Source organism: Ambystoma mexicanum, chromosome 3p (genome assembly GCF_040938575.1).
Source record: "Ambystoma mexicanum isolate Mex_15411 chromosome 3p, UKY_AmexF1_1, whole genome shotgun sequence".
Classification (NCBI taxonomy): domain Eukaryota; kingdom Metazoa; phylum Chordata; class Amphibia; order Caudata; family Ambystomatidae; genus Ambystoma; species Ambystoma mexicanum.
This window is the reverse complement of record NC_090925.1, coordinates 711,442,524-711,514,612: the sequence shown is the minus strand read 5'-3', so window position 1 is coordinate 711,514,612 and position 72,089 is coordinate 711,442,524. Positions and strand designations below refer to the sequence as shown.

At 52.2% G+C, this 72,089-nt stretch overlaps 1 protein-coding gene across 1 annotated transcript; it reads right to left on the bottom strand.

The window, feature by feature from the left end:
* Window positions 1-53,868: 53,868 nt before the first annotated feature.
* On the bottom strand, window positions 53,869-55,185 carry LOC138579945 (myb-related transcription factor, partner of profilin-like). The gene is made up of 2 exons (XM_069650166.1): window positions 54,765-55,185; window positions 53,869-54,335 (listed from the first exon to the last, which is right to left on the bottom strand). The coding sequence occupies exons 1-2, from the start codon at window positions 55,183-55,185 to the stop codon at window positions 53,869-53,871; spliced, it is 888 nt and encodes a 295-aa protein (XP_069506267.1).
* Between the last annotated feature and the right edge of the window lie 16,904 nt (window positions 55,186-72,089).

The window sequence follows — 72,089 nt, the reverse complement described above, 5'->3', positions numbered from 1 at the left end:
ACTAAAACATCCTGAATATTTTTATGATGATATAGCTAAAGTGCCTGTCTCAGTGTGGACTACAGGACCCTATAATGTAGGCCCCTTGAAGGGGGTGGGAGAAGTGAAAGTTAAACTAAAACCAGGAGCAATTTTACTGAGAGCCCGACAATATCCCATGTCCAGAGAGGCAGATGAAGGGATTTCTAAGACAATTTCTGCCATGATGGACCAGGGCATTTTAGTGACGTTAGAGTCACCATGTAATACGGCAGTTTATCCTGTCATGAAATCAAAGGGGGGGTCTTGGAGGCCATTTCAAGATCTTAGACCGATAAATGATATTGTTGAGGCCGAGTTCCCTCTAGTCCCGAACTCGGCTAAAATATTATGCAATATACCCGTCGAGGCAAAATATTTCACGGTGATTGACTTGAAAAATGCCTTTTTCTCAATCCCGTTGCATCGTGACTCACAAGATCTGCAGATGGACTTAAGCAATATTGCATTAGAAAGTATCATCTTGCAGTATGTGGATGACATCCCAATCTGCAGCACCACAGAAGAGCAATACAGGCACGATTCTGTTCAGTTACTGACTATACTAGCTGAGAAAGGATATAAAGTTGACAAGGAAAAGTTACTATATTGTCAACACGAAGGCTGTGCATAGGCCAGCTAATCTCAGATGAAGGCAAGAAGGTGACCCCAGAAAGGGCTGAAGCCATATTGAGCACGGCTAAGCCACATACGATAAAGAAAATGCAGAGCTTTCTAGGCCTGTTCAACTATGTTAGGGCATGGGTTTTCGATTACAGCTCTTATACTAAGCCTCTACTTCAGTCCCTAAAGAAGGCCCAACTGACAAAAGAAAAGATTGAATGGTCTGAGACAATGGAGAAAGGGTTTGCTGAACTCAAGAGAGCGATTTGTACAGCTCCAGTTCTCGGCATTCCCAATTATGCAGAGGAATTTGGCCTGTTTTCACACACAGTTGGCAGCGTTATGACGGCAGTGCTCGCTCAAAAAACCTTGTTGGGTTACAAGCCCCTAGCATATTACAGTGGGAATCTGGACCCAGTAATGAGAGGCCACTTCCCATGCGAGCAAAGTTTAGTTGCCGCAGCGTTCGCCATAGAGAAGGCGACGACCATTGTAATGGGATGCTCCATGACGTTGTACGTCGAGCACTCATTATTTGCCATTCTAGAGAAACCAAAGGGCACATTGACATCTGAAAGAGCTTCTGCCTATGAAGCGATCATATCAAACCCATCGATTAAAATAGTCCGATGTAAGATAGTGAACCCAGCTATGTTTATAGCAGAGCCAATCACTGAAGGAGAGCCGATACATGACTGCACGAATTATGAAGAATTCTATGATGAAATTGCCAGGGTAAAAGAAAATGCCTTGGCAGGAGGAGAGATCGTCTTTATTGATGGGTCTTCGAGAATCGAACAATGTGATGGGCAAAGATACACAGGCGTCGCTGTGATAAAGCACACAGTGAATGGAGAGTTTCAAGTGCTTCTTAGTGCTCGAATACCATCTCATTATTCAGCACAGGCTGTAGAATTATTGGCGTTGATACTCACCATTGAGAATCACGCAGACCAGGAAGTAACATTGTATAGTGACTCCGCCTATGTGACGTCAACGGTGCACGCAGGCTTAGCACGCTGGAAAAGGAGGGGCTACCTCCGAGCAGACGGCACACCAGTGCAGCAAGCAGCCTTATTGGACAGGCTGATAAAGGCACTGCAGCTCCCAGTGGGCATAGCGGTCGTGAAATGTGCCGCCCACACGAAAGGGACAGATTTTGTCTCACGCGGAAATCACGCAGCAGACATGGAAGCCAAGCATATGGCATCCAAAAGTGAGACGATTATGAAAGTAGAAGCGGCGTGCACCCATGAAATAATGATGGTTGCACGAACCACACCTGAAGCCTATAACGATCTTGGGAAAACACAACTAATGGAGCTCCAAGGGGAGGCACCACAGGAAGAGAAAAACCTGTGGAAACGTCGAGGGTGTTCTTTAAACCCCTCTGACAGCTTGTGGCGACAAGACAGCACGGGTAAACCAGTAATGCCTGTAGCCCTACCAAAAATAGCGCTTGAGCAGTTACATTACCCGGCGCATATGACAAAGGAGAATCTAGCAGCAACGCTCGCGGAAGACTGGTTCATACCAAATTTAGCTGAGCATGTTGCATTCTTTATGGCAAACTGCATAATCTGCCAGCAATTCACTACTGGGCACACATTAAAAGTAATGAGAGGAGCCATCCCCAGGCCAAATGGACCTTTTCAGCACTTGCATGTTGATTACGTTGACATGATTCAAGTATGTAACGGGTACAGATACTTAATTGTTGTGGTGTGTCCATTCTCTAGATGGATAGAAGCAGGTCCATGTACACACCCAAGCTCTACCTGTGCGGCCACATTTTTTGTGAGGGAAGTGTTCCCCAGGTGGGGGGTGTGTGAAGTCATGAGATCAGATAATAGGGCTCACTTTGTCAATGCAGTCTTTGATCAGATTAGCTTGCTGCTTGATATAAAGCACAAGTTCTCATCGGCGTATCATCCAGAAGGTAATGGGATCCGTGAGAGGCTCAACAGCTTGTTAAAGGAAAGCATAGCCAAGTTGAAGCTTACTCTAAAGAAGGGATGGTTGCACTGCCTTCCACTGGCACTGTATGTTCTTCGGAACCAACCTGACTCCGAACATCATCTAACGCCACCCGAGATAGCCACAGGAAGAAGAATGAGAACTCCCCTCACACCCCGAGGTAGAGCTAGATGTGATGCCTAGTCGACAGGAGAGGTTTTAGGGTCTGAGATGCAAAACTATCTGAACTGTATGACATCTTGCCTTACTGTAATTTCAGACCAGCTGCAGCGACGAGGAAAAGGGTGCAGTGCAGCACAGAACACAGAAGGAGACACTACACCAGACTCAGCTCAAGGTCTACGTGTTCCAATCCTCTTCCCTGGAGACGCCGTCTTGGTGAGAAACTATACAAGGAAAAAGTGGGACGAGCCAAGGTTCAACAGACCATTCACAGTTGAAGACGTTACTCCATCCGCAGTCAAGCTACAAGGAAGAAGAGCTTGGATCTTCCTGGGTGATATCAATCCATACATCGGAGAGACTACAGACAACGGGGAAGAACCACAGCATGTGCAGACGAGATCCATGACGAGGAAGAAGGACGCATGACCAGCAAAGTAAAGATAAAGAACTTTTTGCAAGTTGTGGCTTAAATTGGACATTCCTCTAAGCAAAAGGGGATAAGGACATAATAAACGGACACTCTGGGCATCCTACTTGCAGGGTGAAGAAGAAAATTGCGCGTATAAGCCACAACATGTTTTGTTGATTTGAACTTTGGACCGAGGCACGCTGAAGCCTTAATTAGGAAGAATATGCCAAATTTGGATCGAGGACACATAAATTGGAAGAGGATACAGTACCCTGATTCCTTCCACACCAAGACTTTGTTCGAAAGCACTTATGGTGTCCCACAGTAGGGATATAACAAAGGACGTGGTCACCTATTCCAACCTAGTGTTAAGATCATACCCGTTACTCGTAGGGAGTCTCACCAGTGTCACAGACTTTCTCCAAGATCCTGAAAACAAAAAAATAATAAGACAACTGCTTACTGTCATTGCCGAAAAATTCATCATACTCCCAGAATACAGCGAGAAAGAAGCAAATGCTCCCAACACAGGCGGAAATAGATGAGCTTATCAACACACTGTTCTTTCGCATAATCGAAGACTGTCCAACTCTTATTGGAAGGACGACAGACACTCTCACATTCCTTCGAGATCCAGCAAACACTGAACATTTAAGCCATCTTTTAAATAAAGTAATCATTTTGGTCGCTCTCCACACAAATGGACAGTGCAGACATTGTTTACATCAAGGACAAAACATATGATCCTGAATCCCAAAGACAACAGAACAGATGTCCTTGTCACCAGAAGACAGCAGATTGGCATACAACGTCTTCTTTCACCACATTGAGAACTTTCCAGAGCTAGTAGGAAGACCAATCAATGTTGAAGTACTTACATTCTCCGGAGATCCAGTAAAGTGTACTCAGCTAAACATGCTCTTACAGGGTATTATAGCTCAAATCAAAAATTTCCAATCTCCATCAAACCCTTAGGAGAAGACCGTGAAACCTTCAGCCGAGGGACAGATCGAGGGAGCAGAGTCAAGAACTTTGGGGTCGGTGCGCCGAAAATTCCCGCGCAGAGGTGCCAAAACGTGCGATTCACAGTAAAAGTGCGAAAATCGCAGTGCAAGTGCGGAAATCGCAGGGAAACCAGCACACATCGATTCATGGAAGTCCGTGCACGAGAAAAACATTGGATGTGCGCTAAAAATGTGCGCCGTGCAGGCTGGCGCACAGGTCATCCAACCGCGTGCGCCACGGCCACTGCGAAATCGCACATAGCGCGGCGCACATCACAAAAGTAGGCGGAACACGGGGCGTAACACTCAGAATGGGGAACAACGCGTGAAAATATGGGCATCACGGGGGAAGTACAGGAGGCAAGTGCGCGGAACACCCACACGCTCGCCTACAACCCGTATTCATGGAATCGAATAGGGCAAACCAGCGCACGGTCAAAGACGCGCACAGGGCCAAACAAGTACGCCACAAGAAAGCAGGCGGTAGCGCCCCTGCGCCTGAAAAAAATGTGCGCCAAAATGTGTGCTAACAAAAAGCACCCATATACAGCCATGATGAATGGTCCATACAGTGGCCCTCTAGGACAAATGAGGTGCAAAGGGGTACCGACAAACACGGACACCCGCTGTGTGAAAAATAGCGTGTGCGTGTATTCCTGGGTGCGCGGGAAGTTCCACATGCGATTGGCCTGGGTACATGTACTTCGGGGTGCGTGGGAAGTTCCACACGCGATTAGCCTGGTTACGTGTACTACGGGGTGCGCGGGAAGGTCCACACGCGATTAGCCTGGGTACGTGTGTTTCGGGGTGCACGGGAAGTTCCACACGCGATTGGCCTGGGTACGTGTACTTCGGGGTGTGCGGGAAGTTCCACACACGATTAGCCTGGGTACGTGTACTACAGGGTGCGCGGGAAGTTCCACACGCGATTAGCCTGGGTACGTGTGTTTCGGGGTGCGCGGGAAGTTCCACACGCGATTGGCCTGGGTACGTGTACTTTGGGGTGCGCGGGAAGTTCCACACGCGATTGGCCTGGGTACGTGTACTTCGGGGTGCGCGGGAAGTTCCACACGCGATTGGCCTGGGTACGTGTACTTCGGGATGCGCGTGAAGTTCCACATGCGATTGTCCTGGGTACGTGTACTTCGGGTGCGTGGGAAGTTCCACACGCGATTGGCCTGGGTACGTGTATTCCGAGGTGCGCGGGAAGATTCACATGCGATTTCAGCAGGGTATGTGTATTTCGGTGGTGCCGGGGAATGCTACACGCAATTTGGCCGTGTGGGTCCTCCCAGGTGTTCCCTTTACACCCTCCACGGCCCTTGCAGGCAGCCCACACCACAGGGGACTACCCTGCACACCCCTGCTCATGTCCCACAGGCAACCCATCCACCATGGCCATGCCCACCAGCCAACCCACATGTCACCTTGCACTACTGATCACCAACACATGTCTCCCAGCACCCCCAGCATCCAGGGGCACCCTCCACCAGGCCCCCAAACATGTCTACCACCACCCCCACCCCCCAGCAGTGCAGGGCACCCTCCACCAGGCCCCCACACATGTCTACCACCACCCCCACACCCAGCATCCAGGGGCACCCTCCATCAGGCTCCCACTCATGTCTCCCTGCACCCCCACCCCCCAGCAGTGCAGGGGCAGCCTCCACCAGGCCCCCACTCATGTCTCCCTGCACCCCCACCCCCCAGCAGTGCAGGGGCAGCCTCCACCAGGCCCCCACTAATGTCTCCCACCACCCCCACCCCCCAGCAGTGCAGGGGCAGCCTCCACCAGGCCCCCACTCATGTCTACCACCACCCCCACCCCCCAGCCACCAGGGGCACCCTCCACCAGGCCCCCACTCATGTCTCCCTGCACCCCCACCCCCCAGCAGTGCAGGGGCAGCCTTCACCAGGCCCCCACTCATGTCTACCACCACCCCCACCCCCCAGCCATCAGAGGCACCCTCCACCAGGCCCCCACTCATGTCTCCCACCACCCCCACCCCCCAGCAGTGCAGGGGCAGCCTCCGCCAGGCCCCCACTCATGTCTCCCTGCACCCCCACCCCCCAGCAGTGCAGGGGCAGCCTCCACCAGGCCCCCACTCATGTCTCCCTGCACCCCCAGCCCCCAGCATCCAGGGGCACCCTCCACCAGGCCCCCACTCATGTCTCCCACCACCCCCACCCCGCAGCAGTGCAGGGGCAGCCTCCACCAGGCCCACACTCATGTCTCCCACCACCCCCACCCCCCAGCAGTGCAGGGGCAGCCTCCACCAGGCCCCCACTCATGTCCCCTATCACCACCACCCCCCAGCATCCAGGGGCGCCCTCCACCAGGCCCCCACTCATGTCTCCCATCACCCCCAACCCCCAGCATCCAGGGGCACCCTCCACCAGGCCCCCACTCATGTCTACCACCACCCCCACCCCCCAGCATCCAGGGGCACCCTCCACCAGGCCCCCACTCATGTCCCCCTGCACCCCCACCCCCCAGCAGTGCAGGGGCAGCCTCCACCAGGCCCCGACTCATGTCTCCCACTACCCCCACCCCCAGCAGTGCAGGGGCCACCTCCACCAGGCCCCCACTCATGTCTACCACCACCCCCACCCCCCAGCCACCAGGGGCACCCTCCACCAGCCCCCCCACTCATGTCTACCATCACACCCACCCGCCAGCAGTGCAGGGGCAGCCTCCACCAGGCCCCCACTCGTGTCTCCCACCACCCCCACCCCCCAGCAGTGCAGGGGCAGCCTCCACCAGGCCCCCACTCATGTCCCCACATCAACCCCTACCCCCAAGCATCCAGGGGCACCCTCCACCAGGCCCCCACTCATGTCTCCCACCACCCCCACCCCCCAGCAGTGCAGGGGCAGCCTCCACCAGGCCCCCAATCATGTCCCCTATCACCCCCACCCCCCAGCATCCAGGGGCACCCTCCACCAGGCCCCCACTCATGTCTCCCACCACCCCAACCCCCAGCATCCAGGGGCACCCTCCACCAGTCCCCCACTCATGTCTACCACCACCCCCAGCATCCAGGGGCACCCTCCACCAGGCCCCCACTCATGTCCCCCTGCAACCCCACCCCCCAGCCACCAGGGGCACCCTCCACCAGGCCCCCACTCATGTCTCCCACCACCCCCACCCCCAGCAGTGCAGGGCACCAGGCCCCCACTCATGTCTCCCACCACCCCCATGCCCCAGCCACCAGGGGCACCCTCCACCAGGGCCCCCACTCACATCTCCCACCACCCCCACCCCCCAGCAGTGCAGGGGCAGTCTCCACCAGGCCCCCACTCATGTCTCCCTGCACCCCCACCCCCCAGCAGTGCAGGGGCACCCTCCACCAGCCCCCCACTCATGTCTCCCACCACCCCCACCCCCCAGCAGTGCAGGGGCAGCCTCCACCAGGCCCCCACTCATGTCCCCTATCACCCCCACCCCCCAGCATCCAGGGGCACCCTCCACCAGGCCCCCACTAATGTCTCCCACCACCCCCACCCCCCAGCAGTGCAGGGGCAGCCTCCACCAGGCCCCCACTCATGTCTACCACCACCCCCAGCATCCAGGGGCACCTCCACCAGGCCCCCACTCATGTCTCCCACCACCCCCAACCCCCAGCATCCAGGGGCACCCTCCACCAGGCCCCCACTCATGTCTACCACCACCCCCACCCCCCAGCATCCAGGGGCACCCTCCACCAGGCCCCCACTCATGTCCCCCTGCACCCCCACCCCCCAGCAGTGCAGGGGCAGCCTCCACCAGGCCCCCACTCATGTCTCCCACCAACCCCACCCCCCAGCATCCAGGGGCACCCTCCACCAGGCCCCCACTCATGTCTCCCACCACCCCCACCCCCCAGCAGTACAGGGGCAGGCTCCACCAGGCCCCCACTCATGTCTACCACCACCCCCACCCCCCAGCAGTGCAGGGGCAGCCTCCACCAGGCCCCCACTCATGTCCCCTATCACCACCACCCCCAGCATCCAGGGGCACCCTCCACCAGGCCCCCACTCATGTCTCCCTGCACCCCTACCCCCCAGCCGTGCGATTTGCCTGGGTATGTGTGTTCCTGGGGTGCGCGGGTAGTCTCCCATGCAATACCATCAGGGTACGTGTATTATGGGTCTGTGTGAACTTCCACAAGCGATACCAGCAGGCTACATGTTTTACGGGGTTCGCGGGAAGTTCCACACGCGATTGCCCTGGGTACGTGTATTTCGGGGTGCGTGTGAACTTCCACACGCGACTGGGCCTGTGAGAGTGGGGTACGTGTATTCCAGGGGTGGGCGGGAATATTTACTCGCGACTGGGCCTGGGAGAAACAGCTCGATCGCAACCCAAGAGCAGCCTATGATCAAGACAGACAGAAACAGCAAAGGTTAGAAGAAGAGCAAAGGGTACGTGAAAAAAGGATAATGAGACGAAGAGATGAGGAAATTCAAAGGGCAGATGAACGTACAAATGAAAAGAGAAGGGAAGAAGATAGGGTCAGAGAAGAGGCGAGGAAGCACAAAGAATTTGATGCCGATGTCGAACGTAAGCAAAGACAGAGAGCACGCGATCTCGAATATTTCGAGAGGGAAGTTAAAAAACCCGATCCAGTTGTAGACTGGGAAGACATTGAAGAATTCTTTCCTGCGTACGATTCAGTACCAGGCACGTCTAGAGCAAATATTGAAGATGACTTCGACACCAGAAGCATCGGGGAAACGATCGATAAAATAAATGAGGAAATGGGGCTAGACCAAATACCCCAAGGAGAGGGGAGGACGAGCGCTTGGAAAGCACTCAGCTGTATGACACTGAGGATGTCACCCGAAGTAGTGGGAATAGGAAACAGTAGAAACAATGAAGAAACAAGAGGTTGCGTGAATTGGGGACAAACAATGTCCGATTCCGAATGGGAGGAGTGTGAGGAAAACGAGGAAGGGAGATGGAGCGAAAGACGACTCCCAAGGGAAAGAGGGATACGATGGCCAGACACTAGCGAGTTCGCACCGAGGGCATCAGAGTCAGCCACGCAGTCTGACCGACATGAAGGAGTACCTAATGGTCGGAGGGGGGTGTCTTCACCGCCCTATGTAGACAGACTAAGGATATTGCCAGGTAGATGGCGATGCGGGAATATTACCCCTGCAATAGTCATGAGAACCATGAGAGAAGAGAAAGAGGGCTGCGCTTTCCAATTTCCGCTACTAGAGAAAGGGGGAGTAAGACCACAGTATATTCCATGGCCACACATGGATCGAGAAAACTTGAAAAACAAGCTTCCAATGCTGACATCGGGAGCCGGAAAATGGATACATGAGTTAGGAAAAATGACAGCAGGAAACACGCTAGCTATAGGGGACATCAAAGGTCTCCTAATCGCCATTCTTGGTGAGAGAGCAGACGATGTGTGGACATGGGCAGGCTACCCTGGTGTAACCACAATTAATACTGTGCATGACGGAGCGCCATTTAATAATTTTAGAGCAGCAGTATGGAAAGCGCTACGAGTACTTTACTCAGGTACTTCCGATATGGGAGCTATAATGACTCAAAAAATGAAGGATTCTGAAGATCCATTAATTTATATACAGAATTTCCAAGACACGTGGGTGCTCGAAACGCATGAATCTTGGACAAAATCTATACCCGTATTTTACCATATAGTGGGCCTCATTCCGAGGTGGGCGCAAAGGGATTACCGGCACCAGTAAGGACCCCGGTGCCGGTAATCCCTTTGCGCCCTATTCCGAGGTTCCTTTGCGGCCCCGTGCTTAATGCCTGGTTTTACCAGGCGTTATGGACGGGACCCGCAAAGGGTCTTCAGAGCTAATAACGGTTACGCAATTTTCGGTACTGTTATTAGCACCTTCCCATTGAGCCCCATTGGGGGCTGAAATGGGAATGGGGAATGGCTTTTTCAATGGGGACTTACCGGTCCCGCAAAGGTCAGACTAGACCGGTAAGTCCCCATTCAACGAGGGCGGACACAATAGCGCCATGACTAGCATCAACCTTGGAATGAGGCCCATTGTGCCAAGGATTGCCAGAACCGGTACAAAAACAGCTCAAGAAATTGGTGGGAATCGGAGCTAAACCTTGGGCTGAAATACAATTGACTATTGCACATTATTGCAGACTGTTGCAAGAAAAGAATCGCAAAAAGGAAGCAACTCGAAAGAGTGAGGAAGCGAAGTTGGTGCAAAAGAAATTATCAAAGTATGCCATTGAAAGAGCCATGCTAACTAACGCAGTTGAACAAAGCATGCAGCGGATGGCTAGTCCACAACAGAATAATCAGGGTAACGTATGGTTTTACCCATGGGGAAAAGGATTTAGAGGAAGAGGATGGCAGAGCAATCAGGGAGGTTTCCAAAATAATCAAGGAGGCTTTCAAAATATGCAAAATGGATACCTGGATATGTCAAATGGGCAAATAATCTGACTCCCGCCAGTATGTTGGCTGTGTGGAACGACAGGGCATTTGGCGCACACATGCAGAAGTCAAGGCATGATGCAGAACGGCCAAGGAATGGGAGCAGGTACGGCGAATCCACCTGCAATTTTACAACAGGGCGCTGCACAGAATCACACGGTGCAACAAGCGCCAGGAGCGCAACAAGGAGTGCAACCTCAGAGCATGGGCAGTTTTCCACAAAGACAAACCCAACAGGCACTGTTGCAAGTGTCACACACGATGAGGACAGGGCAGACCCAGAACCCTGGAAGGGGAAGTAACAATGGGAATGGGGAAAATCCACAAGTGCACAGTGGGCCAAACTTATATATGAACTAGGACAGCTCACTGGGAACCCTGATGTGCTCTATACTATCAGTGACACCAGACCCTCATAGGCAACCTCGGGTGGATGTCGTTATAGGGGGTAAAGAATATTCCTTCCTAATGGACACAGGTGCAACACGCTCGTGTATACGTGAAGGCAAGTTTTCCTTGTACGACGAGGCCATAGATACTCAGAGTTTTACAGGAGCTCACAGTCAAGTTCCCTTTACAGACGCACTCCCAGTCTCCATAGGAGAGTGCAAAATGAATGTACCTTTATTGTATTCGTGTCAGACCCAAGTAAACATTTTGGGTCGAGACTTAATGACAAAGTTGAACATGACAATTTTGTTCACGGAGGAGGGCACAGTATGCTCCACTCCAGGAATGCACTACTCAAATGTATGCAAAATGATTAGAGCATACTCAGGACACATAGCTATGAGGGCCATACCATTTGAGCCAGAAATGTTCGCATATGGCATTCGTGTGCTTATGGCGGGATTGCCAGGCCTTGCAGACAGGTTCATGAGAACCCCTGATGAGTTTTTATTCAGACCAAGAATACCTATGCATGAGGAGGAGGGATAAGTATTTCCCTTGATAATACACGCAGCTGCAGCGCGAGGGAAAGTAGTATTGGTTATCGGTTACAATGATGAAGGCAGACAATGGTGCGCGATTATCGCCATCGAAGAAGGATATCGAGTGACTGACGTCACCGATGACGATCTGTTTGAAGAACAAGCAGACACGGGAGAGACAATGGTGGAAGTAAGTCTCACCTTTTGGATAAAGATGATCAAACGAGAAGTGCCCCAAAGAATGATGTTGGCACTAAAACATCCTGAATATTTTTATGATGATATAGCTAAAGTGCCTGTCTCACTGTGGACTACAGGACCCTATGATGTAGGCCCCTTGAAGGGGGTGGGAGAAGTGAAAGTTAAACTAAAACCAGGAGCAATTTTACTGAGAGCCCGACAATATCCCATGTCCAGAGCGGCAGATGAAGGGATTTCTAAGACAATTTCTGCCATGATGGACCAGGGCATTTTAGTGACGTTAGAGTCACCATGTAATATGGCAGTTTATCCTGTCAAGAAATCAAAGGGGGGGGTCTTGGAGGCCATTTCAAGATCTTAGACCGATAAATGATATTGTTGAGGCCGAGTTCCCTCTAGTCCCGAACTCGGCTAAAATATTATGCAATATACCCGTCGAGGCAAAATATTTCACGGTGATCGACTTGAAAAATGCCTTTTTCTCAATCCCGTTGCATCGTGACTCATAAGATGGACTTAAGCAATATTGCATTAGAAAGTATCATCTTGCAGTATGTGGATGGCATCCCAATCTGCAGCACCACAGAAGAGCAATACAGGCACGATTCTGTTCAGTTACTGACTATACTAGCTGAGAAAGGATATAAAGTTGACAAGGAAAAGTTACAATATTGTCAACACGAAGTGCTGTACATAGGCCAGCTAATCTCACATGAAGGCAAGAAGGTGACCCCAGAAAGGGCTGAAGCCAGATTGAGCACGGCTAAGCCACATACGATAAAGCAAATGCAGAGCTTTCTAGGCCTGTTCAAATATGTTAGGGCATGGGTTTTCGATTACAGCTCTTATACTAAGCCTCTACTTCAGTCCCTAAAGAAGGCCCAAGTGACAAAATAAAAGATTGAATGGTCTGAGACAATGGAGAAAGGGTTTGCTGAACTCAAGAGACCGATTTGTACAGCTCCAGTTCTCGGCATTCCCAATTATGCAGAGGAATTTGGCCTGTTTTCACACACAGATGGCAGCGTTATGACGGCAGTGCTCGCTCAAAAAACCCTGTTGGGTTACAAGCCCCTAGCATATTACAGTGGCAATCTGGACCCAGTAATGAGAGGCCACTTCCCATGCGAGCAAAGTTTAGCTGCCGCAGCGTTCGCCATAGAGAAGGCGACGACCATTGTAATGGGATGCTCCATGACGTTGTACGTCGAGCACTCATTATTTGCCATTCTAGAGAAACCAAAGGGCACCTTGACATCTGAAAGAGCTTCTGCCTATGAAGCGATCATATCAAACCCATCGATTAAAATAGTCCGATGTAAGATAGTGAACCCAGCTATGTTTATAGCAGAGCCAGTCACTGAAGGAGAGCCGATACATGACTGCACGAATTATGAAGAATTCTATGATGAAATTGCCAGGGTAAAAGAAAATGCCTTGGCAGGAGGAGAGATCGTCTTTATTGATGGGTCTTCGAGAATTGAACAATGTGATGGGCAAAGATACACAGGCGTCGCTGTGATAAAGCACACAGTGAATGGAGAGTTTCAAGTGCTTCTTAGTGCTCGAATACCATCTCATTATTCAGCACAGGCTGCAGAATTATTGGCGTTGATACTCACCATTGAGAATCACGCAGACCAGGAAGTAACAGTGTATAGTGACTCCACCTATGTGACGTCAACGGTGCACGCAGGCTTAGTACGCTGGAAAAGGAGGGGCTACCTCCGAGCAGACGGCACACCAGTGCAGCAAGCAGCCTTATTGGACAGGCTGATAAAGGCACTGCAGCTCCCAGTGGGCATAGCGGTCGTGAAATGTGCCGGCCACACGAAAGGGACAGATTTTGTCTCACGCGGAAATCACGCAGCAGACATGGAAGCCAAGCATATGGCATCCAAAAGTGAGACGATTATGAAAGTAGAAGCGGCGTGCACCCATGAAATAATGATGGTTGCACGAACCACACCTGAAGCCTATAACGATCTTGGGAAAACACAACTAATGGAGCTCCAAGGGGAGGCACCACAGGAAGAGAAAAACCTGTGGAAACGTCGAGGGTGTTCTTTAAACCCCTCTGACAGCTTGTGGCGACAAGACAGCACGGGTAAACCAGTAATGCCTGTAGCCCTACCAAAAATAGCGTTTGAGCAGTTACATTACCCGGCGCATATGACAAAGGAGAATCTAGCAGCAACGCTCGCGGAAGTTTGGTTCATACCAAATTTAGCTGAGCATGTTGCATTCTTTATGGCAAACTGCATAATCTGCCAGCAATTCACTACTGGGCACACATTAAAAGTAATGAGAGGAGCCATCCCCAGGCCAAATGGACCTTTTCAGCACTTGCATGTTGATTACGTTGACATGATTCAAGTATGTAACGGGTACAGATACTTAATTGTTGTGGTGTGTCCATTCTCTAGATGGATAGAAGCAGGTCCATGTACACACCCAAGCTCTACCTGTGTGGCCACATTTTTTGTGAGGGAAGTGTTCCCCAGGTGGGGGATGTGTGAAGTCATGAGATCAGATAATAGGGCTCACTTTGTCAATGCAGTCTTTGATCAGATTAGCTTGCTGCTTGATATAAAGCACAAGTTCTCATCGGCGTATCATCCAGAAGGTAATGGGATCCGTGAGAGGCTCAACAGCTTGTTAAAGGAAAGCATAGCCAAGTTGAAGCTTACTCTAAAGAAGGGATGGTTGCACTGCCTTCCACTGGCACTGTATTTTCTTCGGAACCAACCTGACTCCGAACATCATCTAACGCCACCCGAGATAGCCACAGGAAGAAGAATGAGAACTCCCCTCACACCCCGAGGTAGAGCTAGATGTGATGCCTAGTTGACAGGAGAGGTTTTAGGGTCTGAGATGCAAAACTATCTGAACTGTATGACATCTTGCCTTACTGTAATTTCAGACCAGCTGCAGCGACGAGGAAAAGGGTGCAGTGCAGCACAGAACACAGAAGGAGACACTACACCAGACTCAGCTCAAGGTCTACCTGTTCCATTCGTCTTCCCTGGAGACTCCGTCTTGGTGAGAAACTATACAAGGAAAAAGTGGGACGAGCCAAGGTTCAACAGACCATTCACAGTTGAAGACGTTACTCCATCCGCAGTCAAGCTACAAGGAAGAAGAGCTTGGATCTTCCTGGGTGATATCAATCCATACATTGGAGAGACTACAGACAACGGGGAAGAACCACAGCATGTGCAGACGAGATCCATGACGAGGAAGAAGGACGCATGACCAGCAAAGTAAAGATAAAGAACTTTTTGCAAGTTGTGGCTTAAATTGGACATTCCTCTAAGCAAAAGGGGATAAGGACATAATAAACGGACACTCTGGGCATCCTACTTGCAGGGTGAAGAAGAAAATTGCGCGTATAAGCCACAACATGTTTTGTTGATTTGAACTTTGGACTGAGGCACGCTGAAGCCTTAATTAGGAAGAATATGCCAAATTTGGATCGAGGACACATAAATTGGAAGAGGATACAGTACCCTGATTCCTTCCACACCGAGACTTTGTTTGAAAGCACTTATGGTGTCCCACAGTAGGGATATAACAAAGAACGTGGTCACCTATTCCAACCTAGTGTTAAGATCATACCCGTTACTCGTAGGGAGTCTCACCATTGTCACAGACTTTCTCCAAGATCCTGAAAACAAAAAAATAATAAGACAACTGCTTACTGTCATTGCCGAAAAATTCATCATACTCCCAGAATACAGCGAGAAAGAAGCAAATGCTCCCAACACAGGCGGAAATAGATGAGCTTATCAACACACTGTTCTTTCGCATAATCGAAGACTGTCCAACTCTTATTGGAAGGACGACAGACACTCTCACATTCCTTCGAGATCCAGCAAACACTGAACATTTAAGCCATCTTTTAAATAAAGTAATCATTTTGGTCGCTCTCCACACAAATGGACAGTGCAGACATTGTTTACATCAAGGACAAAACATAGGATCCTGAATCCCAAAGACAACAGAACAGATGTCCTTGTCACCAGAAGACAGCAGATTGGCATACAACGTCTTCTTTCACCACATTGAGAACTTTCCAGAGCTAGTAGGAAGACCAATCAATGTTGACGTACTTACATTCTCCGGAGATCCAGTAAAGTGTACTCAGCTAAACATGCTCTTCCAGGGTATTATAGCTCAAATCAAAAATGTCCAATCTCCATCAAACCCTTAGGAGAAGACTGTGAAACCTTCAGCCGAGGGACAGATCGAGGGAGCAGAGTCAAGAACTTTGGGGTCGATTCATGGAATTAATGTGCGCCGAAAATTCCCGCGCAGATTCACAGTAAAAGTGCGAAAATCGCAGTGCAAGTGCGGAAATCGCAGGGAAACCAGCACACATCGATTCATGGAAGTCCGTGCACGAGAAAAACATTGGATGTGCGCTAAAAATATGCGCCGCGCAGGCTGGCGCACAGGTCATCCAACAGCGTGCGCCAAGGCCACTGCGAAATCGCACATAGCGCGGCGCACATCACAAAAGTAGGCGGAACACGGGGCATAACACTCAGAATGGGGAACAACGCGTGAAAATATGGGCGTCACGGGGGAAGTACAGGAGGCAAGTGCGCGGAACACCCACACGCTCGCCTACAACCCGTATTCATGGAATCGAATAGGGCAAACCAGCGCACGGTCAAAGACGCGCACAGGGCCAAACAAGTACGCCACAAGAAAGCAGGCGGTAGCGCCCCTGCGCCTGAAAAAAATGTGCGCCAAAATGTGTGCTAACAAAAAGCACCCATATACAGCCATGATGAATGGTCCATACAGTGGCCCTCTAGGACAAATGAGGTGCAAAGGGGTACCAACAAACACGGACACCCGCTGTGTGAAAAATAGCGTGTGCGTGTATTCCTGGGTGCGCGGGAAGTTCCACACGCGATTGGCCTGGGTACATGTACTTCGGGGTGCGTGGGAAGTTCCACACGCGATTAGCCTGGTTACGTGTACTACGGGGTGTGCGGGAAGGTCCACACGCGATTAGCCTGGGTACGTGTGTTTCGGGGTGCACGGGAAGTTCCACACGCGATTGGCCTGGGTACGTGTACTTTGGGGTGTGCGGGAAGTTCCACACATGATTAGCCTGGGTACGTGTACTACAGGGTGCGCGGGAAGTTCCACACGCGATTAGCCTGGGTACGTGTGTTTCGGGATGCGCGGGAAGTTCCACACGCGATTGGCCTGGGTACGTGTACTTCGGGGTGCGCGGGAAGTTCCACACGCGATTGGCCTGGGTACGTGTACGTCGGGGTGCGCGGGAAGTTCCACACGCGATTGGCCTGGGTACGTGTACTTCGGGATGCACGTGAAGTTCCACACGCGATTGTCCTGGGTACGTGTACTTCGGGTGCGTGGGAAGTTCCACACGCGATTGGCCTGGGTACGTGTATTCCGAGGTGCGCAGGAAGATTCACATGCGATTTCAGCAGGGTATGTGTATTTCGGTGGTGCCGGGGAATGCTACACGCGATTTGGCCGTGTGGGTCCTCCCAGGTGTTCCCTTTACACCCTCCACGGCCCCTGCAGGCAGCCCACACCACAGGGGACTACCCTGCACCCCTGCTCATGTCCCACAGGCAACCCATCCACCATGGCCATGCCCACCAGCCAACCCACATGTCACCTTGCACTACTGATCACCAACACATGTCTCCCAGCACCCCCAGCATCCAGGGGCACCCTCCACCAGGCCCCCAAACATGTCTACCACCACCCCCACCCCCCAGCAGTGCAGGGGCACCCTCCATCAGGCCCCACACATGTCTACCACCACCCCCACACCCAGCATCCAGGGGCACCCTCCATCAGGCTCCCACCCATGTCTCCCTGCACCCCCACCCCCCAGCAGTGCAGGGGCAGCCTCCACCAGGCCCCCACTCATGTCTCCCTGCACCACCACCCCCCAGCAGTGCAGGGGCAGCCTCCACCAGGCCCCCACTCATGTCTCCCACCACCCCCACCCCCCAGCAGTGCAGGGGCAGCCTCCACCAGGCCCCCACTCATGTCTACCACCACCCCCACCCCCCAGCCACCAGGGGCACCCTCCACCAGGCCCCCACTCATGTCTCCCTGCACCCCCACCCCCCAGCAGTGCAGGGGCAGCCTCCACCAGGCCCCCACTCATGTCTCCCTGCACCCCCAACCCCCAGCATCCAGGGGCACCCTCCACCAGGCCCCCACTCATGTCTCCCACCTCCCCCACCCCCCAGCAGTGTAGGGGCAGCCTCCACCAGGCCCCCACTCATGTCTACCACCACCCCCACCCCCCAGCCATCAGAGGCACCCTCCACCAGGCCCCCACTCATGTCTCCCACCACCCCACCCCCCAGCAGTGCAGGGGCAGCCTCCGCCAGGCCCCCACTCATGTCTCCCATCACCCCACCCCCCAGCAGTGCAGGGGCAGCCTCCACCAGGCCCCCACTCATGTCCCCTTTCACCCCCACCCCCAGCATCCAGGGGCACCCTCCACCAGGCTCCCACTCATGTCTCCCACCACCCCCACCGCCAGCAGTGCAGGGGCAGCCTCCACCAGGCCCACACTCATGTCTCCCACCACCCCCACCCCCCAGCAGTGCAGGGGCAGCCTCCACCAGGCCCCCACTCATGTCCCCTATCACCCCCACCCCCCAGCATCCAGGGGCGCCCTCCACCAGGCCCCCACTCATGTCTCCCACCACCCCCAACCCCCAGCATCCAGGGGCACCCTCCACCAGGCCCCCACTCTTGTCTACCACCACCCCCACCCCCCTGCATCCAGGGGCACCTTCCACCAGGCCCCCACTCATGTCCCCCTGCACCCCCACCCCCCAGCAGTGCAGGGGCAGCCTCCACCAGGCCCCCACTCATGTCTCCCACTACCCCCACCCCCCAGCAGTGCAGGGGCCACCTCCACCAGGCCCCCACTCATGTCTACCACCACCACCACCCCCCAGCCACCAGGGGCACCCTCCACCAGCCCCCCACTCATGTCTACCATCACCCCCACCCCCCAGCAGTGCAGGGGCAGCCTCCACCAGGCCCCCACTCGTGTCTCCCACCACCCCCACCCCCCAGCAGTGCAGGGGCAGCCTCCAGCAGGCCCCCACTCATGTCCCCTATCACCCCCACCCCCCAGCATCCAGGGGCACCCTCCACCAGGCCCCCACTCATGTCTCCCACCACCCCCACCCCCCAGCAGTGCAGGGGCAGCCTCCACCAGGCCCCCACTCATGTCCCCTATCACCCCCACCCCCAGCATCCAGGGGCACCCTCCACCAGGCCCCCACTCATGTCTCCCACCACCCCCAACCCCCAGCATCCAGGGGCACCCTCCACCAGGCCCCCCTCATGTCTACCATCACCCCCACCCCCCAGCATCCAGGGGCAGCCTCCACCAGGCCCCCACTCACGTCTCCCACCACCCCCACCCCCCAGCAGTGCAGGGGCAGCCTCCACCAGGCCCCCACTCATGTCTACCACCACCCCCACCCCCGAGCCACCAGGGGCACCCTCCACCAGGCCCCCACTCATGTCTCCCACCACCCCCACCCCCAGCAGTGCAGGGGCAGCCTCCACCAGGCCCCCACTCATGTCTCCCACCACCCCCATGCCCCAGCCACCAGGGGCAGCCTCCACCAGGCCCCCACTCATGTCTCCCTGCACCCCCACCCCCCAGCAGTGCAGGGGCACCCTCTACCAGCCCCCCACTCATGTCTCCCACCACCCCCACCCCCCAGCAGTGCAGGGGCAGCCTCCACCAGGCCCCCACTCATGTCCCCTATCACCCCCACCCCCCAGCATCCAGGGGCACCCTCCACCAGGCCCCCACTCATGTCTCCCACCACCCCCACCCCCCAGCAGTGCAGGGGCAGCCTCCACCAGGCTCCCACTCATGTCTACCACCACCCCCAGCATCCAGGGGCACCCTCCACCAGGCCCCCACTCATGTCTCCCACCACCCCCAACCCCCAGCATCCAGGGGCACCCTCCACCAGGCCCCCACTCATGTCTACCACCACCCCCACCCCCCAGCATCCAGGGGCACCCTCCACCAGGCCCCCACTCATGTCCCCCTGCACCCCCACCCCCCAGCAGTGCAGGGGCAGCCTCCACCAGGCCCCCACTCATGTCTCCCACCACCCCCACCCCCCAGCATCTAGGGGCACCCTCCACCAGGCCCCCACTCATGTCTCCCACCACTCCCACCCCCAGCAGTACAGGGGCAGCCTCCACCAGGCCCCCACTCATGTCTACAACCACCCTCACCCCCCAGCAGTGCAGGGGCAGCCTCCACCAGGCCCCCACTCATGTCCCCTACCACCCCCACCCCCCAGCATCCAGGGGCACCCTCCACCAGGCCCCCACTCATGTCTCCCCCCACCCCCACCCCCAGCAGTGCAGGGGCACCCTCCACCAGGCCCCCACTCATGTCTACCACCTGCACCCCCCAGCAGTGCAGGGGCAGCCTCCACCAGGCCCCCACTCATGTCTACCACCACCCCTACCCCCCAGCCACCAGGGGCACCCTCCAGCAGGCCCCCACTCATGTCTCCCACCACCCCCACCCCCCAGCAGTGCAGGGGCAGCCTCCACCAGGCCCCCACTCATGTCTCCTATCACCCCCCCAGCATCCAGGGGCACCCTCCACCAGGCCCCCACTCATGTCTCCCACCACCCCCACCCCCCAGCAGTGCAGGGGCAGCCTCCACCAAGCCCCCACTCATGTCTACCACCACCCCCACCCCCCAGCCACCAGGGGCACCCTCCACCAGGCCCCCACTCATATCTACCATCACCCCCACCCCCCAGCAGTGCAGGGGCAGCCTCCACCAGGCCCCCACTCATGTCTCCACCAGGCCCCCACTTATGTCCCCTATCACCCCCACCCCCCAGCATCCATGGGCACCCTCCACCAGGCCCCCACTCATGTCTCCCACCACCCCACCCCCCAGCAGTGCAGGGGCAGCCTCCACCAGGCCCCCACTCATGTCTCCCACCACCCCCACCCTCCAACAGTGCAGGGGCAGCCTCCACCAGGCCCCCACTCATGTCCCCTATCACCCCGACCCCCCAACATCCAGGGGCACCCTCCACCAGGCCCCCACTCATGTCTCCCACCACCCCCAACCCCCAGCATCCAGGGGCACCCTCCACCAGGCCCACACTCATGTCCCCCTGCACCCCCACCCCCCAGCAGTGCAGGGGCAGCCTCCACCAGGCCCCCACTCATGTCTCCCACCACCCCCACCCCCCAGCATCCAGGGGCTCCCTCCACCAGGCCCCCACTTATGTCTCCCACCACCCCCAACCCCCAGCATCCAGGGGAATCCTCCACCAGGCCCCCACTCATGTCCCCCTGCATCCCCACCCCCCAGCATCCAGGGGCACCCTCCACCAGGCCCCCACTCATGTCTCCCACCACCCCCACCCCCCAGCAGTGCAGGGGCAGCCTCCACCAGGCCCCCACTCATGTCTACCACCACCCCCACCCCCCAGCAGTGCAGGGGCACCCTCCACCAGGCCCCCACTCATGTCCCCCTGCACCCCCACCCCCCAGCCGTGCGATTTGCCTGGGTATGTGTATTCCTGGGGTGCGCCCAGTCTCCCATGCAATACCATCACGGTACGTGTATTATGGGTCTGTGTGAACTTCCACACGCGATACCAGCAGGCTACATGTTTTACGGGGTTCGCGGAAAGTTCCACACGCGATTGCCCTGGGTACGTGTATTTCGGGGTGCATGTGAACTTCCACACGCGACTGGGCCTGTGAGAGTGGGGTACGTGTATTCCAGGGGTGGGCGGGAATATTTACTCGCGACTGGGCCTGGGAGAGCGTGTTACGTGTATTCCTGGAGTGGGCGGGAAGATTCACACGTTCGCCTACGACGCGCCGAAAAATAAATGGTCCAATCCTGAAACACGTACGCCGGCATAAAGCAGGCGTACGTCGACCCGCGCAGCATAAAAGTGCGCGCAAACAACAAACAAGCTCAGACGGCAGGATGAATATACCGTTCCTAGCAGCAGTGGCTGTGGGTTACCAAAGGAGGAGGAGGAGGATAGTGATGGCCCGTATTTTCACTCCCAGAACCAGCCTTTTTGGGATGCCTGATGACCAGGTGTATGGGAGGTACAGGTTTCCACCACACATAATACTGGACCTGGTCAGTGAGTGGGAGGATGACCTCACATCACCCACCCTGTGCTCCCAAGCACTCAGCCCCCTGGAGAAGGTCCTCAATGTACTGCACTTCTTGGCCACAGGATCATTTCAGCGGACAAGTGCCATAGTGGGTGGGGTGTCACAGGCCACGCAGTCACGCTGCCTACACCAGTTCTTGAACATCATCACTGCACGCCCATCAGTCCGTAGGCACATATACCTGCCCAGGACACCTGCAGAAAGGCAGGCTGCCGCCCTCGATTTCTACAGTGTGGCACAATTCCCCAAAGTGCTATGTGCCATTGGCTGCACCCATGTGGCACTACGTCCCCCCCAGGGCATCTGAGCACATCTATAGGAACCGCAAGCACTGGCATTCCATGAACGTGCAGGTAGTTTGTAATGCCAAGGGAATCATCACCTCAGTATATGCCAACTATCCAGGGTCCACCCACGACAGCTTCATTTACCAAATGTCTACCCTAAGCCGGGACCTAGAAGCTGGGCGGCATGGCGATACATGGCTGCTTGGTGAGTATGAATGCCACTGCACATGCATGCATGTCAGATGCAGAGTTATGTCACTACCCCACTAATGATACCCATCACCTCCTCACCAGGGGACAGTGCCTACCCTCTGAGCACCCACATGATGACACCAATTCGGAACCCCATCACGCCTCCCGAGGTAATACACAACACAGCCCATATTGCAACTCGGGGCATAGCGGAGCGCACATTCGGAGTGCTCAAGTCACGCTTTCACTCCCTTGACCGTTCTGGCGGGCAGCTGTTATATGCGCCCCCAGTAGTGTGCAGGATCATAGTGGCAGCATGTGTCCTGCACAATGTTGCAACACGCCGGGGCCTAGCTGTGGACATGGTGGTGCCCCCACATCCCTAACCATATGCACGCCCGCTGCGCATGGGAGGGGAGAGGGCACGGGGTGAGGCAGCCCGTACTTAGCTGGTGGCTAATTACTTCACATAGAAATCACACCCCTGTGGAGTGCACGCAGCCCTGGCACATACCATCTGATAAGCAATGATGACTCGACCTGACAATTATGAAGAACAAAGGGACAGTCAACTGTCAGAACCATAGCAGCCTGAGATTGTTCATGTTGAAGTGTCACAATCTGTGCATCCCTACCTACACAAACACCACCAATGCAGTGTCATCAAAAGACACCCTTCCATGTTGCAGAAATGAATACACACTTGCAAAATACTACATGAAAACAGTGCCATGTCACCCAACCCCTCCCCGGCACGGCCACACAACACACCATGGCATGTCATGCAATGTGAGAGCAAACACATGAATCCCCACAACATGCCCCAAGTGTCACCAGCTACAGTGTCCCTAATGGAAACATGGCCACACATGAAATGCTCACAGTAATGCAGGACCTACAACACACATTACCAAATACTTACCAAGAATACCAGTCACCTACACAACCTCCAACCTACCTTAAACATGACATTACAGACTTAAAAATTTGCTAGCCTCACTACCTGATGATGCCAGCACTTCGAACACTTCCAAGTATACAGTGTTAGCGCCACGCAAGAGTGTAGGTGCACTGCTTACAACATGGACTCCAGTTCCAAGGTGGACCGCCTTGTGAAGACATGTGAAATGGACCTGCAAATTAGGAGGATGAGATGGATGCAGAGGCACATATCAATACACCATGCAGTGTACAATACAACAACAATATGCACTATGAATGTATACACAGTATTGACTACAGACTGCCCACACATCGAATGGGAGTCCAATGTCACCATGTACGTCAATGTCACTTGGGCACACCCTTTGCAAGCCCATGGAAATGGGAAGCAGGAGGGGTGTGTGTCACAAAAACCCAAGCATCTGAACCAAATTCATGACAAGCCTGCATGTGCCCAGCCACAATGCAGCGTATGCCCACGGGAGCCACACAAGGCAACACACTGTCCCAAAAAAAAAAAGAAAATGGCCATTAATGGGCCCGGGGGGGTGGGGAGGCCACCCAGGAGGTCCGAGGACAGGGTGCACACCAAAACCCACCTGTGTGGATCTTGCGAGAAAAAAAAACACCTCCTTGGGCTCATGGCCTACACAGCTACCCTATTGCGGGAGAATCACTGCTGTCCCTCTCCTCACCCTCTGCAGCTGCATCAGGAGGTGGTGGCGCTATGGGAGGCAGCCCACGCAAAGCCCTAGTCTGTTCCTCCATGGCAGCAAGCATGCGGGTATGGTAGGTCTCGTTCTAGAGGATAATTGTGCAGAGGTCCCCATGCAACAACTCACGGGATGCCCGGACCTCCGCCCTAGTTGCCTGCATCTCAGCTGAGAGCATATGTGTGAGACGCTCCAGCTGCTGTTCTGTCCTTCTGTTTGTTGAAGCCTCAAGCTCAACAAGAGTCGTCCTGAGGTGAAGGAGTTCCACCCTCAGGGCTTCCCTGTGGCCCTGGGACTCTATGGAAATGGCTTCCTGCAGAGTCGCCAGTGCCGCCCGCCTGTCCCTGTCGGACGCCAACATGTCCTCCCTGTGTAACTGGCAGATGGAGTCTGTTGCCTGCTGTAGTCGCTCCATCATCCTTTCAGGGGGGACAATGGAAGCGGCCACCCTATCCATGGCCTGAGCCATCATCTCTGATGATGCTGCCTGTTGGGTTGCCATACCGTATATGGATTGCTCCCATGCGGTATTGCCAGGTGGCGGACGGCCACCACGTCGGCGGGCACCACACCTGTCTGGGGCAAGGCGAACTGCGCCTTGCTGTGCCGGCACTGCCTGAGGCTGCAGGACTGCATTCCCCCTCTGATCTGCTGGCCCAGGAACAGGATCAGATGTCGCGGAGTGTGACCCTGCATCCGTAACCACCAAAGGCGTACCTGCCAACACTGACATACCCATTGAGGTTTCTAACCCTAGTGCAGGTCCCTCCCAGGAACACTCACCTGCGACGGCACATAGGTCTCATCATCCGAATCGACACCTGAATACAGCTCGGGGGAGGTGCAGCCAGAGACACCCCTTGAGAGCACGACCTGCAGCAGTTGTGGGTTCTCACCCACCACCACACCACGTCCCTCACTGGTGGTCGGTCGGGCCTCAGACTCCTCCTGGGTCTGCACCATCTCCACAACCCCAGCAGTATCAAGTGCTTCATCCCCTGCAAAGACATAAAAGAAAACAAATGGAAACAGGCATTAGCACTATGGCACACAATTAGGTCTGAGAGTCTACAGAAACAGTACTTGATTGACACATGTCCCACATGACTAAAACCCTCCCATGCATGCACCGTCACTGCGTGTGAAGGGTAGGCAGATGGCACACATTGATGACACCAAGATGGAAGATGAACACATTTGCTGCATGCTGCCTAGCAGTAGCATCACACATTGGCCAGTGATTGGCAGGTCACATACACATGCCATCACACAGATGGCATGTACCCTAGCCCTAAAGTGAAGAGGGAGAGGAGGGCACCAATTGTTCATTCAGTCCAGTTTGCTCATGAAATTGATTTTTTCATTGAAATGGTTCAAATGTTTAACCTGGAGCTGCCAGTCCAAAATGGTCCTATAGCACAGGGACATGTCTAAACAAATCATGTCCAGGAAACAAAGCCAGTCCACTGTACCATAGCCATGTCAGACATGTGACAATAGGACTGAGAAATCCCGAGTAAAAGTGGTGGTATGCAAACAATCTGCCTGAATAAACAGAGGTAAATAAGCAACAATGTTGTGGCAAGATGACACTTCAAGGGCAACTGGCGTGGTGTTGGGCTGGATGTGTAATGTCGGCAGAAGGGATGCTGCTATACCCAAATGCTGGTGCGCAGAATGTATAGGATGAGGCACATGGGTGACCCAAACCACTCAGGCACACACACCTCACCTGGCACCCAAACAGAAGCCCTCCCACACACACCATGCACATGGATGACACACACATGCACGTGCACTCACCGGACAATGCCTCGTAATCTGCCAGTTCTCCCATGCCTTGGATCTGTTCCTCCATGACGTAGGTCCCAGCAACCTGCTCATGTGGAGTGAGTTCTATGTCCTCTGCTGGAGACCCACCTCCAGTCACTAGAGTTGCGGCATGACTTGAGGCCAGCTTATTCTTCGCCCTGCGTTTCAGGTCATTCCAGCGCTTGTAGCATTCAGTAGCTGTGCGCCTCATGATTCCAAGGGCACTTATGACGTCCGCAATGGTCTGGCAGTGTGCCTGGCGTTGTGCAGGTGTGGTCTTGGATCCTGCAACAATCACCATTTCGCGGTCATGTGCGGACACATACTCTACAAGTGCATTCAGTTCGGCCTCATTGAAGCTGGGCTTCCTTGACGGGCCGGACTGTGTAGCCGTGTCTGGGGCATCAGCGGGCCGGACTGTGTAGCCGTGTCTGGGGCATCAGCCTCTACTGGACGAGCACTCTTCCTCTTCCGCTTGGAAGGTGGTGGGGATCCTGAGTATCCTACGCCGCTCTGGACACTAGGGGCAGGAGCCCCGGTGGACTCTGTACTAGGAGTGTAGGATTGCACACTCAGCATGGGAGTTGGTGCAGGCATTAGCTCAAGTGTGATGGTGTCAGGGGGAATGTCAGCATGATGCACTTGGACCGACACTGTCCTGGCTGGGTGTGTGAGAGGTGGGGTGGATGGAGCCGCAGCTGCCCCTGCAGCCTCCCCAGCCTGCCTACGCGGGGCAGCAGATGACCTAGCTGCCCCTGATCCACGTGGCCTGATGACACCAACGCTCACCGGCGCACGTGGCCTAGACCTGCTGACCTGGAAGTCAACCATGGAGTCACCCTGTGCCAGGTCTGGTTCCACAGTGGGCTGGTCCAACAAGGGCTGAGCATGGATGGTGTCAGCCACGTTAACCTCAACCGGGGGGGGGGCATGGGCGTCCCTGACTGCTCCTCCACACATGGGGGGCTAGGGGTACCCTGCAAGTCACGGCCACGTCCCCTACCGGATCCACCACGGCCACCACTTGGGACTCGGCCACCTTTGCCACCCTTACGGCTTGTTCGCCTCCCAGCCATGGCACTGATGTTATTGTGCGTATGGGAGTCAATGTGAACTATTGTCCGGGGAAATTGGGGGTTAAAGGGGATGGGTACCAGATGGTAATCGTACCCTAGTGCTCTAGCAAGGCTGTATGTCACCCCTGGGGAAAGATGATGGGTCACGCAACGCACAGGCACCCCAAAAAAGGGAAGTAAGGTGCACGCAACCCCTCCTAGACCACGTGCGTGGAAAAATAAACCTGCACTACGCTGTGGCACCCAGAAACACAAGAATGAACATATGCGTGTCACAAGCAGCCTAGAATGACCTCTGAAGGGGTACGCGACACACGGGGCAAGCACAGATGTTAAATACGTGTGCGACTCACCGTCTGCCAGGAACAAAAGCGTGAAAAATATGCGCGTGTGCGCGTTGGCAACACCCCCGCCAAAAGAAGAATTGTACGTTGTCTGAGGAGACAGGACAACAGTAGAAGGGAACGCTGTTTGAGGAAACAGGCCCAGGAAAAAGAGGAAAAGAGAAAAAGCTGTCAGAGGTAACAGGGAGTACAAACTTGAAACGCTGTGAAGTAAATCGCGTGTGAACCAACAAGAAGTACAGATTTCACCCACTCGCTCTCCACAAAAAGCACGTACAAGGAAAGGGCGTTCTACACGTACCTTTTATACACACGTCACAGACGCGCATACGCGATGAGGCCATTTCCAACAATTACACGCTTTGACACTCGGACGTGTATCTTTTTTTTTACACGCGCCATTCTCTACGGCCATGCGCGTGACGTCATAGCTGCGCATGGGGGCCTTTGGGCCAATGAAATCGCGTATGCGTGCAGACGCGCTTACGCACTAAGGGCCTTTCCTCGAATTACACGCAGACGTGCAGGACTTTTCATGTGCCAAATCACTCCGTATCAAGCTGGCCACACGTAAGCACACGGAAGACCACGCTCCTGCCCAGAAAGCCGATTTGCTGCCCCCAGAGCCCCGAGCACGCTCCCACCTGCCATCTGCTGCTGCATGACTGCCTGCTGCCTACGTGCCCTGCCATTTGCTGCCGCACATCAGCCAGGGGTGCTGTTGCTGTGACCACCCCTGCTGGAACCGAAGACTCCCGACTGGGATTCCATCGCTCCACAGCCCAGCCCCAGGATCCAGTTGCCCACCCACTCCTGCCTCTGGGGTTGTCATGTCGGGCACTGCAACATCTGGCACCACTGACAACCCCCAGCCAGAGAGGCAGAGGGACACCAGCTTCAGTGCCAGGGAAGTTGGTGTCCTGGTGGAGCAAGTCCTGGGGCAGTATGATGCCCTCTACGGAAGTGTGCGCGCCGACAAGGAAGGACGGACTCGGATCTGGACGGACATCGTGACTGCCATCAACGCGGAGGGGGTGGCAGTCCGTGACTTCCAACATGTCAAGAAGCGCTGGGAGGACTTCAGGTCCAGGACCCTGAACAAGGCCCGGCGCCTCTTGAAGGCAGCAGATGCTAAGGGGCGCCGGGGCCACTTGTCGGAAGATCAGATGAGGGTCCTGGAACGCATATCCCCAGCGCTCCACGACCAGGTCCTTGAGAGGCAGACCCATCTGGAGTCAAGCGGTAAGTGTACATGCATCATGATTGTAAGCAGTGCGTGTGGTGATGTGCCAGTAGTGTGCCGGTTGCACATCTGTTTGTATGGAGCCGAGTATGGGTCGGGTTGTACAGGATCATGAGGCTAACACATGCGAGGGCTGTCATGTGTGAGACATGGATGGTGCTTGTGTGTGTAGGCTTGCATGCCAAATGCAGTTGTGTGGGCACACATGTTTGAATGAATGTGTATGTAAGCAGGCATGTTCGTTAGTCACGCATGTATGTTATTTTCAGCTGCATGTATCAGCACTGTGTACATGTGCATGTATGTGCATTTGACAAGGGTGCAACAGTGATGCAACATGGATGCATGTGATAGTGGGATGTGGAAGCCTGATTGGCAGATGTGACATGGATGCCCATCGGAACACTGCGACAGTTGGCTGAGGTGTACACATGCATGCAAATGTGGTGGTGTGCGTGCATGTGTAGTGCACTCCCTGTGTTGCATGTGATGGCTGGCTCACCTTTGCCTGCTCATGCTGTTGTATGTGTATGGATGGTGCTGGCAGTTGCGATGTGGCTGTGGTATGGCTCATGTGTGCATGTTGAAATGACATGTGTGTTGCCAATTGTGATGCCATGTCTGAGGTTTGCCAATGCCACTCATGTGCAACTGTCATGTGTATATGTGTCCATTGTACAGTGCCCTGATGCCTGTGTTTTATTTCTCCCTGTCTGCAGCGTCAACTGATGAAGATGGCGGAGAAGGTGCTGTGGAGCACAGCGGCGGGGATCGCACCGCCAGCCGGAGACGCAAGGCCTGGCTCCCCTTCCAGGTTGTGATCTCGTCGGGGAGTGAGGAGTCCGGTGCCGCGTCCCAGGCTGCAGCTGCCGGGGGGAGGTCCAAGAGGCGGAGGTCGGAGTTGGACTCCTCGGCAGCAGAAGGGGCAGCTGGGACCCCACAGGGCCCAACGGGGGAAGATGGCACGGAGTCATCCAGGTTGGTGGGGGGTTTGGTGGAGGAGGAGGCCGTGCAAGCAACAGAGACGGGGTCTGGAGGTGGGGATTCCACTGGTGCTAGTGGTGCAGTGCAGGACCAGGGACAGGAGGCAGCACAGGTTGGCCCGGAGTTGCCTGTGTGCAATCCTGTCCTTGATCCTGTCACTGCATCATCTTGCACCAGCAGGGATGCCTACGTCCAGACCCATTTTCAGGCAGGGGATGAGCTCACGACAACTGGCCTTCCTCTGCCTGCGGACGTGGCTATCCGGGTCTGGGTTGAGCCTGCAGTCTTTTCATGAGGAGACTGCACGTCATCTCGAATGGCTCGTTGACAGCGTCGGCCTACTGGGACAGGTCACCCAGGCCGGATTCCTCCGTTTGATGGGGCTTGCTCAGACCCCCTCCTCAACTGAACCCCCTATGCGCCAGTCATCCTCCGTGCCATCTTCCCACCCATCAATCACCTGGGTGCCCTGTGGAGCTGCCTCTGACGGTGCGGCCAGGCTGGTGGAGGAGGCATCCCTGCCACAGTCGGGAGTCGGACGTCCAGCAGGGGTGGGCACATCAACGACTGCACCCCAGCCAGCGGAGGATGTGCAGGCAGCAGGAGGCAGTGCACGGGCAGAGGCGCAGCAGCAGCAGCAACGTGGTGGGAGCCATGATGGCTCGGGGCCTTCGACATCAAAGGGGCAGGCATCGGCCGGAGGGCAGGAGGACGCAGGAGGGGAAGTGTCTTCCGTGTGGCAGCGGTTGGGCCACGCCATAGATGCGGAGCGGCAGCGGGCGGAAGAGGCACGGCTCACGATGGTCAGGGCGGAGAACTCCATGCGGAGGGCCCTGAGGCGGGCCGAGTGCCTCGAGGCAATCCGCAGGAAGTTTGGGGTGAACATGTGGACGGCCCTGCGGACCCTCGGGGCCATGGAGGAGGACCGCCTCCGGGACATTGAGCAGGAGTTCGATGATGCCCTGGCCCGGAACATCCCGAAGTGAGCCGTCGGACTGGCCCGCTGCCCTTGTAAATAGTTCTGTAGTTAGTGTTAGGTTTCCTTTGGTTTTGCATTTTTTTTGGACATTTTGGACAATGGGCCACATTTTTGTATATATTTTCTTTTTTTTAGGTAGTGTTATTTGATAGGTTTAATTTCTTCGGTTGGGATCATGGACCCTGGATTGTTTATCTGTATATAGTTGGCTTTTGGATTTTCATTTTTTTTTATGATTTCCCCATGGAGCAATGGTTTTCGATATTAATTTTCCATTGGATTTACTTTTGTGGACTGTGACTTTGGACACCTTTCCTTTCCATTATGATTTGTGGTTTTGCATTATTTCACGTACCTGCTGGTTTATTTTTTTTTGAATTTCCATTATTGTTTGTTTATTTTTGATTCAATTTATGTTGCTTTTAATACATATTTTTTCTTCAAACTTCAATGTGTAGTATCATCTCATTGGTTTCATGCTTATCATGATATGGGTTTTGACATTCACTGACACCCACGGGGTGTATGTGAGGGACATGTGTTCATTTCCAAACCTGCAATTGGGGTTCTATCATATTTTTGCCATTTCTAAGTAGGTGGATGCAATACTCAGGTGGGTGTTTGGCATTTGGAGGCTGACCATAAGGGCCAGGGATCTAGATTGTGGTGACATGTTGGCTGGGGGACATGAGTGGGGGCCTGGTGGAGGCTGCCCCTGCACTGCTGGGGGGTGGGGGTGGTGGGAGACATGAGTGGGGGCCTGGTGGAGGGTGCCCCTGGTGGCTGGGGGGTGGGGGTGGTGGTAGACATGAGTGGGGGCCTGGTGGAGGCTGACCCTGCACTGCTGGGGGGTGGGAGTGATGGGAGACATGCGTGGGGGCCTGGTGGAGGCTGCCCATGCACTGCTGGGGGGTGGGGGTGATGGTAGACATGAGGAGTGGGGGCCTGGTGGAGGGTGCTCCTGCACTGCTGGGGGGTGGGGGGTGGGAGACATGAGTGGGTGCCTGGTGGAGGGTGCCCCTGCACTGCTGGGGGGTGGGGGTGATGGGAGACATGAGTGGGGGCCTGGTGGAGGCTGCCCCTGCACTGCTGGGGGGTGGGGGTGCAGGGAGACATGAGTTGGACATGAGTGGGGGACTGGTGGAGCCTGCCCCTGCACTGCTGGGGGGTGGGGGTGATGGTAGACATGAGTGGGGGCCTAGTGGAGGCTGCCCCTGCACTGCTGGGGGGTGGGGGGTGGGAGACATGAGTGGGTGCCTGGTGGAGGGTGCCCCTGCACTGCTGGGGGGTGGGGGTGATGGGAGACATGAGTGGGGGCCTGGTGGAGGCTGCCCCTGCACTGCTGGGGGGTGGGGGTGATGGTAGACATGAGTGGGGGCCTGGTGGAGGGCGCCCCTGGATGCTGGGGGGTGGGGGTGGTGGGAGACATGAGTGGGGGCCTGGTGGAGGCTGCCCCTGGATGCTGGGGGGTGGGGGTGATGGTAGACATGTGTGGGGGCCTGGTGGAGGGTACCCCTGGATGCTGAGGGGTGGGGGTGGTGGGAGACATGAGTGGGGGCCTGGTGGAGGGTGCCCCTGTTGGCTGGGGGGTGGGGGTGGTGGAAGACATGAGTGGGGGCCTGGTGGAGGCTGCCCCTGGACTGCTGGGGGGTGATGGGAGACATGAGTGGGGGCCTGGTGGAGGCTGCCCCTGCACTGCTGGGGGGTGGGGGTGATGGTAGACATGTGTGGGGGCCTGATGGAGGGTGCACCTGGTGGCTGGGGAGTGGGGGTGATGGTAGACATGAGTGGGGGCCTGGTGGAGGCTGCCCCTGGATGCTGGGGGGGTGGGGGTGGTGGGAGACATGAGTGGGGGCCTGGTGGAGGGTGCCCCTGGATGCTGGGGGGTGGGGGTGGTGGGAGACATGAGTGGGGGCCTGGTGGAGGGTGCCCCTGGATGCTGGGGGGTGGGGTGATGGTAGACATGAGTGGGGGCCTGGTGGAGGGTGCCTCTGGATGCTGGGGGGTGGGGGTGATAGGGGGCATGAGTGGGGGCCTGGTGGAGGGTGCCCCTGGATGCTGGGGGGTGGGGGTGGTGGGAGACATGAGTGGGGGCCTGGTGGAGGGTGCCCCTGGATGCTGGGGGGTGGGGGTGCAGGGGGACATGAGTGGGGGCCTGGTGGAGGCTGCCCCTGCACTGCTGGGGGGTGGGGGTGGTGGGAGACATGAGTGGGGGCCTGGTGGAGGCTGCCCCTGCACTGCTGGGGGGTGGGGGTGCAGGGAGACATGAGTTGACCATGAGTGGGGCCTGATGGAGCCTGCCCCTGCACTGCTGGGGGGTGGGGGTGATGGTAGACATGAGTGGGGGCCTGGTGGAGGCTGCCCCTGCACTGCTGTCGGGTGTGGGCGGTGGTAGACATGAGTGGGGGCCTGGTGGAGGCTGCCCCTGCACTGCTGGGCGGTGGTGGTGATGGGATGACATGAGTGGGGGCCTGGTGGAGGCTGCCACTGCACTGCTGGGGGGTGGGGGTGATGGTAGACATGAGTGGGGGCCTGGTGGAGGGTGCCCCTGGATGCTGGGGGGTGGGGGTGGTGGGAGACATGAGTGGGGGCCTGGTGGAGGGTGCCCCTGGATGCTGGGGGGTGGGGGTGGTGGGAGACATGAGTGGGGGCCTGGTGGAGGGTGCCCCTGGATGCTGGGGGGTGGGGTGATGGTAGACATGAGTGGGGGCCTGGTGGAGGGTGCCTCTGGATGCTGGGGGGTGGGGGTGATAGGGGGCATGAGTGGGGGCCTGGTGGAGGGTGCCCCTGGATGCTGGGGGGTGGGGGTGGTGGGAGACATGAGTGGGGGCCTGGTGGAGGGTGCCCCTGGATGCTGGGGGGTGGGGGTGCAGGGGGACATGAGTGGGGGCCTGGTGGAGGCTGCCCCTGCACTGCTGGGGGGTGGGGGTGGTGGGAGACATGAGTGGGGGCCTGGTGGAGGCTGCCCCTGCACTGCTGGGGGGTGGGGGTGCAGGGAGACATGAGTTGACCATGAGTGGGGCCTGATGGAGCCTGCCCCTGCACTGCTGGGGGGTGGGGGTGATGGTAGACATGAGTGGGGGCCTGGTGGAGGCTGCCCCTGCACTGCTGTCGGGTGTGGGCGGTGGTAGACATGAGTGGGGGCCTGGTGGAGGCTGCCCCTGCACTGCTGGGCGGTGGTGGTGATGGGATGACATGAGTGGGGGCCTGGTGGAGGCTGCCACTGCACTGCTGGGGGGTGGGGGTGATGGTAGACATGAGTGGGGGCCTGGTGGAGGGTGCCCCTGGATGCTGGGGGGTGGGGGTGGTGGGAGACATGAGTGGGGGCCTGGTGGAGGCTGCCCCTGGATGCTGGGGGGTGGGGGTGATGATAGACATGAGTGGGGGCCTGGTGGAGGGTGCCCCTGGATGCTGGGGGGTGGGGGTGATGGTAGACATGAGTGGGGGCCTGTTGGAGGGTGCCCCTGGATGCTGGGGGGTGGGGGTGGTGGGAGAAATGAGTGGGGGCCTGGTGGAGGCTGCCCCTGCACTGCTGGGGGGTGGGTGTGGTGGGAGACATGAGTGGGGGCCTGGTGGAGGGTGCCCCTGGTGGCTGGGGGGTGGGGGTGGTGGTAGACATGAGTGGGGCCTGGTGGAGGCTGCCCCTGCACTGCTGGGGGATGGGGGTGATGGGAGACATGAGTGGGGGCCTGGTGGAGGCTGCCCCTGCACTGCTGGGGAGTGGGGGTGATGGTAGACATGAGTGGGGGCCTGGTGGAGGGTGCACCTGGTGGCTGGGGGTTGGGGTTGATAGGGGACATGAGTGGGGGCCTGGTGGAGGCTGTCCCTGGATGCTGGGGGGTGGGGGTGGTGGGAGACATGTGTGGGGGCCTGGTGGAGGGTGCCCCTGGATGCTGGGGCGTGGGGGTGGTGGGAGACATGAGAGGGGGCCTGGTGGAGGGTGCCCCTGGATGCTGGGGGGTAGGGGTGATGGTAGACATGAGTGGGGGCCTGGTGGAGGGTGCCCCTGGATGCTGGGGGGTGGGGGTGGTGGGAGACATGGGTGGGGGCCTGGTGGAGGGTGCCCCTGGATGCTGGGGGGTGGGGGTGATAGGGGCCATGAGTGGGGGCCTGGTGGAGGGTGCCCCTGGATGCTGGGGGGTGGGGGTGCAGGGGGACAGGGGGCCTGGTGGAGGCTGCCCCTGCACTGCTGGGGGGTGGGGGTGGTGGGAGACATGATTGGGGGCCTAGTGGAGGCTGCCCCTGCACTGCTGGGGGGTGGGGGTGCAGGGAGACATGAGTTGGACATGAGTGGGGGCCTGGTGGAGCCTGCCCCTGCACTGCTGGGGGGTGGGGGTGATGGTAGACATGAGTGGGGGCCTGGTGGAGGGTGCCCCTGGATGCTGGGGGGTGGGGGTGGTGGGAGACATGAGTGGGGGCCTGGTGGAGGCTGCCCCTGCACTGCTGGGGGGTAGGGGTGGTGGGAGACATGAGTGGGGGCCTGGTGGAGGGTGCCCCTGGTGACTGGGGGGTGGGGGTGGTGGTAGACATGAGTGGGGCCTGGTGGAGGCTGCCCCTGCACTGCTTGGGGGTGGGGGTGATGGGAGACATGAGTGGGGGCCTGGTGGAGGCTGCCCCTGCACTGCTGGGGGGTGGGGGTGATGGTAGACATGAGTGGGGGCCTGGTGGAGGGTGCCCCTGGATGCTGGGGGTGGGGGTGCAGGGGGACATGAGTGGGGGCCTGGTGGAGGCTGTCCCTGCACTGCTGGGGGGTGGGGGTGATAGGGGACATGAGTGGGGGCCTGGTGGAGGCTGCCCCTGGATGCTGGGGGGTGGGGGTGGTGGGAGACATGAGTGGGGGCCTGGTGGAGGGTGCCCCTGGTGGCTGGGGGTGCAGGGGGACATGCGTTGGTGGGCAGTAGTGCAAGGTGACATGTGGGTTGGCTGGGGGGCATGGCCATGGTGGATGGGGTGCCTGCGGGACATGTGCAGGGTAGGCCCCTGTGGTGTGGGCCACCTGCAGGGGCCGTGGAGGGTGTAGAGGGAACACCTGGGAGGACCCACACGTGCAATTCACATGTGGTGTTCCCCGCGCACCCCTGGAATACACGTACCCTGATGGAATCGCGTGTGATACTTCCTGCGCACCCCTGGAATGCACGTACCCTGCTGCTTTTGCGTGTGATACTTCCAGCGCACCCCTGAAATACACGTACCCTGCTGCTTTTGCGTGTGATACTTCCCGCGCACCCCTGGAATAGACGTACCCTGCTGTTTTTGCGTGTGATACTTCCCACGCACCCCTGGAATACACGTGCCCTGATGGAATCGCGTGTGTTACTTCCCACGCACCCCTGATGTACACGTACCCAGGACAATCGCGTGTGGAACTTCCCGCGAACCACTGAAATACACATTCCCCGCTTGGCGTTTGCTGTTTGGCAGCCCTGTGAACTGGTCCAGGGTTAGCGCAGCCCTTTGCGATGATTTGGGGATTTTGAAGGCTTTTCCTTGCGCGAGGGCATTCTTGGGGGCATAACTGGCGCTGCTGTAGGGTCACTGCGCCACTCTGCGCCACTGCTGGTTTCGGAGGTTAAAATCCATGAATACGCTGTGGATTAAAAAAGGGATTTTTTCGCACGCGGCTGGTGCAGTGTATCGCACGGGGACACTGTGCGCCAGCCGCGTGCGCCATTTTTGTGCGAATTTCTATGAATTACCCTGTTTATTTTTTTATATTTGTTGTCATTTTCTCCCTATTTCTTCATACTGACCAGTGTCCAATATGTCCTCCGGACTGAAGCAGATTCGAGGAGTGGACTGGGAACTCATGTACTTTGAACATGCACAGTAAAGGTGACTCATCCAAGTATTATTTTAATCTATTTTTTCCCATAGTTTAGCAAAGGAACTGTATCCTGTATTAAGAGACAATCGTCACTCGCAAGAGGGGGGACACTTGTGAAGCACCTGACACTTTTGACACAGAACTCGAAGAACGATATTGGGTGGGGGAACAATAACATTGACATATGGCCAATGATCGAGATGGGGGCCCAGAGCAGCAACCTGGTCCGCTTCTCTGGAAGAAAATGCTGTCGCCTTACATATCGAATCATAATGTACTTATGCATTATATTTATCATTATTTTACTGTCATTAACGATCAGAACTGCATTTTCTATTGGTGCACTGAGCGTTCCAATTTCAGTGCACCCACCCGATGATACACGCATGAAACCCACAAGAGCACCCAGGCCCTATATAGTCATTCCAGTCCCTAGAAAATCTTATGGTAGAGTAAATGAACTTGAAATGAACGTGATTAATAGTAATATACACACATTTATGGTAACGAATGAGCAGGAAAACCCGGAGACAGGGTCGGCATGAAAAGAATGAAGAAAAAGCACTGACAACTACACGCACACGCACACTGAATGCACACGAAACAGGCCTAGTATCAATAATCGCAGAACCACAAACGAAAGCAGCAGAGAAGATGAGACTGCCTGCCATAAAAACCTTCACAGAAGATAGTGCAGGAAAACAAGAAGAATTAAGAGAAAGACCAACAGAAGCAGACATATCAGAAACTCTTGAGAAAACAAAAGCCAACGCGGAGAAACTGTCTGCACGGATGAAGAACAAAACGGCAGAGACGATATCGACAAGCACACATGTTCTAACACTAGGGACAAGTAGCAGGTCTACAATACAGCCATATACCGGACCAGTGTCAGGCTGGTTGGCAAGGGCATTTGCACGCAGCAGAGAAAAGATGCATGAGGACCAGGAAAGAGCTGCCAGACTCTTGTCCACTCAAATGGCACAGATGAGGAAGCCTGCACCATGGACCAGGATACCTGAGAACCCTCCAGCAAGAAAAAGCCATACAGAGACATTCAGAGATGTAGTTATAGCAAACTACAGGAAACCTTAAGAATCAAGAGAAGCATGCAAGAAGATAATAATGAACTAAACGACTATCTGGACAGCACAGCACATCTAGGAAACAACATTTGGTACCAGCACATGAAAGAAGTTGGAAGACGAAATTCAGAAGGGAAGGCTTTGTTTGTGCACTTCTACCGTACAGCATGGGGAAATCCAAGATATCTTTGTGGCTGTAGAAATCGGTGTCCCGACAGCACACTGTCTCTCACACATAGCAATGTGCAACACCAGAGGTCAGTTCATGGGAAATGATGCCTCATTGATGTGGGCAACTGAAACAGCTTATCCCGATGAAGATGATTATGTCCTGGACATTAAGACAAGAAATAGAGCCCATACTAGGAATCACGTGATCAGGTACGAGAAACCTGAAGTTAAAGGAGCAGGAATAAGATGGGAAATAAACCCGAGACTGAAAGTCCAAGGAAAAACTCCAGAAGAGGCTCAAATTTGGAAAAACAGAGGCGAAATGCAGATTTGGGGAACAGTGCTTTCACCAAACGAATGGGAAGAAGGAGTAGTGATCTGACGAGCATGGATGGTCCTTGGAGCCTGCAAGGAAGCAATAGAAAACTCACAGAGACTTTGCAAACCACTATGGACAAAACTTACAAAATTACTGACATGGGTCGAAGACAGAGGAGGACCCTTGCAGATAGTGCCACTAGAAAAGCCAAAATTGTGCTTCAGGAACAATGGCACAAGGAAAATGGGAGAGAATCAAAACTGCGGACACATTTTTGAAGCTCCGGGAATGACTCATGGGACTGCAGTAATTATGGATCATTATTGGGCATGTGGATCCAAAGCATACATCAGACTGCCGAAAAACTGGGGAGGCATATGCACTATAGTGAATGTCCACGTTCCAGCATTAGTGATCCCGAAAAGTGACCTGAATATGGATAGTTTCCCGAAAGCAGATGTTCACCTCAGGAAGAGGAGATCTGTGGAACTGATAACTCGAGTGAAGAGAGAACATTATTTTTCTGCCAAATCAGAAGAAGCATTTCATGCAATCCCATATGAACACAGGCTGTTCAGCCTCACCTCATCAGTGTTCGCGACAATCTTCATGCCAAGATACCAAGTTGGAGCAAATACTAAATGGTTGCAGATAACCAGATGGGAGTTACTGCAAACCATCAACACGACAATAAAAAGATTCAATGCGATCAAGGAAGAGTTGAGAGCCATCCGACTGATGACTCTCCAGAACAGATATGTACTTCACATGATCACAGCTATGGATCGAGGAGTTTGTGCAAAAATTGGAGAATCATGTTGCACATTTAATCCTTCTCACGACGAAGAAAATGGAACTTTAACAGAGGCTATAGGTATGCTGACAAACCTACAGAACCAGATGATCAATGAAACTGACAAAGCTGATGATGACAGCTGGTTTGGATCGCTGTTTTCATGGGTTCCGCAATGGATGACGGATGCATTCAAGTTCCTAGGAGCCCTGCTAGTAATGATATTACTAGGATTTTGTGTTATCAAGATAATAATCTCGCAATGCTAGGAAACTGCAAAGAAAGCCATAGGGATGAAGATCATGATTGATGTCAAACCAGGATGGAAGCCCAGAGATCTAACTGATGATGAAATAAGAGACTTTGTGAAGGCCAGCGAGCATGCGCCAGAAGGTACAAAGTTTCTTTACCCCAAGGAAACACAGAAATTATGAAGGAAAATGGATTTATTGCAGCCCAAATGGACAATGTCAGCTGATGACATGGAACAAAGACGAACATGTAAGGACAACAGGAAATCTGAGAGGCGTTATAAAATATGTGATAAAATATGGACTCCAAAAAGACACTTCTTCAAACCATCATGTTCAAACCCAGAAGATGATGAAGAAATTAATACAGAAGAACCAGGTAAGATGAATCCAAAAGAGGAAGTGGAAGTGGTCGATGTATCGACCATAGGGGGAGTGTAGAGGAGGTTCCAAATATAGCCTGCACTCCAGTCGCCCATTTTGAAGTACCAGGAACGTTCACACCGAGATATATGACGTATGATGAGCAAATAAACCAGCAGAGGACCGCAGTAGGGCCTTGCCCAGTGCCTATCAGAAGTACAATACCTATTGAAGTACCAATAACCAGACAACCATGCACAGTAAGGTATCCATTGAGAAAACCCTACCAGCAAATTAAACGAAATGAAGATTGCTTAAACACTGTTCCAGAAGAAACTAATGGTGACGACACGAGGGCCCGGACAGACTCACAGATGAAACGACAACCAAAAGATGACACACAGAGACGAAACGCCATGAATAAGAATATTGTGAATTTAGGAGGAGAGACAATGTTGAAATAAAAAAAAACTTAAGCCGTAAGCAGGATGAAGATATTCAACCAGCTAAACGCTTGTGCATATGCTTGTAACCGCAAGAAAGCTAAGAAAACAGTGCGGCTTGCTATGGTAAGTAGAAGAATAGAGTGGCAAGCGCCACCTATACATATCTACCTCAACGAAGCACACTATAAGTGCGAGTCCACTTTACATGAAAGCAGAATTAACTCAGGTTACTAGGGGTCAAACAGGACAGGATTCGTATTCCAGCTAAAAACGAGAAGAGATGGCTGAATCGAAACTCAGTAAGAGCAGCTTGTGCCTGGGAAGCCAAGGTCAGACCAAGAGAAGGAGCGAACAGTAGCTTCGCGGAATCGAAACTTAAGAACAGAACAGCCTATCGCAGGAAGGCCGTGATAAGGAGGCCCAGGCAGGTAGCAAGCCAAATAAGAATTAAATGCGCAAATAGAAGGAAAACTAAGCAGATTCACGGTGTGCTAGCACGTGACCAGCCGAGCGAGAAGAGGCGCAGTTTCACACCTACGCCTGGCTGTCGCCCAGACAGAGATATCATAACTTTTTCTGACAAGAAGATACAGTTTCGAGGCCGAACACAGCCAACTAATTGGCACATAGCCACTAAAGTAATGATTGATGGAAGGGAGGCCGGGTGAATCTTGGGGCATCCTGCACCTGGTTGACCATTCTGCGTGCTGCTAATTAAAGTGGAGATTTATGCATGGGGTTGAAGCCAACCCAATCACAATGGACCAAATATTCTAGGGTCCTATAGATAGTAGAACCAATGGGACGTCGTACTTTTAGTGATGTCCACCGTAGTCATTTGTTAAGGAAGGGCTTAGACGCCCACCTGATAGTGTTTATCCAATCCCCACACTCCGTTACCATATACAGATATAGCACCTATATTTAAGTTACCTTTTTCCAACCAATAGAATTGCATGCTAACTTTTGAGTATTACACGTCAATGATGACGAGTTTTGGGTATAAATGTTACTTTTGCATGAAGTTTTTGGGAGTTGAAGCGAGACTGGCTATCGCATCACTGTTGATTTCCATGTTTCCCTTTTTTTTGTACTTGTCATTAAACGGACTCCCCGTTGCCAAACCATTGAGTTGTCCTTATTGATTGGTGTTGGAGTAAGAAAACCTGCACCCCCATCCATCTCAAGGTGCAGCTATCTCGTTTTAAAGTACTGTAGAGCAAAACCCCAACTCTATGGGCCGGCCAGGGGTCTCTCGGTGCAAACTCTTGGGGGAGCTACAGTCGGTATTACTGGAAGAGCGGGCAGATTCATGGGTCTTGGGAGGTGACTTTAATGAGGTCATGGAGGTGGCTAAAGACAGATCACATAAAGGGAACAGGGTACTGGGGGCCTGACTGCACTGTACATCTTTGGCGAAGCAGTGAGACTGTTAGATACCTGGAGGCCACTGCACACCACCAACACTGGGTTCTCATTTTATTCCACTGCACATAAGTCACTTTCAAGAATTGACTATGCCTTCATCCCTCGTAACATGTCCCACAGCCTCATATCTGCGGAGCTCCTAGCGAGAGGAATATCGGATCATTCTCCCCTCCTCATAACCCTAAAGAGTATACATCACAAACCAGACGCGATCTGGCGTCTGAATACGTACTATCTGGGATTGCCCGAGATAGCGGAGGGGCTCGCGGGTAAGACCAACAAGTACTTTGAACTAAACAAAGGGTCCGTGGACTACCCAATCATAATATGGGTGACATACAAAACAGTTTTCCGGGGGAAGCCATCTTCCTGGTGTCGGCCAATCGTAAATGCCACCATCAGGAGTTTGTAGATGCAGAAAAACAGGTGTTGAGCGGGCGGAACAACTCCTAGAGTTTAGGACCATGGCTTTGCAAGAAGCCTTGAAAACGGCCCAAAAAGCCCTACAAAATATCGCCCTAGCTACGGCTCGGACCACCCACTGGTCGACCAGATGACAGATCTATGAAAAAGGGGATAAGGCAGGCATGACTTTAGCCTGGCTGGAGAAGCAGGAACACAGTAAGGGACAAATGCGTGCCATACGATCGACAGATGGGGAATCATTGATGTCGGACTCCGATATTGCGGAGGCCTTCGCTAACTACTACGAACAACTTTACTCCCCGCCGAGTGAGGATCCTGCACCTGACCACTCTAACTTTCTTGATGCAGTTGACATCCCGCGACTTTCGACCGAACATGCAGAACAAATTGACTCTGAAATCACAGAGAACGTGGTCCAAGTCGCTTTAGCACAGCTCCAATCCGGGACGACCCCAGGGCCCAATGGCTTCCCAGTGGAAACATGGAAGCGTCTTGGTGCGCACTAACCGGACACATGCACTGTATGTTTCTTTCGGAGCAAAGAAATGGGCACACTCCCCCTAGATCACAGAAGAATGTGCATATTGGTGATCCCTAAACCATGGAAACCCCCTGAATACTGTGCATCTTATAGACCTATATCGTTGATCAACAGGGAGGCAAAAATCCTTGCGCAAATCCTAGCCAATAGATTGCATAGGGTGATTGAGGCACTCATCCACCCAGACCAATGTGGATTCATGCCCAACAAATCCACGTGTATGAACATACGTAGACTTCAACTGGCCATAAAACGAGCCCCCGAGATATCTGACCCACTGGCCTTACTGGCGGTTGATTTCGAAAAGGCATTTGATTCGGTGGGGTGGGAAGCCCTGTGGGAAATCATGAGCCGTATGAATTTTGGACAAGGTTTCATCTCCTGGACCAAGCTCCTCTATGACTCCCCTGAAGCGACGGTGAGAGTGAATGGCAGGTCATCAAGGACATTCCCTTTGGGACGTGGGACCAGGCAGGGCTGCCCCTTCTCCCCCTTGCTGTTTCTCCTTGTCATCGAGCCATTGGTGATTAAACTCAGAACCGATAGAAACTGGTCTGGATTCGCCTGGCCGAAAGGGGGTGAAGACCGACTGTCGCTGAATGCAGGCGATCTCCAGATCTATTTTAGCAACCCTGTGATCTCCTGCCCGATTTGGTCTGAGATCCTTAGAGGCTACCAGAGCTTCGGGGGCCTTAAAGTGAACGTCCAAAAGACTATATACTTCCCTGTCCAAGGTGGAGACGCCGCAATTCCCAAATCCTGCCCATACCCCGTTTCCGTCCCAGGCTTTACGTACTTAAGCATTCGTATAAGCCCGGCCCTGGATGACTATCTTCAGCTAAGCATGCAGCCAGTGCTGGATAGAGTTGCTAGGGACGTCTCTCACTGGTGGACCCTCTCGCTCTCGTTGATCGATCAGGCCGCTTTGTTCAAAATGATGACACTCCCAAGACTTCTTTACATGCTACAAAATGCTCCGCTTCCCGTCCCCCTCAGAACTTTTGCAGTATAATTAACAGTAATCTCTGGGAGTTGCTCTGGGGAGGGAAACAACCTAGAATTGCTCTTGCAACATTGCAATGCTCAATATGGGAAGGCGGTATAGGACTACCGTGTTTTTGCACGTACTACCTTGCTGCACAAATCGGAGTATTAAATGATTGGCTACATGGCGATGCCGCGCTTCTCATGTCCGTATAGAATGATCTGCTAAATACCCTATCTCACTCCTCCAGGCTCTATACATGGATGGGAAAGGCGAATTGGGAATGACTAGAACATCACATCATGTTCGCCGTACTTGGAGGGAGGCACACAGACATATCGGCTGGGTACGGAAACAAACACTAGCCCAACCCCTATGGCACAATGCACATCTTCCCGAAATACAAAGGATGGGATGCTTTGGGACCTGGGAAAAACAGGGGATATGTACACTAGCACACATTGTCCACGAAGGGCACCTGTTGGAATTTGACACCCTGAAAGAAAGATTTGCTTTACAAAGCATTGACCGTTTTAGACATGCACAACTTGCTCATGCCATGAAAGCCCAGTACCGGAACCTAGCTGATGGGCCCCCTTGCTCCCCCCTGAACAAAACATCCTCCCAGACCTCATTCCCTCCAAGGTCATCTCCACACTGTACCAGGCCCTTAACTCTTTCGGCACCAAAGAGCTCACTAGGTTGAAAGAAAACTGGGAAAGGGACCTGGGCAGGATGGAACCAGAGAAATGGGTGGAAGCATTAATGTTCCCCCGTGAAATCGACATTGATCCGAAATTGAGGCTGATACAACTCAGAATACTGCACCGCTCCCACTACGCCCAAACATTGCTAGCCAAATGGGGATGTATGGAGGATGAGGTTTGTCTCCGATGCAAGCGCGAGAGGGGCACCTTTTTCCATACTATCTGGGAGTGTGATGTACTGCAGACCTTGGTTTAAAAAATGGTGGGGTCATCTATATCAATGGACCCGAAGCTGATACTCCTGGGGATATGGAGGAGGTGGACTTCACCAAATACGAGAAATTGTTTCTGGCTGTTGTATTTGGGGTGGGGAAATGGCTGATCGCTGCAACCTGGGGCTCGGCAGAAGTACTGTGCCTAAATAGATGGTCCAACGAAGTGAATAGGTGTGCATCCTTGGAACAACGTATTTTTAAAGCGAGAGGCTGCCCCTGAAAGTTCCAGAAAATATGGGGGAAATGGATGGATGACTGAAATACTCCCTCCTGCCTGCCCCTCCCCAACACCCTCCCCCCCAACAACACCCCCTCCCCCTCATGGATGGCTGTGCAGTCCCGGAACCGTCAAGAACACGTTTACGACTGTTGATATGCTTAGCGCATCACCTGACCCTGCTGCCTTTGAATCATATTTTCATGTATGTCTACGTTGTTTGTTTGTATAAAACTTAATAAACAATGTTATTAAAAAAAAGAATCAAGGCGGGGAGAATTACCCGCCGTGGTTCTGTCCTTGGCTCCAAGAACAAAACAGCATCAGTGAAGTCAACACAGCCGTTGAGTTGGGGAGACCGATACAAGACCGTTCTGTGTTGAAGCCAAGGTTGCAAACAGGAACATTGGATGGCGAGCACTGGAATGAACATTGTTTGAAATATGTGTGATAAAAGACGCAAGTAAAGTTGAACTGCTAATGAGTGATTGAACTTTGAAACGAAGATACGATACCTTTGATAGAGTGGTCCGGCACCACATGGGTGCTTAATCGAAGGCCTCTGTAAGGTATCCAGCTGAAAAGTGAAAGAGTTGTAGAGAATTGTTCATTGAAGTGGTCCTGCGACGGGTCAAGCAAAACCCTGTACATAATCGAAAGTCTTCGATATTGATACAGCAAAGAACATTTGTGGCAAAGTTGATAAAGTTGGTCCGGCCCCGGAAGAGGGAGTTCAAATGAAAGGCCCGCCGGAGGTGTATCCGGGGTGAATCGAAAATCACCCGAGAAGGTTTTGTGTTTAAGTGGGTCAGAGCCCGACAGAGGGTGATCCGGGGTGAAGCAAAAATCACCCGAGATGGTTTTGTGTTGAAGTGGGTCTGAGCCCAGTGTGTGTGGGGTGGTCCGGGGTGAACAGAAAATCACCTGAAAATGTGTACGTGTGAAACCTTAAGGACGAAGGAACTTCACTGTTCACTGTTTGTCGTATTGCATCAGGCACTCTGGAAAAGAGACTTTGAATGGCAAGAGACTTTGGCACAGAAGTCCATGATGTTAAAGTTTTGAACTGCACCCTCGTGCTAGAGAAGCAAGAGAGTGTTGCCTTGTCCCATGCTGAAAACGTACGGAAGGGAAGCCAATGGCTTGTATATCCTGAGATATCATTTCTTCAACACTTTTCTTTTGCATAACATTGTTTCCCACACTATTTGTATTTAGAAGTAAGGATCGGCAATATGTTTATTACTATAGGCCCTTTTATTTTGACAAGACACCACTCGGACTGCGTTATTATTATGTGATCACTTGTGCCTGTCTTACTGTTTGATACCATGCCTTCCTTAAACCATACTTTACCATTCCCTTTTCTTTTCCAATGTTAAATCAGAGCATATAGAGCCTTAGTTATAGAAACCAAGGAAAAACGACTATAAGACACAGATTGAACAATCCTCCAACTCCACAAGACAACTCTTTAGTATATTAAAGTCTCTGGAAAACACTAAAACCGCAGAAGTCCCCATCTTAATTACTAATCAAGACTGCACCTGCATAGCGCAAGCCTTTGAAGGTAAAATCTCAAAGGCTCGGGACAAAATACTGGCAACTTTGAGTCCAGATATGGCACCAGGAGACATAAACAAGCAGATAGACGGTACAACATCCAACTTAGGTTTTGCTTTCTCCCCTATATCTTTGGATGAGACCACCTCTCTATTGTCTTCCATGAACCCCACCTCTTGCCCTCTAAATCTTCTACCCGCCAAACTTATGCTGAAAAATGCTAAACTATTCACACCATTCTTGACACAGTTTGTAAACGCCTACTTCAGAGACCAACAGGTTCCGACAGATATCAAGAAAGTTTCCATTACGCATATCCCTAAGAAATTTAACTTGGATCATACTGACCCAGCAACCTCAGGCCAATAGCCAATAGGCCATTTCTATTAAAAACACTAGATAAGGCCGCCACCTTACAATTACAAGCCTTTTTAGAGAACAATAATACATATGCCTAACAACGATGTTCGTGAAGTGCAATCATATGCTCTCTATGAAGTCCATGATATGGACTTCTCCATTCATCACAGTTTTCATAGCCATCAGGGTAATTCTACCAACACCTGTTTGCCATTTAATCAGGCAGAAGGTTTTGCCATTTCTGTATCCGGCGTGTCAATACTGGCTCCGGCAGTGATGGCAGATTGAGTCAAAAGGATTCGCCTCTCGCTTGGTCCCTCGCTCGACACCAGTAGCACCCACTCTAAATATCATGGAAGATGTACACCTGCATAACAAACGGCTCATTGTACCCGACCTATCTGAACCTCCTCCTTTGCTTGACAATTCTCCCTCCATGAACCCTCATTTACCTACGGCTAGTGCCCGAAACCAATCTGCACTTCATTCCATCTACTGCATAGATGAACAAAGCTCCAAGTATCACGAGCCTCAACAATCTCCAACCAGAGAGGGCTCTAGTCATCAGAATCAAGATCACTACGTCAATGCCTCTATGGCAAATACAAACTCGTCCTATGACCTAAATAATCCTGATACCTTTTCATTTCCTGTTCTCGCACATATTTTGAACTTTCTGGATAAAGGTCACGAAACGACTCACTATGAAATCAGAGACATAAAACTATCCATGTGTGACCTACTGGTGAAATTGAATAAGATGGAAGGATTTATATACGCACAAGAATGTATTCAGGCCCTGAATTCTTCAAAACCTCTTGATTCTAAAAAAAACATACATAATTTCACGATCCTGCCAAACAACTAATGTAAGTGTCAAGTCTACCCCTAGACAAACCATCGCCATTAATGGTACGACAGACTCCATAATCATGACATATCCACAAGCTGTCAACAACTACTCCCCAAATCATAGCAACGTCGAGGGTATTGTGCCATCTGACCTGTGGCCCAGTGTTTATGGCAATACAGTGAAAATCCTCAATATTGAAACTCAACTTAAAAACTTTCAGAGACACAATGGCAAAAGTTTCAACAACTGTTGTGTGTTATCACAGATTAACGCAATAGAATCTGAATCCATATCTGACCATCCAAACAGTCGTACTGCATTGACTGATATAATTGATCAAGCAGACAAATGTGACTGCAGGCAGTCATTCACCCTCTGTCATAGTTGAAGATATCGTAGAACCAACGACTCCAATACACTATCTCTCACGAAGGGCCAAACGCCTTGAAAATAGAGCGTTGAAGAGAAGGCTCATTAGATTGAAGCACAAAGATGCACAAGGGAAGAAACCCAAAAATCAAAATGCCCCAAAATTCAATTGTCACAGTTCTAACATAAAGAGTCTCTGTAACATCTCTAACGAAGACGCGATGCCGGATCTCAACCAGATTAACAAAGAGAGCAGATCATTGTTGCAACTCAAAGATGTGGAGCCCCATATAATTTCCAAACTTGAACTGATGACCAAAACATAAACGAATAAAAAAAAGAAAATTACGAAGAAACCTCACTACGATGTCAACGTGGACATGGAGGTCTCAAATGACTCAATCAATTAATTCCCTAAAGGTCCCAACTCATCTATGGGCAGGATCCAATGGTATAAAGCAAACTCAATTATCAAGTTTCTTCCCAGTTATCAGCAAAATAAACGTGCAGGTTTTGAAGTCTGACTTAGTTTCAGCAAATTCCAACAATAAGCAAATAAGTGTCCCTTCTAACCTAGCATCTTTGTCCAATGACACGTTACCAATAACATCCTCATCTGCCATTAAGACAAACAAATTGGCAGCCATAAACAACAGTAATGCGTTGCAATCTGGTAATAACCAGACCAATGGTAACATGGAAGCTTTATCTGCCATTAAAGGAATAGCGTGTTCAAAAATATTATTGTCCTGAGCGTTCGGGCATGTGGTTTTAAGCAAACTGTGATTGATCGTAAAAACATTTCCTATGCACCTTACCTTAGTTTTCCTCACTTTTACACATGCGCAATCAGGCAGCGGGGTGCAGCCATCTTGTGCTAATCTTATCCTTTGCCGCATCGCCCTAAGGTGAACTGCCCTCGCGGCACTAAATCATATCCCCTCACCCCTGAAGCTGACATCACTAGACGCGTACTGCCCATTTCACAATGCGAATGCACATCTCGTGTCAACGTTCTCTGTGCGCCAGCTAATGACATGTCTCCATGGAAATGGCAGGACGCCTCTTTCTTCAATAAGTATAAAAAGACCACCTCTCATCAGACATCAGAGTTGCTTTTTCAATCGTTTCACTGTATTTTTTTGTGTATCCTGTGACTCGTTTCTGCTCTGTTCAGCTATCTTCATTGCTCGTAGCCCATGCAAACAGATACTAGTACTAGCATTACTATTGATTTTAATTTTGTCATATAATGGCAACAATACAACCCTATCAGTATGAGCCAGAGTATTCCGAGGCGGAATTAGTTGAAAGAGATAGATGCGGAAACGATGGAGCATTGGACAACAGTTGGGAGGACGAATCACCGGATCATGAGCATGAGCCTAGTCGCATGGAAGACGTTTCCATCTGGTGTACCTGCAATCGGTGCAAGGTCATGCCAACCGAGGAGGAGAACTGCTGCTGCAGAGAAAACTCTGGATGCTTGTCCTACATATCGGAAGAAGAGATACTGCCGGTATGCGTGACTGAGCTGCATGACTTCAGGGCAGCCAGCCTCACAAGGTCCGTGTTGAGGATTATGATGGGGCTTATGCACGAACTACGCTCAACAGTTCGCCCTCGCAATCCAAGTAACGAGTAAGTGTACTCTAGATGTGATGTCACTTAGGGCACTAACATTTCATTTTTGTCTCCTATATTGTCGGAACTTTGATCTATCACTGCCAAATGAATATAGTCTGGCAATTTAATACATCTCTCGCGATTTGGAGAAATCATAGTGGTCATCTTATGTATCTTTCACGTACAACCAAGAAACAATATTTCTCTGTGCTCCAAACGTTATGGATTGCATGGGTGTTCACTTTTGTAATGTGTCTACACTTTAAAGCTCAAGTTGATTGATCCATGAAGTAACATTTGTAATGGCAACTATGCCATAGGATAAAAGATTGCATTTGGGTTTGTACACTTATCATGTTCATTTGAATATAGTTTGTATGTTTCTGTTCCACAGGTGGTACAGGTTGGTGGCCTATCGTGCGTTTACATGGTGGCATCATGGGTGGCTTGAATACTGTGTTCGATGAGTAATATCCACCTGTTTCGTTGGTGCCATTCGAGCCAAATTCCCCAGTAACAGCAGTCAGTACAGGGGATTTTCCCACACTGAGCTGCAACCCGAAGTATACAATTTGTAGTACATTTGTGGCATCAACATCAGCAACAAAATAAAATATAAATCAACTTTTATGAATAGTTGTTTCAATTTGTCAGTGAATCAAGGACACGCTCAGTTGCCCTGGCAGGGCTGGCAGGGTGGGAACAGCCAAGGTGCCAAACACCATGTACACTTCAAAGATATCTTCCGCACAGCGGCCATTGTACACATGGGCTCCCCAGACCCAGTGTCTCCTGGCTCCCTTGATTCAGACTGCACCCCTGCAATCCACCTAAGTGTGTCTCCATTCAGCAGTGTTTTCCGCACCCTTTTCTACATGCCTCTTGCCCTTCCATCCCCCCTCCAGTATCAATGGCAGTTCAAAACTGTGGCCGTACGCTCCCAAGGGGGCTGGCAGGATGGGAACGGCCAAGGTGCCAAACACCATGTACACTTCAAAGGTATCTTCCGCACAGGGGCCATTATTCACATGGCCTAGCCAGACCCAGTGTCTCCAGGCAGGCTCCCCTGAAGCAGACCACGCCAGAAACATGTCACTCATTCACATACACACCCACTTTTCTAATTCTTTATAAACCCCTTGATATTTATCCTGAGAACATCTGTGAGCACTGCAAGTTAACTCGTGATCGTGCTACCTGTGAACATCTGTGAGCACTGTAAGTCAACTCTTGATCGCGCTACCTGTTCTCCTGCTACTAACTACCCTGCTTGCTGAATCTAATTATTTGTTAGTCAAGGTAAGGACAGGTCACCTAATCATCTCTTTCTGATCTCAAAATTTCTATCAATTTCGAACGAATGTACCCAGTAGTGTAATGTTTATTCATCTCATTGGGGGTCATTACGAGGTTGGAGGTAATGGAAAAACGATGCTGGTAAGGGATTACCGGCACTGCATACCGCTCCGGGCTATTCTGACTCAACAACCCGGTATTAGCACCACCGCTGATAGCATGCTCCCCCGTACCGGCATGTGCGCGGGCATGCGGCCCTTGGGCCCGGCAATAGCGGGAAGGCGCTAACAGGAGGACATCACAAGTCAGGCGGACATGCAAATACCGGCATCATGAAGGCGGTAATGAGGGATGCCGGGATGCCGGCAATATCAGCATCGCAAACCACCCGCAAACAGCAATGTGCTGTGTTCCCAACTGCCACAGGTGCACACAATCAGCACAGCCACACACCACATGCCTTACCACACCAAAATGATTCCACTTGCAGTAGCAATACTGGGGCTGGAGGACATGCTTGCATTGCTACACCAGCAACAGCAGGCACCACAGAGGAGACGCAGGAGGAGAAGGAGGGTGAGACATGGCCAGCAAGCCCCACCAGTGCAGCCAGTGGTACCACGCAGGCAGCCCCCAATTCCTCGCATCAGAGCCAGTCCATTCAACCTAACCCCTGAGCAGATCCACACCCTGTACCGTCTGGACCGGGATACCATCACCACCATTGTGGACATGATACACGACGACATTGTCAGCCTGATTGAAATACGCACCGCCATCCCACCTCCACTGAAGGTAGTGTCTGTGATCCACTTCCTGGCCACAGGCGCCTACCAGCACACAGCGGGGCACATGCATGGCATTTCACAACCCTTATCTTCTCGCATGCTGATCCAAGTGCTGGATGCCCTCCTGAAGCACGCAAGGAACTACATATCACTACCACGGACTGCCCAGGAGATCTTTGACACGAAAGTTGGCTTCCATGCACTGGAAGGCATGCCAAATTGTATTGGTGCACTTGACTGCACCCATGTGGAATTGGTGGTTCCGCATGCAACAGAGGTGTTGTACCGCAATCGTAAGCTATATCACTCGATCAATGTACAGATGGTATGTGACTCCAGCAAGATCATCACACATTGTGGTGCCCGATTTCCTGGATCAACTCATGACTCAATGGTCCTGCGGAACTCCACGCTACCACGTTACATAGAGCAACATGCAGGACGACGTGCCTGGCTGTTGGTAAGTTGCATGACGGGCACATGGAAATTAAATGGGGGGAGAGATGCGCACACCATCATGGTGTCATTGTTGTGGTGACTGCACTATGTCCACATCCCACAACACTGTGCTCCAAAGCATCCCAAACTGAACCTGACAACCAATCCCCATAGTAATGAAGGAAGCTGAACACCAATCACAACATGCCAAACTTTCAACCACCCCACATCCCACAACACGTGCACTACTCATCATCAGACCTCACCCTCCGTAACACAATCTAACAACATGCTGTGAGTATACACAATGTAAATGTCAGCATCAAATCAATACACAGGACAAGCATCCCTGAGAGTGCACAAAACAAAATCACCAAGGGAATCCACTGCTTGTCACAGGGCCACAACCACAGTAGTGCAGCATGTCCCCATGGGAATAATCAGTGCTGAATGCCAAATAATGCAGAGACTACTGCCAACGCTGCCAATAAGAAAATCATACAGAACACTACACATCACATATATAACACAAACACAGCGGTATGCGTCCACAATGCATGAGCAACATCAAGGCAGTGTACACCATGTATCATCTTGAAGAGGCAATCCACACCATAAGACCATGGCTCAGCACACATTGAGGCAAGGTAAAATGTGTGCATACAACCAGGGACATGTGCATATGACCAACACATTTCTGCAGGCATGTGTGATGACTACAGCAGTCTATCATGAATTAACTAACACATACCTTATTTTGCACCCATGCAGGTGATAGTGGCTACCCCTTGAAGACGTGGCTCCTCACTCCTGTCTGGAACCCACAGAACAGGCACGAAGAGGACTACAATCGTTCCCATACCCGTACCCGTGTGGTCATCGAGCAGACCTTTGGCCTGTTGAAGGCACATTTTCGCTGCCTCAGCTGGTCGGGTGGGGCACTCCTCTACAGGCATGAGGAGGTGGCCAAGATCATCATGGCATTTGTCATGCTGCACAACATGTGTATCCGATGGAACGTGCCCCTGCCCCCTGACATTGCACTGCAACCACCAGGTGACGATGAAGAGGAAGAAGAAGATGTGGCCGCTCATCATCGCGGTGCAGATGCACAGGAGGGACGTGCTGTGCGCCAATCTGTGATTGGCCAATATTTCTAAGACACATGGGTGCAGAGGGTGCCATGAAAGTGGGACTGAGGGCACTTGGTGTGGGAGTACATGTACACTATGCACTGTAGACCAATAAATGACACATATACAAAAATGAATGTCTGCTCAAGTATTTTTTCTGGTACACAACGGGTGTATTAAACAGTAAAATAGCTGGTCGGATAGCACAGTGAGTAGAGTGCTCACTTTGACATCTGTGCAGAGCCTACTGACGCAGGTTTGAATCCCGGCAAGGCCAAACACAGCCTTTCATCCTTCCGAGGTCGATAAATGAGCACCACACACCGTGGGTAATAAGCAGCGCTCAGATACCTGAGGGTTCGTAGTGCTATATAAATGCTAAATTATTATTGTTATTACATTATTATTTTTATTATTAAAATAGTGAACAGTGCTCATGCCCTCCACCTCAAACACTCCCTCTTCCCCCTCCCACTCCCCCACAACTCCCCCACACACCCTCTCCCCCTTCCCCCCGCAACTCCCCCACACACCCTCTCCCCCTCCCCCCACAACTCCCCCACACATGGTGTCCAAGCAAATGCTGCAGGTTACTGCATCATTTGCCATTATCAGGCTGCCCCATCTACTTTTGTCCTCTTCCTGCATATGGTGGCGGCATGTCTGAGCGCCGCAAGGTGCACACAGACCTGCGAAGGGGGCTGGTCTGAGTGGAGCTCGATGAAGATGCTGTGCCCGCTTGCTCCAGTCTCGGGGCAGGACGCTCTGCCTCCAAGGCATCCGCTATGCAGGAAAGGACCTGCCTCAGAGCAGACACCTCCTCGCAGATATGAGTAGTGCTGGCCTCAATGGCCTGTCTCAAGGACGCAGTGTTGTCCCACCCCTCCTGCCTTGCCTGGGTACTGTCCGTTACAAACTGCCTAACTAGGCCTGTCAGCTCCTCCTGGCACTTCTCCGTATGTGCCATTTGCTGCACCCCATCCCGGACACCAGTGGAGGTGGATGCTGCATGTGGCAAATTTCCGAAATCGTGTGGCACCTCTGTCGGGCTCATGCTCCCTTGCCCTGGCTCCCCTCCAGACTGCTCCTGTGTGCTGGCATTGGTGGAGCACAATGGTGTGATCTGGGGTGATGGTGGGGGACTGGGTTTGGTAGGTAGTCCGATGAGCCATCCTCCACAGGTACACACAGCTGGCCTTGGCTCTGCACATCCTCGTCGGTCTGGGGTGCCGTGGCTGCCGCCTCACCAACAGAGCTGTTGGCAGCAGAAAGGGCCCCATCGGCCACTGGCTCCTGTGCATTTGACACAGATGTTGTGGGGACTGTTGCTGTAGCAGTGGCCCTTAGCCGCACCAGTGACGTGGCACCCTGTGGTGCCTTCCCCTTCTGTAGCAGTTGTGGCTTGACTGGCCGTTTTGATGTTAAAGGCCTGTTGCTTTCTTCCCTGCCCATGGCCTTTTTCCTGGGAGTTGTTGCCTGTGCAGCTGAGTCCCGGGCCTCGCTGTCAGGATCAGAGCCTGTTGGGGACCAAGGGTGGGACGGCATCAGTGATGGTTCTACAAGCATCATGCATACATTGGTATTATTGCTGTTCTACACATTAGAGGGGATTAGGTATTGGAGTTTTGACAATCTGGTTGCTTGCTATATTGGGGGAGCATGCAGGCAAACGTCAGGGTCACACATGCTTGAGGTGGTGTATGCTGTGTGACATGCATTTCTGTTCTGGACTGCGTGCAGTGTGACTAATGCCGTTTCCATGTTTGTGGGGTGTGTCTCAGGTATGGCATTGGTATGCTGCATGCATGTGGATGTGTCAGTGCTGAGGGCGGCATCTATGCACGGATGTGTCCTGTCTGTAATGGGCCATGCATTGCCTCATGGCACGGTCATATTGGTGGACTATCATCATACTTTGCATTACAGTGTTTTCTTAGGATACTCACCTCCATCTGCCGTTGAGGTGGTGCCACGTTCCATGTCGCCCACACCTTTCATCGCCTCAATGCCAATAGTGCTGGTGCAGGTTTCCTCCCAGCGGCTTAGTTTGATTGGGGAGCTAGGCCCACCGCCAGTAGCCAGGCCCTGGCTCCGATCAGCCGACATGATGTTTCGGAATCTGAGGCGCAGGTCGTCCCATCGTTTGCGCACGTCCTTCACTGTGCGGGGGGTGTTCCCAACCGCACTCACTTTATGGGCAACTAGTTGCCAGATCTCTTTTTTCTTGCTCTGAGCTTCTCTCTTGAGGTTATTTGCAAACACAACCTCAGCATTTTCTGCCAGCGTGTCTGCTAGCATTGTGAGCTCGTCCTCCGTGAAGCACTCTTTACGATGCCTGGATGCCCCTTTTTTCACTGCCTTTGGCATGATGCTGGTGGTAATGATGTTTTTCTGCTGTCGCAATGAGTCTCCAGGTGCAGTGTAGTGAGGATGGCAGTGGATTGTGTTTTTAAAGATGGCCGCTGTGCCCTTTCCCGTTCCGGCGCGATGACGTTACTTCCGGTTCTGCTAAATAGCGGTGACCGCTAATAGCGGTGCCCGCTAATGTCGTATCCATTGATTCCGGGCCTGTTATTTAGAGGTAGACGGCGGCGGTAGTGCTACCTGCGCTTCCAATGATGCCACTAAGGGGCTTTTTTGGGACTTTAGCAACATGCCGGTACTGTCGATACCAGCATGCTGCTACGCTCGTGCACGAAAACTCGTAATACGCCACTGTTAGCGGCCTCTTTCCTACACAGACACAGTGTTTGCTCCATGCCGGTAAAAACAGTGTTTACCTCCAACCTCGTAATGACCCCCATTGACTTTACCATTGTCTACTGTTTAAAGTGTTCTGATCTCGATATACAGCAAGTTTCATCAGTGTCAATTGTGATAGAATTGCATCTTTCTGGGACCATGTCTATAAGCATGTTTCCTTTTGATACATGAAAGTACATTCAATGGACATATAACACGTTACAATTTCCGTTGCATCAATCAATTCTGTATGAAAGTTATCCCAGTGTATGTTCGACTACGCTCCACAGGTTTTGCTTCTTTGACCAAAACAAACATTGTATAGAAAACGTTGATATAATTCCAAGAATCTCATGCATTCAGTAGAATTTTTTTTTGTTGTAATTATGTGTACTTTTTTTTATACAGATTTTTCAAGAATCCCTGCTTGTATGGTTTTCGGTTGCCATTCTAAGAGCCATGTCAAAAGTAATGGCACAGATACATTCCAAGATGGCCGCCGGGGTGCTGAGACGCGTCTAAACCGCGCTCTCCCCGGGCCGCCAAAATAAGCACCTCAAAGCAGCGGAACGTGGAAATCCACCTAGCGGATCACCTCCCCCTCACCCCCTGAAGCCTCCGACTCGAAAACGGGGCCGAAACGGAGCAGGGGAAGCCGGGGAACCGACGGCGACGGTGATCGCCCATCCCCCATCGGGAAACCACGCCAGCCGAGCCGGCATCAGCATCGGCGACGAGCCGAGGCCCTGCCGCACACGCAAGCGAGGAGGAGGAGGAGGAGGCGCTGCGGCAGGGACAGGCACCCTCCCCCAGGCGGGCCGCCGGGGCTCTCTTCCACCGGGGACAGAAACAGAACGAGGCGGCCGCAGAGGACCGTGGAGCAGGCGCATCGGCCCCTCCCCCAATCCCGGGGGAGCCATCAGGTACCGGGCACGCAAGCGGCATATGTGGAGGCATCCACATCCAGCAGGGGAAGTGCGCACCCGGCACAGAGGAAGGAATGCAGGCAGGGAATGTCCCCGAAGGCGAACGCAGCGCCCGAAGGCGAACGCAGCGCCTGAGGAAATGAGGCCCGGGAACTCCTCAGTGCCAGCCGGAGACCAATAGCCTCGCAAAGCAGGGGGCGCCGAGCCGGTAACCCGCAGAAGAGCATAGGGGAACATTATCCCCCCCATAGAAGACACCCGACACCGGACACTCGGAACGCGGGCCCCCCTAACAATACGCAAGGCGGCACAAGGGATTAGGCGCCAAAAGACTGTGGAGCAGCAGACACATACGCAGCCACCGGGGACTGAGCGCACACAGTGCTGAAAGAAAGTGGAGGCCCACCCCAGGGGCCTGAGAGGTGTGAGCCGGTCGGAGAGAGTCCCTGGGGGGAGGTAGACCTTGGGGTGCGAGGTCTCCCTCTGAACCCCACAGCACACAAACGGAACAGCAACCGACTCACAAGAAGAGGCGCAGAATCAGAGGCCCGCGGAGGGGCCTGGAGGAACGAACCCGGCGGCAGTAAGAAAGGCGCTAAAGCGGATAGGGCCCAGAGACTGGGGGGACACAACAACAGGAAGGAGAGAGACCCAACCAAATCTGTGAGACCTGCACGGAGTCCCTTGGCTGTCGCGACGGGAACAAGGGGAGTAACACACATAGGGGTAAGGCCTCTCCAAGCAGGCCCCACCAGACGCTAATTCCACCGGCGGGGGAGATCGAGAATCACCAGCAGCACAGCAGAGTGAGGGCCTCAGAGGGAACATATCACAGATCGCAGGGGCAAGTCAGGAGCCCAAGCCTGCCCAGGCAAGCTAACGGAACATGTCAAGGGCAAAAAACAAAAACATTACCTCCCAAATGACCCCACAGCCCGCAAGGCAAGAAGCTAACATATTACAATTATGGTCAACGGATTCTACGCCACAAGCTAAAGGGAAGCCGCAGGACAATCAACAAGGCGAAGCCATGACGCAGGCGAACCCACACCACCCACCTTCAAAGGATGACATGCAAGCATGGTTCCAGGATCTGCAAGAAAAATTCATGTCGACAGTTCAGGAACAATTCACGACGATGAAATACGACATGAAACAGGCGGTTCAGGACCTCAGGGTGGATGTGGTGAAATTGGAGGAGAGAACAGACATATTGGAGAGAACGGTCCAGGGAGTGGAAGAGGAAACGCAGCAGGCAAGCGAAACTCAGGAACAACTGGTGAGACTTACACATAACCTGTAGATACAATGCGAGGACTTGGAGAACCGATCCAGGCGATCCAACATTTGCATCAGAAATATGGCAGAATCAGTGCTGGACAAAGATCTAAAGACTGCGGTGACGGAGGTGTTTAGAGACATTCTGGATGCCCCGGATACAGATATAATCGGAGTAGACAGGGTCCACAGGGTAGGACCAAAAAGATCCGGAGCACCGGGGGAAAGACCACGAGACGTCTTGGTGGCACTATCCTCATACCCACAAAAAGAGCAGATACTGAGGAAGGCCAGAGAAATGGATCACATCAGGATGAATGGACAAGAAATTCTACTATACCAGGACCTGGCCCTGATTACACTGCAAAAAAGAAGAGTGATGGCCCCACTCGTCAAGGCTCTGGTGGCAAAGGAAATCTGGTACAAGTGGACCTTCCCATTTGGGAGGGGAAACAGCGAAGAGTAACCTCCTGGGAAGATGGCTTCAACATAATGGGGCTCCAGGACGAGGGGGAGGATGCGGAACAAGCAAGGTCCAGCGGGGAGCAAAGGAGAAGGCCTAAAGGATGGGAAACGATCAAACAAAAAAGACCAAACACTGGAAGAGAAGACCTTAGGAAAATGTTGTGATCTGAGACAGAGAAGAGGCAGGCCGGGGACCTCCAAGAGGCACCCACGGAAGACAACAACGAGGGGGAAGGTGAGAATAAGGACCGTTCCATAAGAGGCTGAGTCGGCGGCCCGGGATGGGCCACCATGCTTGGAATCCGGTAAGAACAATCGGAAATGTGGGGTTTAGGATCCCTCACCAAAATTCCCCCCGAGAGGTTGAAGGGCAGGGAGCACTGGGCGCAACTCCCTTGCTACACTAGGGACCCTCGCCCTGCTCGGGGGCATATTGTTTGGTTTATGGTTAATTGTTGGGGGGGGAGTTCAGGGGAAAGGGAAAAGGAGAAGGGGGACACAAAATCAGCATAGTGGCAAAGATAGGGACGACAAGCACAATGAATATATGCCTTACTGAATGGGGAAAATCTGCATAGTAACCTATAACATAAGGGGGATGAACCACCCCACGAAAAGGGTAAAGTTAGAGAAATTCCTCAAAAGGGAAGGGGCGGACCTCCTGCTCCTACAGGAAACCCACATAAGAACAAAGGACAAACACAAAATCTGTATAAGGGGATATAAAATTTGGGCCCAGGCCAACACGATTGAAAAAAGATCGGGGGTCCTTATAGCAGGGAGGGATGGAAGGGACGCTAAACTGGAGGACACCATGGTAGATAAGGAGGGAAGGTTCGTGTTTGCCAACGTGGTATTGGAGGGGCAGCGGTTCACTCTCGCGTCAGTATACGCGCCCAATGTGGGACAAGATGGTTTTTTGAGAGACACTCTGGGAAAACTTGAATCCTTCGCAAGGGGGGAGGTGATACTGGGGGGAGACCTGAATATGGCATGGGACCACAACTGGACAGGAGCACGGGTTGTGCACACGGTCACGGGGCACCGTCGAAACGCCTCAAACAACAGATGGACCAACTTGCCCTGAATGATGTGTGGAGAGAATTGAAGGGGGAGCAAAGAGGGTTTACATTCTTTTCACAAGTACATAACACTATGTCAAGAATCGACTATTTTTGGGTTCCAGTTGGGCTTATGGGCAAGATCCAGGGGCTGGAAAAGGAGGCAATTGCACTCTCAGACCATGCACCCCTGTGGTTGGAGGTGAAACTCCCAGGGAAACCTCAAGGGCTGTGGAAATGGAGGTTACCGGAGGACATTATCAGGGATCCGCTTACGGGGGAATCCATAAGGGAAATGATCGAAGAATATTTCACTCAGAATGACACGGGGGAGGTCTCTATGAGTACGGTCTGGGAGGCGTTTAAAGCGGTGATCCACAGGAAGATTATGGCACTGAAAATCACAAAGGAGAAGCAGAGGGCTATGTGGGAAAAGGAACTGGAAAGATCAATAACAGAACTACAAGGGAAAATCGTGGCACAGCCCTCTAGAGACCTGAAGAAAACGCTTAGACATGCCCAAGGTCAACTTGAGATGCTACGCACAAAAGGTGCGGAAAGGAGCCTACTTTACCTAAGACAAAGGTACTACATAAAAGCAAACAAAGCAGATAGGTTGCTAGCGAGACAACTCTGCGCAAAACAGAAAGACACCACGATCAAATGCATCACAGCCACGACAGGGGAACTTCACACGCGCACACAAGACATAGGGGAAGTGTTCAGAGAATACTATCAGGATCTCTACTCCACTGACCACCACCCACAGGCAGACGCACAGGACACATATCTGAAATCCCTCACTTTCCCACAAATCTCAGAAGCAGACAGGCAGACCTTGGAGGACCCAATTAAAGAAGAGGAAGTCAAAAAAGCAATAAATAACCTCCCAATGAATAAAGCCCCAGGCCAGGATGGCTTCACGGCCCCCTTTTATAAAAAATATGCGAATCTCCTGATTCCAGTCCTGACCAAGCTCCTAAACTCATTTAAAGATAGTGGCACAGTGACCCCCACAATGAACGAGGCGAAGGTCCTAGTATTTCACAAACCAGGGAAGGACCCTACATATCCGGCTTCATATAGACCTATTTCCCTAATAAACATCGATGCAAAAATCTACACGAAAATTTTAGCCACCAGGCTCTCCCCTCTACTCCCGAAGCTAATACATCTGGACCAGTCGGGCTTTATCCCAGGAAGACAAACTCACGACAATTTGAGAAGGATAATCCATTTGGTTGAAAAAATAGGTATAAAGCAGACCCCGGCTATTCTACTCGCAGTAGATGCGGAAAAAGCCTTTGACCGGGTGGAGTGGTCAATGCTCTTTAAGACACTCCACTCCATGGGATTTGGGGAGAACTTCATTGCAAGAATAAGAGCGAACTATATCGCCCCAACTTGAGAGTGGCCGTTAATGAGGAGGTAACGGAAACGATACACATAGCCCGTGGAACAAAGCAGGGATGCCCGCTCTCCCCGTTATTATACGCTATCTTTTTAGAACCCCTACTTCTCAAATTAAGAGAAGCTACACATATTAAAGGGATAGACATGGCAGGCATACAACACAAGGTAACCGCATATGCAGATGATATGCTGCTTGCATTAGAAGAACCGGGCCGAACATTGGCGGCAGCCGTGAGGGAGCTAGAAGTATTTAGGGCCATCTCAGGCTTAAAAATTAATAGAAATAAATCGGAAATTCTAATTTTGGCGGGAGACAGGGGAGAGATTGTGAGAGAAGCTAAGGCACTAAATCTCAAGATAGCAGAGGATGGCATCAAATATCTGGGAATTACACTTACACACAGGGTGGAACAGCTCTATGGTAAAAACTTCCTGCAGCTCCTCACAAGCATTCGTAGGGATATGGAGAGATGGAACCCTTTGCTGATATCGTGGTGGGGCAGGATCCAAGCGGTAAAGATGACCATCCTACCAAAACTTCTATATTACTTCCAGGCCCTCTCGGTAGGGGTACCCAGAATATTCTTTAAAACACTGTCCCGGGTAGTCTCAGCCTTTGTGTGGAAGGGGAAAACGCCAAGACTGGCTAGATCGGTCATGTCCACACCAACCAGGGAGGGGGGTCTGGCGCTCCCTCACTTCCAGAAATACTATCAAGCGGCACAGTTAAAGGTACTACGGGAGTGGCTAGGCGATGATCCACAACCGATCTGGGCAGCACAGGACAGAGCAGTGGCAAGAACCCCATTAGTGGAACTACTCTGGAAACAGAAACAGCACAGACACCCCAACATAGGGATAAGCGAAATAATGAAAACAACGATGGAGGCGTGGGACACGCAAACTCGAAGGGGCATAATGACCACCATGCTAGGCCCATTCACCCCCATCTGTACAAACCCGCAGTTCCCTCTGGGGATGGAGCAGGGGGCATACGATTGTTGGGAGGAGGAAGGAATAATGAAAATTGGGGAAATGTTCATAAACAATGAAATTAGGTCATGTGAATCCTGCCTCCCACTCGCAGCACACTCCACCCGGGAAAAATACAGACACGAACAACTCAAACATTGGTTGAGATCCCCGGAAATAACGAAGGCAGCAACGAGAACTCTCACCCCATTTGAGAAATATGTAACGACGAGCTCTGGGGCAAAGAAATGGGTTTCTACTTTATATTCCTTTATGAATACACAGGATGAGGAAATTAAGTGGTCATATATGATTAAATGGAACAGCACTTTGGGGTGGGAACCAACAAGGAAACAATGGGAGGACCTCTGGACTCTAATTCCAAAAATGACCAGATCTGCCCAAACAAGAGAAATGTGGATAAAAATAGTAACACAGTGGCACTACACCCCAGAGAGACTCCACGCTATGTTCCCGAAAACATCAAGCTTATGCTGGAGGGAATGCGGAGAGGTGGGAACCTGGAAACACATCTGGTGGACTTGCAAAGGAATAAGGCATTTCTGGGAAGAAGTTAAGGGAGAAATGGGCAAAATATGTCCAGATGTGGGACAAATAGGAGAGGGCGTCTGGTTGTGTGGAATAAGAGACGACAAGGCAAGAAGATATAATAAATCACAATGGAGAAGTCTTATGGGTCTCCTTATTTATTTTTTTTTTTTAAAGTATTTTATTGGCATTTGTGCATATAGACATGTTTCAACACTTAACAGCTGTCAACATGACAGACAAACAGTTAATAAACTGGTGCAGTCTTCTCGACGCGATACATATTTTTAATGTTTTAATTTTTATAAAGGGGCCTGGATAGGGGGGAGGGCAGGTATCTGGCGGAACCGGGGTCACAAGAAGTTAAGGTCAGGGGTTCCCGCTTCTTTGGTGGTTGTTTGAGGTTATTGTTGGCGGGTGTACCTGTTCATGGGGGTTTATGGTCTGCGGAGTACTGTATATCTCGGAGGAGGGCCTTCCATGATTCTAGGGTGTCGTTGGCGTTATCACCGCCTGAGTTGGTTCCATCTTGCCAGGCCCTGGTCTCGGCTTCCGTCCACCTTTCCAGGTCTTTGAGCCATCTCTTATGTTTCAGACCCCGGGGCGATTTCCAAGCCATTGCTATGGATCGTTTTGCCAGAATACAGGCTAAGTCCATTAATTTGACTAGGTGCTTGTATTTGCTCAGCCGGGGATGGGCACCTAGTAAGCATTCTTTTGGGTTCCAATCGTATCTGATTAGACCCGCGTTCGTGCAGGTGTTTTTCACCATGGACCAAAATGTTGCCGTCCTGGTGCAGGTCCAGAACATGTGAATCAAATCAGCCTTGTCGTTTCCGCACCAGGGGCACACCGAAGATGTTTGTTTTTTAAAGGTGGATACCCTTAACGGGGTCATGTATGTTCTGTACAGGATGTTTAGTTGAATTTGTTTGAACCTGGTGTTTCTAGACACCTCTTTGGGGTATATTAGTATCCGCTCCCATTCGTTGTCGGATAGCGTGATTTCCAAGTCGGTTTCCCATTTTTGCCTCAGTCCTACACTTTTCGGGTTAGGTCTGTCGGACAGTTTAACGTAGAGGCGGGAAACAGGCTTCCAGCCATCAGCTAGGTCATATAGCTCCTGGAGGAGGGGATCTGGAGCGGGTTCTTCTGGCCAGACCTCCCATTGCTTCTTGGCCATGCCCTTGAGGCGGTGGTACCACAGGAATTGGCCCCTTCCGATTCCTTCGGTCGCCTGGAGTGAATCAAGTTCCCTGAATGCGCCCTCCTCGAACATGTCTCCCCATGTATAGATTCCGGCTCTTTCCCAGTTTCTGGCTGTCGCGAGGTCTGTTTGGGTTTTACAGGCGTCCACCAGGATGGGGGTGTTGGGGGCGTAGGGGTGTTTCAGGTGTCTTATCGAGCAGGTTCTAGCCCATACCTGCCTGCCCAAGGTCACAATCATGGGAGCGGCTACTGGTTGTTTCATGGGATTCCAGAGAGTTTCTTTAGGGAATAGTTTGGAGGGTATTTGTCGGAGTAGCTCAGATTCGGAGGACGGGTCATCGGCGAGCCATCTCGCCACATGGCTGAGTTGCGCTGCTAGATAGTACCTTTGAAAGTCTGGAAGCTGTATCCCTCCCTCTTTGTACGGCAGTGTGAGTGTGGATAAGGAGATCTTGTGTCTGGAAGGCCCCCATATGAATTCCTTGATTAGAGATTCCAGTTTTTTGAAGAAGGGAGGTCTGATGTAATAGCAAATATTCACGAAGTAGTACAATAGTCGGGGAAGGACTATCATCTTGACAATTGCTGCCCTCCCCATCATTGCGAGCGGTAGCTTCGACCAAAATTTCATGGAATTGCGGAGGCCCTTTATTGCTCTTTCCGTGTTGAGTTCATGTGAAAGCTCGGGGGTGTGGCATATGACGGCTCCTAGATATTTAAATGTTTCTGGCTGCCAGCTTACCCCTACATCTGGCAAATCTGACTCATCCGAGTTCCTGAGCCTGGCCAATGGGAACGCGCAGGATTTTTGTCTGCTGAATGCAATCCCGGAGTAGTGGGCATAGTTATCCAGGATGTCTAGTGCGACTCGTGCATTGAGTTGCGGGTCCTTCAGGTATAGGAGAATATCATCTGCGTACAGGGATATAATGGAGTATTTGTTTCCTAGCTTGATCCCAGCATCGAAGAGCTGGTTCCGGAAGTAAATGGCTATTGGTTCCAGGCCGAGGATGTATAGCATCGGGGACAGCGGGCATCCTTGTCTGGTGCCCCGTTGTATCGCCCAGGGTTTGGATATCATCGCTCCCGTCTTTACTCTTGCAACCGGTGAGTTATACAGCACCTTGACCCATCGCACAAAGCCTTCGCCGAAGCCGAATTCCCTAAGTACCTCGATCAGCCACTCCCAATAGATAGAATCGAAGGCTTTTATGGCATCGAGCGATAGTGCCGCTAGGTCTTCATCCCTCTCCGCGGTCTCTGCTATCACGTGTTGAATTCTTCTCAGGTTTGCTGTGGTGTTTCGGCCTGGAACAAATCCATTCTGGTCCTCATGGATCAAGGTCCCCACTACTTTCGCCAGCCTTTTTGCCAGGATGGTAGTCAGGATTTTGCCGTCATAGTTTAGCATTGCGATGGGGCGATAAGAGTCACAGTGATAGCTGGGTTTGTTAGGCTTAAGTATGGGGATGATTATTGTCTCTTTCATGGAGGTAGGTAGGATACCAGTTTCATAGGCCTCTGAATACACCTCTTGCAGGATCGGGGTGAGGATCTCTTCATATGCCTTGTAAAACTCTGGTGGGAGTCCGTCGCTTCCAGGGGTTTTACATGTGGCGAGGGATCTAATCGCGTCCATCACATCCTCTGTGGTAATTTCGGCGTCCAGCAGGTCTCTTTGGTCCGCTGACAGTCTTGGTAGCCCTATCTCCTCCAGGGTGGCCCTTATGTCTTCCCCGGGTATCTCGTTGTCGTGTGCATACAATTTGGAGTAAAAATTCGCAAAAGCGCCATTAATGCCATGTTGTGTCTTGTGGGTTGTCCCACTTTCATCCGTGATTGCAGTTGGGAGGTGCCTAGGAGATTCTCGTTTGCACAGCCAGGCCAGCATCCTACCAGGTTTATCCGCTTCCTTATGTGCCTTAGCCGTGTATGTTGTGTAGTCGAATTTAGACAGCCTACTCCAGGCAGAGGAGCATTCTTCCCGGGTTTTTCTTAGTTCTTCCTCAGTGTCAGGTGCGGCTTCGATTCCAGATTCGAGGCGCGTAATCTTGTTCTCCAGACCTTCTAATTCCGCTTTCAGTTGTTTGCGGATGCCTCCCGCTCCGGATATTACCTCTCCCCTTGTCACCACTTTCATGGCCTCCCATAGTGTGCCCCAGCTTGCCACCGAGCCTTTATTGATGGCTAGGTAGTCTTCCAGCTTCGTGCCCAGGTCTTCTTTGAATGGTTGATCTGTAAGTGCTGCTGGTGGCATTTTCCACATCGGAATTGGTGGTGTGGGTCCTTTGATTGACCATTGCATAACCAGCGGCGAGTGATCCGATATTGATCTACCTAGGTACATTGTGGATTCTACCTGCTGTGCTAGTTCCCGATCAATGAGCAAGTAATCGATCCTCGTGTGGACCTTATGTGGGGCCGAGTAAAAGGAATAGCTCTTTTCAGTGTGGTGTTGTTCCCTCCAGATATCCACCAGGTCAAGGTGTTCCATCGTACTATTTAGTGCTTTTGTTGCTGCATTGTGCGTTTGACGGGGGGGGGTCCGATCTGTCCATATTTCTGTTCCTGATGCAATTAAAATCACCTCCCCATATAAATAAGCTATCTCTGTAGATTGTCATTTTGGTGGTTAGCATTTGTAGATGTGACGGTATCCCGAATTGTGGTAGATATGAGTTTACTAGGCATATCGACTTGCCTTCGATAATGCCTCTCATCATTAGGTATCTGCCTTCTTTATCAGCTTCATAGTCCAATAGCTGGAATGGGACAGTCGGGTTCACCCAGGTGAATACTCCTCTAGCAAACTTGGAGTAAGGTGCCCCTCTCGCGGTCCCACCCCAGCGTTCAGCTAGTTTGGTTGTGGTTTCCTCCGTAAGATGGGTCTCTTGGAGCATTGCGATCGAGATCTTTTTCCTGCGCAGGTAGGAGTGGATTCGGTTCCTTCTCAGGTACGTGCCCATTCCTCTCACATTCCAAGTCATTATTTTAAGTTGGGACGCCATTCCATCGGTGTTTTGGGTTTTTCACTCCTGTCCCCCCTGTTGAGCTGGGGCGGTTATTGTTCATAGTTTTGGTATTCACGACTTGGGTTCCAACCTGGTCCCGCCCTCGTTCCCCGAGGTCCCCCGGTCCCTTTTCGTTCTTTTCTCGATGTCTTGAAGACTGCATTACTAACAAACAGTTAACAAAACTTAAACTTGTGCGCCCAGCCACTCCATGCTCCTCTCGGTGCTCAGGCGCTCCCGTACCGTCTGAGCCCATCCGGGTATCAGGCACGAGCGGGGTCGGACAGGCGGCTAACCTGCCCTTAAACTGTTCGTGGGGGTGGGGCTCTGTGCCCGGCGTGGGGCCGAGCAAGGGCCGCATCTTTGTGGCTAACTGTTATTTGGTTTACCTGCTTGGTTCATCTGTACTGTGTGCCTGCAATAACTTAGTGGGTCGTTTGTCAGATTCCTTCTTGGACCTTTTACGACAAGGGTTCCTTAGTTTTCCAATGGTTGGTCGTCTCTTCCGTCCGCTAAACTGTTATCCTCCAGCCACATATTGGCGGCTGGTGGGGTCTCTAAAAAGATAGCGCGGCCCTTGTGAATCACCTTCAGCCTGGAGGGATATAAGAGCATATATTTCAGATTCAGGTGTCTGAGACGCGCTTTAATCGGCACAAATGAGTTTCTCTCCCTCTGGACTTTTTGGGTGTAATCGGGATATATGGATATCTTGGCGTCACCCCTTTCAATTGGTCCTTCTTCTCTAGAGTGTCGTAAAATAACTTCCCTGTCTTGGAAGTTGAGTATTTTAGCAATTATAGGGCGGGGGTAGGACCCAGGAGGTGGTTTTTTCTGAAGGGATCTGTGTGCCCTTTCAACTGAGAATCCTTGTGTTAACTTCTCAGCCCCCACCTCTTGTTGTAACAGGGACTCTATGTAGGCCGTTGGGTTCGATCCCTCTCTTCCCTCGGGGACTCCCAATATCCTGACGTTGCTACGCCTGGCCCGGCCCTCCGCCTCCTCTGCCCTGGCTTCAAGTACGGCAACCTTTCTCTCCAGGTCGATCACTTTAGTGCACATTTCCTTTGTGCTGTCGGACGTCTCTTTTATGGTTGTCTCGGCCGTTGCCACCCTTTCGGTTAAGTTACGGGCATCCTGACGCATGAGTTGTAGCTCCGATTTGAACTCGCTAATTCTGGAGTCTATGAATGTCCGCAGGGATGCAATGGCTTCAAGCACCTGGGCTTGATTTTGTGCGGGTTCCAATGTGTTTGTCTGGGCAGATTCAGGGGCAGAGGGTTCCAGACCTGTAGGGGACTTCTGTTTGGTAGACACGTAAGCGTCCATGGTGCTCGCTTTTGCCTTGTTTCTGGCGGACATGTTGAAGGGTCCGAGGTGGCTCCGCGCAGACTGCTCCTTGTGTCCGTGCACCGCGTTGGTCTGGGGATGTTTGGGCCTTATTGGATCCCACTATGTGGGGGCTGTTCCTGCGGGTACTGCTCCCGCCAACTCAAAGAATTCGTGTCCAGGATAAGGGTGGGAGACTCCGGACAGCTTAAGATGCCTCTTATGAGGGTCAAAGTTAGGATTTCGATCTAATTCCAGGGGAGCATTCACTCTCGTCCCGAAGGGGACTATTCACCTGACCAGCGTTCAGATAGCGTTATTCGGGTTTGCCCCAATGTTCTGTGGAGGACTAGTAAGTGGTGCACAGGGCACTCCAGAGACTATCAACTCGGGCCCACTGGATCCACTGCCGTTATGTTTTTTTTTTATTTATAAATATAAGCCAGGGGCTGCCCGCGGGCGTGTCGGTGGCATGGAACTACAGTCCTGTTGAAAGGGGGATTGTCATGGCCCCGCTGGTTGTGGGTCCCCCCCGCAGCACTCCTCACCTCGAGTCGGCTTCACCGGTCCTGTGAGGTCAGCCTCCTGTTGCACCCCTGGCTCCGAGCCCGCAACTGGTCGTTGGGCAGGGTGTCGCCCCAACTGCGCTCGGGACCAGCAGCGGCGGTGTTCTCCCAACAACTCCAGGCCAGTCTCCCTGGCTGGCTGATCGCTCCCAGACTGATGCTTCGAAGCGGTCTCTCCGCTCGGAGTCGAAATCGAAGGCCGGCCGCCGTCTCGGGCTTGTCCGAGGGAGGAAGGGGAGATCCTTTCAGGGGCGATTCCTCGGGCTCCGCGGCTTCGCAGGATCTTGTTGGGGGGTCGGTTCGGCTGTGCCCACAGCCACCTCCGTGGATGTGGCTCAGTTAGGCAGGGAGGATCCCAATGCAGCGGCTCGGCCAGGAGCACCACCCATGCCGCGGAGTCAGAGCTGTGCAGTCGCCGTGGTCCCGCAAGCCAGCCCACCGGTGATCAACGCTGTGTTGGGCCCAGGGAGGGGAGACAGGCTTCTCTCCGGTCACGATTCCCCCAAAGGCGGGTTTCGGCGGAGGCGGTCGTCCTCCCACCCCGGCGCCAGTCTCAAGCGGGAGCCGCCATCTTGGGTCCCCCCAGCGGCAGGGGGGGAGGTTTTGCAAGGGGGATTTTAAGGGTCCAGAAGTTCGAACCTCAGCGGCAATTGCAGATTCGTGTCGGGGATTGGTTCCCCTGCACTCGGAGCCGATCCACTCCGTATCAGGATCCCTTTTGAGCAGGTGAAAGGATCAAGATGCGGCGTCTCGGCCGGAGCACGGCAATTCAGCCTCTATCCGCCATAAGCTCCAGGCCACGCCCCCCGATGGGTCTCCTTATAGCGGCATGGACAACAATTGCCCATAGTTGGAAAAAAAAGACACCCCGCTGATTTTCGCATGGCTCCAAAGAGTCTGGGCCCAGATGGCGATGGAAAAAATCACACACACGATCCAGGGAACGAGAGACAGGTTTGCAAAGGAATGGGGCGGAGTCCTGGAGTATCCCCAATCAGACTATATGGAACAGTGGTGCCCACACAACATCAAGATCTCAGATATCTTCAATGCATAATGTAATCCCTGTACTAAAACACACGTGTCCCCAGGGAGGGAGGGGGGGGTCCAGGGGGGGATGTTGAAGTTATGTTACTAAATTGTTGTTTATCGAAAATAATAAAGACAATTTGTAAAAAAAAAAAAGTAATGGCACAATAATTTAATAAGAGAATGGGTTCGATATTGTGGATTTCCGGTGGACGAGCTTCAAAGGAGAGCCCAGGGTGTGTTGGGAGACTTGAGGGCCGCATCTGCAGCCTGCACATTAGCCCGGATATGTACGACCAATCACAGTACAAAAAAAGAATTGACTCAGAACATCTCATAAATTGCTTCCAAGTGCAATTCCAACTCTATCCATGCATATGCTGCCTCAGGTGAGTCCCGGATGATGAATTAGCTGTAGGTAGTGGGGTACTGAACAGGTAACTACATGAACGGATTGGTGCTTTCGGTGTAAATGTGTTTTACTAATGTTTGCAAATTTACCAGATTGTATTACTTTTTAACTATACCACATTTGACTTCACATCTGTCCCTGGTTTATGGAGCATCATAGAAAGTAATTATGACCATAGAAAACAATGCCATAATGCCCTTCAAAAGAAGTATAATCTTTTCGTAATCGGTTGTTTGACATGTCCATTTTTTTAGGAGAGCATACTGACGGAAGCACAGACCCTCGCAAGTGACGACACCACTGACACGTCCAGTGTACCAATGATGAGCCCTACAGACTTGCAGAAGTTCATATTATCGAAAGTTGGATCTTCCCACATATCTAATGCAAATCTAATTTTCCCTTTTACCACTTCATGACAATGCACTGAAAATGAAGGAGCAAGATTCTGCATCCATTTCTTTTCCGGAGTCAACAATAACTTTGAGTGCCAATCAGGTAATTTTATTTCACTTATCAAATATGCAAATGTATTATGCTTGGAATTTAAAATAATATGAAATTGTTTATGTATCCGCTCTGTTGTTCACACTATGTGCCATTTATGGGTTTCTCTTTATATGTACCATTGTCATCATCCTATTGTCTCTGTTACATTTCGCTGTTTTCATCCATACTAAAACAAGTACTGTGATACAGGGGGATGCTGGTACTTCGACTACAATTACATCATCCTTTGGAGCTGGTTCAGAGTATGAGGTATGCGTACTGACAGTTCCCTTGAATGAAAGAAAGGAAATCCTACATAGGATACTATTAGACAGTGACGTTCATATAAACGTGCAGTGTTTCAAACTTTTATCATTTCAGTCCTAACATTACATTTTCTACCGTAATGCAGAATACATTGCAAAATGTTTGAGGGCAACATTACAATCAGTATGTTTTGCACAGTGATCTCTGATCGAGTATGCTTGCCATCAATCAGGTGAAATTCTAAATGTATATTTTGACTAAATGATGTATACTGTTTACGAGGGTATGTATGTAAGCGATGTGTGCGATGAAAGATTTTAACTTCAAATACGTTTGACTTTTGTTTTCTTTAATAAATATTCTATTCAAGGAATGTATACAAGGTCAGGAATTAGACGAGGAGGCACATGGATCAGAGGTGGTGGACCAGCTTTCTGGTGCCGTCGTTACAGAGAAAACCACGGTTTCATAGAAAATCAAGAAAACAAGGGTAACTAACAGACTATTTCATTTACTAAAAGTGTTTTGGGCTGATGGTTTCTTCATAACATGTTTTTTTATTTAAAGTGTTATCTACTGTATGTGTGATTTACATTGAACATGTTTTTACAACCCATCTCCTAGAGGCCCAGAAGGAAAAGAAGTATAAAGACACAGACAACAAATGAAACCAAAGATGCTGCTTGCCAAACAGATTTCACCATGGAGATGCTTATGCCCAATGGCCAGAAAATAAATTGAATGTGACCGGCCAAGCCAGCAAAGTGTTGTTGGACCATTGCTACAATGTGAGAACTCGACAAGATGAAGATGAAACTGAATATAATGAAGATGCTTTTAAATTACTCGCTGACCACTTGACACAATTTACACCGCAAAAAAGGTTCACCCAATAAACAATCGGCATTGATGTTTCTCCAATTTGTGTGCAAATAACACAAGCTGAACTAACAGAGACTGAAGCTTCAACGCAATTGACCGAGGAACTTGCCAAAGATCTCGACTACAGTATGCCTGGTTTGGGCGATTTGTCCACCACCACAGCTGAGCCACAAAACACACACATGCCAGATGATTGGCTAATTAAGGAGCAGAAATACATTGTATTCGACAGCTGCCTGGTAGAGATTATACTGATGCTGAAATGTGTCCATCCAGTGAGGGGGAAAATATGCGGGGAGCCATTGGAGAATGTGACTCGTGTATTACAAGGCACTAACCTGAAAATCCAAGCCACCTCTGCCCACTTCCATGATACATTTTCATGGTCCGCTCAACCGATGCTGGGCAAAGTGCCAACTGGAAATCTACTGTGTTCAGTTGCTTTACTTTTCAGAGGCTCTACTTTTAGTAAGTTGTCCAGTTTCTGTCAATTTGTGGGACTTCAGTTCCTTGCTAAAACGCAGTACTACAAATATCAAAGATAATGTTTATTCCCTGCTATTGGAAAATGGAACAAATGTCAATTGAATGGACATTCTCTGGCAAGCGGTTCAGGCTAGATTGCGATGGACAGTGTGACAGCCCTGGATTTTCAAAAAAGTACTGCACAT

What these genes read in the sequence shown, in the direction of transcription:
- LOC138579945 (XM_069650166.1), bottom strand. Translation starts at nt 55,185, where the DNA reads ATGCCAAAGGCAGTGAAAAAAGGGGCATCCAGGCATCGTAAAGAGTGC. An exon ending in CACCTCAACGGCAGATGGAG is followed by an intron (nt 54,336 to 54,764) that starts GTGAGTATCCTA and finishes GGTCCCCAACAG; the next exon opens with GCTCTGATCCTGACAGCGAG.